Genomic DNA, 72,089 nt, shown 5'->3' with positions numbered 1-72,089 from the left:
TTGCAGCCTAAAACCCACTTTATATCTCCTCTCAAATCCACAAAATGACTGTTACCTGCAAATAATTGCCAGTAATGTTAATAAGTGTTATTTTGGCGGATCCAGATTTCATTCTAAGACTTCATCTTTTAATTGTTTTCCAATATAAGAAAATCCTTGGTTTATTTCTAATAATCAGAATTCCTAAATGCTCCAGCAAGATCCTCAGTCAATGTAAATTTACATAATTCATCTTCCACTCAACTTGTTTTTCTATAATTAGTGCAGCTGTCACCAGGGAGCCACATTCTTGTGGGCAGGTAGCTATGGGTACAGAAGGCAGGCTTCAGTCAAACATTTCCTTTTAAACCAACCATTAGTTTTTTCCCTCATTTTAAATGAGTTGGGTTCTGTAAAGAAGAATTTGTTTCCTACCTAGAAGATAGCCCTTTTCAAATTCTATCATTCCCTAACTTACAATTCCTTCTCCAGGTCCAGTTAGCCAGAAGATGTTAAGTCTCTAAAGAATGTCTTGGTGAGGCCAGTTTTTAGGCTGCATACATGCTATCTCTCTTTATAGCTTACATATTTTTATCAAGACAGATCCTCATTTCAAAATGTAGTTATAATGCTGTTAAAAGCGTGGCAAGGCCACATTAGAAGGACATTGACACAGCAAGCTTCAAAATAGTGCAGTAAATACCCAGCTTTCTCTTTTCCTCTTCTATGTAGTCTCTAAACAGCCTTTCTCTTTAGTATCTGATAAAGTCTTTGAAAGAGATGAGAAAACCAAAGTGTTTTTCCTTCTCTCACACATAGTTAACAAGATATTCAACACAGAATACTTCAGTTCCGGCCACCAAAATGCACGAGGATTTTTCCCTATCAGCAACCAATCAACTCTCCAGCAGACAACAACTGGGTGTCCTACAATTTAACTCAATTCTGACACTGTCTTCCTGGTGATAGGGTCAGATACCGCAGGTTAACAGCTTAGTATCACAAGACTGGCCCCCCACATCAGAAGCTAATCTCAAGCCCGAGGTTGTGACCTGTTCTTCTTACCAATTGGCTATAAATTGGGGGTTTCCATTACCCTTTCTTTAACGAATTTGCTGGGGCAGCTTACAGAACTCAGGGAAATACTTAACGTTTACCCATTTATTATAAAGGATATCACAAAGGATGCAGATGAACAGCCAGATGTAAAGGATGCAGAGGGCGAAGCATGTGGGAAGGGGCACAGAGCTTCCGTGCCCTCTCTAGGCATGCCACCCTCCAGGCACCTCCATGGTTCAGCAATCCAGAAGCTCTCTAAACCCTGTTCTTTGGAGTTTTTATGGACGTTTCATTATGTAGGCATGACCAATTATATCACTGGCCATTGGTGATCAGCTCAACCTTTAGTCCCTCTCTCCACCCTGGAAGTCAGGGGTAGGAATCAAAGTTCCAGGCTTTAATCATGCCTTGGTCTTTCTGTTGACCAGCCCCCTTCCTGAAGCCATCATCTTATTACAGTGGTCTCCAACCTTTTTGGCACCAGGGACCAGTTTCGTGGAAGCCAATTTTTCCAAGGGACTTGGGGGAGGGGTGCAGGAGAGCTCAGGTGGTGATGAGAGTGATAGGAGGGGAGTGGCTGCAAATACAGATGAAGCTTCCCTTGCTCACCCACGTTACCTGGGGGACCACAGTATTAACATACAAAAGACACTCATCACTCCAAAGATTTCAACGGTTTTAGGAGCTCTATGCCAGGAACCAGAGACAGGGACTATATGTATATACATATATTTCTTATTATATCACAATTTCACAGTCTTCCTGAATAATGCTATATATTCAGTCTTTTCTATTGTTTATTCTATCATTTATTTATTTATTTATTTATTTAAAGACAGGGTCTTGCTATGTTGCCCAGGCTGAACTCGAACTTCCGGGCTGAGGAGATCCTCCTCCTGCCTCAGCCTCTAAGTAGCTGGGACTACAGACATGTGCCATCATGCTCAGCTCCATAATATTTATTTTAAGAGCTGAGTAGCCAATGTTTTAAACCATTTAAATCTTCACTATAAAAAGAATTTCCCTTAAAATTGTAAATGGATAAGGGAAAAGCTAATATTAGTAGTATTTAGTGAGCACCTAGTATGTGCTGTGGAGTGAACAAAGAAGTATATATGTGTAACATATAGCACATAATAAGATATTCATTAAATATATACCAAGTTTATAACTTAGATGGGAATCGGGTGGAAGATTACCTACATAACAAATCCCACCATTATAAGGCTGTTGACATATGTTAAGTGACAAGGGAAGATTCCTGCTGAGTATATTTTGTGTCCGTATGTCTTCTGAATTGGCTGGCCCACAGAAGGTCTTCAGCTAGGGAGCTCCTCACAGGAAGAAGAAGCTGAAGTCTCAGGCCCCCAACAGAGGTTCAGTCTCCAGTTTGGGGAGGTGGGAGGGTAGGGTGATCAAATGGGGTCAACTTATCAGTGAGGCAGAAAGCTGAGTGTCTTCAAGTGTTAAAGGGACAGCCTCAAGAAGGCCAAACTGGCAGTTGGCAAGGAGAGGGTCAAATGGAGATGAGAGAAGCAAAAGATGAAACCAAAGCGCCAAGACCAAAGGAGGCCTAAAGGGCAGTGGCTGAGCATGGGGCGTCAGGATAAGGGCTCAGAGGCCCGGGTGTTGTTGTCCATATTAGGAGGAACAGAAGAGGACTCACAAGACACATGAGCCAAAGTAATGGAGTGCAGCCCAGTGAAATAATCAGCCAGGAAACTTGGTGGGAGGACCCTGGGTAGCAAGGAGAGCCCGTGAGCCTGGAGGCAGGGCCATGCTGAACAAGGACAGGGCAAGGAGGAGAACAAGGGAGGGAGCTGGAAGTCCAAGCAAGCCAGGGATTGAAGAGGGGAGTCACAATGCGACACAGCAACTTTAGCGACCAAGAGCCAAGAAAGGGTGGTGCTGGGGACCCTCTGAGCACCGATCCAGACTTCTCACCTGATCGTTCTCAGTCTGAAACTTGCTGATGCCCCTCCAAGGGTCTTTCATGGCCCCTCATTTGATTCCACTCAGTCTGAAAGAAATTCTAGTACAGTACAGGCAGCCGGCAGGCCACCAAAATCGATTTGCCTCTTCCTCCTGGGCACACAGCTAGCTGACATTCCTCAGTCTCTCTTGCTTTAGGAAAGGATGTGGGGCTGAGCTCCAGCCAAAGCAAAGTAAGCCTGGTGAGGCAAATCACTTCCAGGCCGAGGCTGTAAGACCTCCCACAAATACACCGCCAAACATTTCCGCTTCTTAGAAACCATAGGTTGAAGATGGCAGAGCCTCCTTCAGCCTGGATCCATCATTGTCAATGGGAAACAGAGCCCTGTCCTCCCAGCTTTGGCCCGAGAGCATCTGTCCCCGACTGTTAGAAAAAGAAGAAATAAACTCCCATCACCTTAGGGTGTATTTGTCAGAGCAGTGTAGCCTACCCTAAGTACTCAGTGCGCTCAGAGATTCTCCAGGTCCCCAGGAGGACTATCATAGAGAAATTGCCCCAAAGTATCCATTATGTATGTTAGGTATATGGCCACCCATGGATACACACAGCCTGTTTCCACGGTGATACTAGGTCCACTAGGTTGCTTGTTTGTCCTTTGTTTGAAACATGGATTTTTTTCCCCTATATAGATGGTGTTAGAAATAGCAGTTAGGTCCTCACTCCTACACCTGCTTAACCTACAGTACCAAAAGCAGGAGTTCAGTACACTCCACCATCATTTATAACATCTCTTTGCCCAGTGCCAGGTGGTGAAGATAACAGGAAATTGGGAAGGGAAAACCAGAGGTGGTTTCTGTCAAGTCAAAATTGATGGAAGGGGATTTCTGTGATGCTACTCCAGGTTTAAAAGAGATCAATGCTCTTTTAACTCCTAACGGCCCAAGAATCTTGCCAGCAGGGAGAATATGAATCTTAAATGTGGACCTGGAGATGGCTAGCAAAGAATATTAATCCTCACAATGCAAGATGTCTGATTTTTTAAAAAAGAAATTTAGGAGTGACCAAATTAAAAAAACAAAAAAAAAACCCCAGAAAACAAAAACAAGGCAATTCCATTACTTTCTTCCCTCTCCCCAATCCCACAATGCCTGTGTTTCCTCTACCCATCCTAGCAGCAGAGATGGGGGTTAGGGTGAGAATAGCAGAGGTGGGCCGTGCACAAGAAAGGGGGTGCAGAGAGAGGAAGGGGAATTCTGTGTGGGAATTCTCTGCTACCTCGGAGAGCACCCATGGCCTGAGCGTGAAGCCCTGCAGTTGTATAAGCTTCTAGGGATGGAGGTTCTAAGTGAGGGTGCGACGCTTCCCTTTTCATCCCTACCACCCCAGGCCTATGGAATTCTATCGCAAGGAGACTGAAGTACAGAACAAATTGAATGTTTTCTGGGGGTTCTGGGTTTTTTTGTTTTTGTTTTTGTTTTTTTTTTTTTTTTTTGAGACAGAGTCTCGCTCTGTTGCCCGGGCTAGAGTGCCATGGCATCAGCCTAGCTCACAGCAACCCCAAACTCCTGGGCTCAAGCAATCCTCCTGCCTCAGCCTTCCAAGTATCTGGGACTATAGGCATGTGCCACCACACCTAGCTAATTTTTTCTATTTTCAGTTGCCTGGCTAATTTTTTTTTTTGATTTTTTAGTACAGATGGGGGTCTCACTCTTGCTCAGGCTGGTCTCGAACTTCTGACTTCAAGTGATCCTCCTGCCTCGGCCTCCCAGAGGAGTGCTAGGATTACAAGTGTGAGCCACCATGCCCCGCCATTTTCTGGGGGTTCTGTAAATATTTGCTTGGAAGAGCCTCGGAACCAGAACCCTCCTTACCCCAGGCCCAGAGCAAGCACCTGAGGTACCTCCAATGGGCTCACTGCAGAACAAAGGACACAGCTTTTGGGAATTACTGTGCTGGAGGAAACTAAAATATGCTTTCTGGGTCACCATTTTCTTCTCCCCCGAGAAGAATGGAAGTCTTCCTCCGTGTGCCAAAGAGAAGGAGCACAATGTCCTGTTTACCTCTGGAAGTCATCTTGAGAAGTCATCCCCTCAGGGCCACTCCAGCAAGGGGTACAAGGAGGGGGATTAAAGCTCAAATTCCCATAACAATATTCCCCAGGTTTGCCACCCACATTAAACTTGATTCCAAGGGGCTTTTGAGTATTTTTGAGAACAAAATCCATCTTTGAAGTATGAAATGTGCTGCCATGGAAGATTTTCAATAATATTCGCCTGGTCAATGCATCAGAGGCAATCTATACACGGAAATTCTCCTCTTTTAACTTCTTACTATAAAACAAAACAGAAAACTCATAATCAGCTAAAATTAGTCTATGCTTTCCAGTCTCTACAATATTTCGGGAGTCCCCTTTCCCTTGAGTTCCATTTATTACCTGAGTAACTGGGGCCTCTCTAAAGCTTCCCTTTACATCAGCACTGGGGAATCCCACAAAACCCCACAATGATTCATCTTCCCACCTGTGGCAAAAGTTTCTCTAGCCTAGGTCAGCATTTGGTTTGTGGGTGAAGGCCTTTCCCTAAATGCAGTTTTCCAAATGTTACCAAAGCATAAAAGTCATCTGGATGGCCTATTAAAAATACTGGTACCTTAGCCCCCACATAGCTGGAGCAATGAAAGTTTCCCTGCCAATCTCTACTCCTAGTATAAAAGTGAGCAAGTGGGAGCTCTCTCTTTTCAGAGTGCAGAGCTAATGTTGTTTGTCTAGTCACTCATTTATTTATCCATTAATAAATATATCTGGGCAGGGCATGGTGGCTCACAACTATAATCCTAGCATTTTGGGAGGTCGAAGCCAGAAGTTCAAGGCTAGCCTGGGCAACATCGCAAGATCCCTGCCTCTATAAAAAATAATTAGCTAGACATGGTGGCGCATGCAGACTGACATGGGACAACTGCTTGAGCTGTGATCACACCACTGTACTCCAGCCTGGGTGACAAAGCGAGAGCCTGTCAATCAATCAATCAAGCAATCAACATTTCTGAAGGGGTCTACATGCCAAGCAACATTCTAGATACTGGGTTTGCCACAGTAAATAAAATTGACATGGCCTCTGTCCTTGTGGAATAGATTGCTGGTGGTTACAGATGGTAATGAAATAAAACAGCAAATATATAATTACATATTTTGAGAAACACTATGAAGAGGAAGTGCCATGACGGTACAGTGGTAGAGAACAGTGGAGAGAGCCACCAGATAAGGTGGCCTTGAGTACACCTCTCTGGGGCAGTGACAAGCATACCTGAAGGTTATAAGGTGCACACCCCAAGAAAGGGGGAAGAGGAGAAGAGAGTTTTACAGGTATGGGGACAGCGTATGTTAAGATCCTTAGGTAGAGGCTGGGCGTGGTGGCTCACGCCTGTAATCCTAGCACTCTGGGAGGCTGAGTGGGGTGGATCATTTGAGTTCAGGAGTTTGAGACCAGCCTGAGCAAGAGTGAGACCCCATCTCTACTAAAAGAAAAAAAAAAAAAGAAAGTAAATTCACTGGACAACTAAAAATATATAGAAAAAATTAGCCCACATGGTGGCACATGCCTGTAGTCCCAGCTACCCGGGAGGCTGAGGCAGGAGGATCACTTGAGCCCAGGAGTTTGGGGTTGCTGTGAGCTAGGCTGATGCCACTGCACTCTAGTCCGGGCAACAGAGACTCTGTCTCAAAAAAAAAAAAAAAAAAAAAAAAAAAAAGCGATCCTTAGGTAGAAACAACTGTGGTAGGAAAAAGACTGATAAAAAAGAAGGGATGGGATTTAGTGTTTGATTGGATGTTGGATCTCTGACTCATCTAGGCATTGAAGTTGTCAAGGATGGCAGGCCCTAGGGTAGAGCAGTCAGTGAACCAGGTGCCAAATTTTCCTCAAATGAAATGAAATAAGCAAGAGTGTGGCATATAACAAAGAGGCAGAGCTACAGAGCATGAACCCCAAAGAAATAGAGTTTTTACACATGGGTGGAGGAGTGATAGTATGCAAACCACATGAAGGAACCAGAATGCTGAACCCCTGGGAAACATCAGAAGAATGAGCCTTCTACACTTGAGAGAAGGTGGCAAGAAAAGCTATGTCCTCAGGGGACAGTCAGAAAGGGAAGGAAAATGCAATGAATAAACTGAGAACATAAATGTTCATTTACCCAGGAGGGTCCCAGTGGGCACAGGAGAGATTTTAGGAGGGCAGGAGAGGGGGAAGGTTGAGTTTGGGAAGGGCGAGAACAGACCAGAATGGGACTGAGAACACAGGGGAGGCTAGGATACTGGAGGCACACCTTACACCAGAGATAACCAGCACATGGGCATGACTATTCCAAGACAGATCTAAGAGATTTAATCCCAGCAGTCACCCAGGGATTAGAGGTATGTGTATATGTGAGTTTTTTGGGGGGAGGGGGCATCCTAGTTTCCCATAAATAAGCAGCCTCCTGGACTTCTTTATCCAAGGAAGTCATAGTCAGGGGAGGAGGCCAGCAACAGAACTATTTTGTTGGGCAGCTTTCACCATATGTTGGAGATAGGAATGGCTTATGATGGGGCTACCACACAATTCAAAGCACTTTGAAGAAAGGGGTCCTGGGCTGTCCAAGAAAGTGTATGTCATAGCTATGTGACATAGAAAGCTCAAACCATTGAAGGATAGAGTGCAGCATCGTGAACAAAGGTTAGCGGGGTTGACCCAATGCAGACAGTTGCAGAGAAGGGACTAAGACCTTAAACAGATCCACAGCGATGGCTGTCACGGAGTAGGCAAGACAGAGTTTGAAAAACAGTGCACTAGTGGTGTGTGTACCTTCTCAGAGGGAGACAAATTTTAGAGCAAATTTTATATTATTTTTAAATTTTTTTTAGAGACAGGGTCTCATTCTGTTACCCAGTGGCGCAATCATAGCTCACTGCAGCCTCCAACTCCTGGACTCAAGCCATCCTCCCTCCTCAGGCTCCTGTGTAGCTGGGACTACAGCCACAAGCCACCTCGCCTGGCTAATTAGAGCAAATTTTACAGATGATGTCCTGAGAGGTAATGGGCACACTGGAGTCATATGGACTTTGAGTGAGTTACCAAACTTCTTTATATCTTTTTTTTGCACCCCCATCTGTTGAATGGGGATAATGTACTTATTAGTGCAGATCAGTGGTTCTTGAAATTTAACTTGAGACTAGCCTGAGATGCTAGTCCCAGATCTTACCTACTAAAAATTTCAGTTAGTAGTTGTGGGGTGGGAAACACTGTCAGAGGACTATTAGGATTAAATGAGACATGTGCAAAATGTTTAGCACACACCTGGCCCACGTCAGCTATTATAACCCACAAATAATATTTCCATTTGGGTGAATCTAACATGAGCAACAACTTCCTTTGGCATCACTGAAAATCAAACCAAAGTTAAAAACATCAGGCCTCATTACAGTTATAAGCTACTAGCTTCCTCTTCATTTTAAAATATTAAAAAATCACTATTTTCAAGAATACTTTGTAAGTGGATGATTTCATACTTCCAAATTACTCTTACTACCAAGTTACAACAAGCAGATTATAAAGTGGTGTCAACAACAAAACAAATCTAAAAAAGCTGTCGATGGAAAACCTGTGAAGGAGAGGTGTGAGGTTGTTTAATGCAACTTATGGCACATTGTACAATCAGTTATTTTGGGCAATGAAGTAAATAACTGCCTGGAGTTGAAGCATGGTGGAAATTAATTTTCAACAGGATTAGAAGGCAAATCTCTTTTCCTTGCTAAACAGATGATTTCAACTATTTACCTACAGTACAAAAGTGTTTAGTGTTTGTGAAATAGCAGGATAGTCAAAACACTTCTGAAATCATGTTTTTAATGGACAATCTGAGTGTCTGCAAACATTCATGGGTCAAATGTGAATGACACTATTTTAATGCCATGCAATATCTGATTTAGAAAGTTCACAACTAAAGAATGTGGACAATTTCTTGGGTTTTAATTGAATTCATTTGTGTTTTAATGACCAAAATCAGCCCTGTTTTTAATTTGTATAAATTTAGAAGGTACAAGTACAATTTTGATACATGGATATATTGCTTAGTGGTGAAGTCTGGGCTTTTAGTATAGCCATCACCCAAACAGTGTACATTGTATCTATTAAGTAATTTCTCATCCCTCACCCCCCTCTCACCCCCTCCCCCTTCTGAGTCTCCAGTGTCTATTTTACCACACTCTATGTCCATGTATACACATTATTTAGCTCCCACTTCCTGGTTTTATTCTCAACTAAAACTATTCTTCACAGATGAAACACGACATGAATAGACTCCTGCTTGATGTATCCCCAGTGCCTGGCACATAGCAGGCCCTTATTTGTGTAGAATTAATATGGAAGTTCTAACATTCCGAATGGTTAAAAGTGGCAAAATAATTCTATTAAAAAGCTTGCTAGGCTCCCAAATATGAGCAATTTCCTTCTGATGGGCAATTCAAGTGGTATATGGACTTTTAATAGTTCTGTAAAATCAAAATACACATGATCACCACTGACGGAATACTGGAATCTCTTGGTAACCCGCCTAGAGTAAATACATTGGCTCCTCCAGAGGACTAAGGTGTTAGTAACTCTGACCTTCATTGCAGCCAGAGACTGGCCCCTGGTGGTGGTGAAGCAGACAGAATCACCATTCTGAGAACCAGGCACACTGGTGTCCTCCGCGCCTTACTACTCACTCCCCAAAGACTTCACTATTGGGGGAAGAACATTAATTTTTATTTCAATTGTCAAAAGTATCTCCTACCTAAAGGGATAACATACACACAGACTTTTTTAACATTAAGCCAACTTTTCTGGAATGCATTTATTCCTTGCATCACAAAGAAATTCCTAAGATATAACTTTTTCAAATCCTGCAGAAATCAGCACAGTGCTAGACACATTGTAAAGACCCCAATAAACACATTAATTAAGATTTAAAGCTTAAAATTGTAAGGATAATCTAGCAAAATATCAAATCTTTGACACACTGATTCAAATTTCCCTATTAGAAAATTAATAGTTTTGAACTGGGTATACGAGTCAAACTGTTCATAAATGCATATCCTTTCATGATACTTACATTTAAAATTCTGGCTGTTTTAAATAAAAACCTAGTGCCTAGAAAAAATTTTTACTTAAAAAAATTTCTCTGAAAGGCCATAACATGTTAGATTTCTGTATTTAACTTCCTTTACATGATTTTATTCCTATATTATGAATAATGTAAAAAGTCACCAAGTACAGCCACCCACATTGCAGATAGTTTATATCATATCATGCAAGTTTTAAATCTGGTTATGTGGCACTACCTCTAGAAACCACCCAGCACTTCCCTTTTATGGAAAAAACAAAGCATCTAATTTTGTGAGGATTTTGCTAAAGTCTTTCAACAGGCTCTTTCTTAATCAGAATTTGCTTCTGACCAGCTAAACTATCCACAAAAACTTGAGTTAACAAATACTCTCCCTTAGTGAATCCATCTGGCATGGGTTTTAACTTTCAAATATCCTGTGCAAGATCACACTAAACAGCAACTTATTTTTAGATACTTGTAATTTCAGTTTCTCCAAAAAAAAAAAAAAAACCCTAGAAATATTAATTGGTGTAAAAATAAAATGTCAATGCCAGGAAGGCACAAGCTGCTACATGAAGGTGAATTGCACTACCACATTTCAGATCCAAACAGCAGTCACCTTTGCGGTTGCCATGTATGATGAGATTTATAATCTGGATACTCTTGGGTGGTAGTTTCAAAAGACACTGCTAATACGCAGAAAGTTTGCCAGCTATCTAATGCTGGCAACTACTGTTGAATGGTCAGTTAAATCTGTGATAATGGTTGGAAGTGGATGGGATTATAAAACTGTAGATGTTTTTAGAAAAACTTGTGAATGAAAATGAATCCAAGTGTTTCACGCGAAGATGTTGAGCCACTTCTGTCATGCATTCTTGTCTCAGCAGAAAATTTTGAAGATTAAAAAATAATCAAAATGTTTCGTCTAAAAAACAACCAAAAAACTAAAACATCACTTTCAAATTCTGAGCTGGATTCATTTCAATTATAAATTTCAGACACTGATTGTACAGGATCTCTAAGCAGAAGCATCTAACAATTTGCTCTCCTATTACAATCTATGCAAAATCCAATTCATATTTCGCAGCACAAAAGCCAAACAATCTCATAGCTTGTATGTGTTGGGGGTGGGGGCAGTTGATCTGAAGATTCTATTCTTACTCTGTGTGTATGTGTGTATGTGTGTGTGTATGCACTCAGAAAACTGTGGAATCTACCATAAATCTGAAAAATGTCTAGCATGGATCAATTACAAAAGAATGTTAAATAAAGTTCATACAAGTTTCATTAGTGAAGCTGATAAACTACCATGACTACATTATGCATATTTTACTGCATTTATTTTGCTTTTATCACCAATTTGTTGTGGAGATGAACATCTTTCTTAGTTAAATGTCTGTTCTCTATGCTGAATGTCAAGGGCAGAGGTTCTTTTTATCAGCCTTATTTAGCACTGTGCACAGTAAATTCCAGTATATTCTGGAATAATAAACCATGGATATAAGCTTCTCAGACTTTCTAGGTCTTAACTGATCCCTTAAATCCTAGAGCAGAGGAGAATAAATCTACGAAAGGAGATCATCAGATATACCAAATGACTCACTGTTAGGTGTTGTCCAGAAACCAGGCTGTTGAATTTCAAGGACTGGGGACTGGCTTTACCTTTCAGAGAGAAAGTTGTTGTCCCAATGACTGAATGCCTTCATGCAAAATTTCACTAAAGCTTCAAGTTCTTCGTTGGGATCTGTTTGGGGATTTTATTAACTCACAGAAAACAACCAAGTTTATAATGTGATACAGGGAACAGCCTGGAAAGCACTTCCTTAATATTGCTATAACTCCATTTTAAGCAAGAATTGAAATTAGGATAATAGAGAAGACAGAGGAGATCAGTCTTTGGTGGTGTTAATATGGAGACAAGTATACTAAAATCTTGTTCTCTAACAAGTCAATTAAGAAAAAAGTAAAGGCACTTAAGCTTTCATTTTTCTTATGAAGGAAAGAAAACAAAGTTACAGCAAGAAGGACTGTAAGTGTGGGACATCAGGTTCACACCTGTTTATATATGGACACTAGCTATAATAAATATGGTTGCTAGCTACAATTGAGAAAGGAGAAGTACTAGACTTTACATCACTGTAGAACATAATATGAGAATAATCTGGTCAGAATCTGTTTAAATTTGCTTCAGTTTTGAAACTAGTTAAGATGTACTATGTTCAGCTGATTTTTTAACTAATTTGTTTTCTAATAGAAGAGATGGAGTTAAAAATACAGTGGAGAATATTTTAATTCATGATTTTAATAATGTCTACACTATAGCATCAGTAATAACAGAATGCCACTTTAAGTACAGCAAAATTCCAAACTCTAAAATTTTCATTTTTTTCTTGAAAAAATTTTGATATATCTTTGTTCTTACACAAATTTCTGATATGTTACATACTAAAAATGATCCACTCTTGACAGGTATTAAACATTTTATTTAAAGAGTTTAAAGTAAAAAAAAAAATACACAAATACAGATTACATTATGATGGCCAAGGACTATTTCACAGACAAAAAACAAAACAAAACAAATTTATAAACTAAACGTACCGGTAGTGAACAAGCATAATATTTGATATCCAATCCAGGCTGCATATGCATAAAATGATCTGACCATATGGTTATGCAAAATAAATTTTTTCTTAGAACACCAAAATTCCAACCATTCTCACTATCCCCTGGTGAGTATTTTGAGAGAACTTCTATATAATATAAAAACAATTGGCATGGGCACTTAAAGACTGCAAAAAACAGAACATAATTAAAAACATTTTATAATGCATTTCTGTATAAAATATACACAGTAAATCTTATTAGTTAAAAAAAGATTAAAAAACAAAAGACTACCCTGAATAATGGTTAAAATCTCATCATAGAAAAATGCTCATCATTTTGTACATAAGTGGTAGAAACCATTGATAGGTTTTCTGGGGGGGTAGGTGAGGAAGGTGACTAATTTAAAGAAGTAATTCATTCAAAATTTATTTAAAATTGTGGATAATAACTCACTGCCTACCCCTTCTCAAAATGTTTTACTATGAATACGCTTTCAATATTTAACTACAGGACAAAAGAAAATAATCTGAAGAAAGTGTTTCTCAAAATGAGGCCCAAAGACGTGACAGAATGCCAAGGTGGGCCCAGTAATGTGCGTTTTAAACAAACTTCCATGTTCTAAAGTTTGAGAACTAATGCCCTAGGGGAAACAGCACCACTTAAAAGATCATAAACATATTTCTGACATAAGATGCCAGAATTCTCGGTAAGTTTATGATTTGAAGTGAATACTGCTTTTTGTTTTAAAACAAGTTTCAGGTATTAAGAGAAACATATATATATCTCTTAAATAAACATGTGAATGTATATAAACATTTTCCTTTGAGGTTTTCATTGCTTTCAGACAAGTTATTTGAAAGAAAAAGAGTACTTGACCAGAAACTTTAGAGAACTGCATTTCTGATGAAATGCAGCATCCAAAAAGGAAAAAAAAAAAAAAAAAAAAAATTAAATGCCTACACACTTTAAATCATTCTAAATTTAAGACTAGATAACATCCCTAAAATTAAATTTTACTAAGATTGAACAATTTTAAGTAATTTATATGATCATGGCTACATTTTATGTCCCTTTTCATAAAAAAAGATATTTAAAATAAACAGAAGGATGCTATATCTAGCATCTCTAAATAATAAATTGCTAAATGCTAATATTAATAAAAAATAATCTGAACAACTCTGCCCCTGAAATGTATTCTATGTATTGCATGTGTTACCTACTTAAAAACTCACTTAAGGAGCTGGAACCGTGATGTGTGAGTATGTATGTGTGTCCTGAACATTTATTCATGTTTACTTTATTAAAGACTCCATAAACAGGTTGTATAAGTACAAATAATGTGGTTATGGGGAAGAAATGAGCATGGTTAATACACTCTACTTAGAAAATAAATTATTTTCCTGTATACTAAATTATAAGGAAAAATATTAATACATTCTTCATCCATAGCATACACGGAATGCTTTTACAAGTTTGGTAACAAGTGAGTGTCTCATTATTTAAATCAAATCACAAAAAGCAACTCTGGGATTCACTCTCCAGTAAGAAATAAAAATATTATTGTACTTTTCTGTAAATTCTATTTCTTTCTTTCTTAATTTTCCATTCAACTGCATCCTGGGTCTTTTGCATCATTAACATTAACATTCCAGTTAAAGTTTCCGATAAAGGGATAAGGTCAGAAGCTACCCCTTAATATACTAAAAAATTACTTGCACCAGGTTTTCAAAAATAGTTAATGATTTGGAATCTGATTCTTAATAAAATGTACCTACTTTTTAACTCAAGAAGAATTTGTATTCCCCAGTTCTAAGCAAACGATATCTTTTATTACCAACTTAATAACTGTTGCCTTATCAATAATTTATTTATCCAAGGCAATAATAAATTTTACAGCTGAATTTTTAAACATAAAAATCTCAAAAACTAATAGATAATATAAAAAATTGTTGTATTTTGAATCTTTTATTCCAAAATTAAACTCTCAAATGTCTTAATGCAGAATGATAAAATTTATGGGAGATTTATGATGTAATCCCACTATGTGCCTTAATGCAACAGATACTTTCTTTTAAAAGCAGTGGTATTTTGTTTAAACAAAAAAGATAACTTTAATACTCATCAGTAGGCCTCTGAAAAAACAGTATAACTAAATTTTGACATGATTGTTTGGAAGCTAGTTTTAATTTCTTTTTCATTGTTAAACTTAGATGTAATAATTGATTCTTGTAGTCTATAATAGAAGATATTGAGTGTTTTTTTTTTAGGTTGCAAATATAAAATGGTTAATTGTATCCAGCCTGGTAACAAGTTGATCCATGCATTAAACGGCAACATAAGTAGAATACATTGATGGAAAATGAGGATCAGACACATTCTTCTGCAGACATCAAAAGAGGATTGATATACTCAAAACCTTCAAATTCAGACTGATCAATCTTCCTCACAATGTCACTGTTGAAAGAAAAATAAGTTTATGTTCATCATAATCAAGATTTCTTCAACCTTTAATTTAAATGGTAAAATAAGATTAAATAGCAAAAAATAAGGATAATTATACACATTGTGAAAAAAAATCTAGAAGTTCTTAGATTAATCCCACAAATTTTCTAGAAGAATCAAGAATAAAGAGTACTGAAAATCAAAAAAGACTAATAATCCCACAAGCAAGTTTAGAGCCAAAAAGCGTAGTTTAAAACTGAAGACTGGGAATAAAAAAGGCACAAATTGTCCCAAATCCAGTTAATCTTAACTTTTGACCTGAATAACATTCTTAATTATAAGTGAACATCCAGGTCTGAATTAGCATTCGATTTAGTAGTCACCTCAACAGCCAGATGGAAGATGGTGAAGAGAAGGCCCAGAAGTTAGCCAAAAGGAAAAGGCAATAGGAACAAGTACACTGAGAGACCTGGAGTAAGGAGAGAACACCACAGGGAGATAATGGGTCACAGAGAGTGGAGAGGCCAGCATTCCGTTACACTGGGCTTCTCGTTCAATACACAGTAAGAGTGAGCAGTACTATCAAATATTGTAATACATAAAGGTATACGCCATACTGTGGAGCACAAAGTTACAGAGGATACAGTCCCTTCCTTCAAGGAGGGCAGGTAACTCATTATACTAGAAAGCTACAAGAGAAAACAATACCTGCTAAATTTTATATACAATAAGCTAAGTCCTTTTCTAACCACAGTTCTAAAGAAAGGGGTGATTTCTAGTTGGAGAAATCAAGGAAGGAGTCAGCACTCATGCTACCAACACTTAATGAATGGAATTATGAAAGACTGTGGTAGGTCTGGGGAAATGCACGTAACTGGTTAGGGGTGGAGCACAGGAATAGAAGGTGACAGATGATGCTGGAAGGAAGGTAATGGCTAGATCAAAGAAGCCAGTGATCCAAGGAGTTTCACCTAGATTCATCAAAGATCTGGTTGCATCTGAGGTGGCACTGAAAGATGGGAAGATTTCAATAGGTAAAAATGCAGGAATGAGCAGGCAGAGGCAGAAAGATGACACTCGCCATCAGGGAATGGTGAATAACTGAGCCTGATCAGAACACTGCTTGTGTTAATAGTGAGAGATATGGCTACAAACTCAGGCTGGAGCAGACAGGGGAGGCCTCAAATGCTAGCCAAGAGGATAGATGTTATCTGACAGGCAACGTAGGAGTAACTGAAGGTTTCTAATTAAAGGGGATAAAGAGCTGGAGTGGTACTGCATGGCGTGTACAGAATAGGCTGCAAAGTAAAGGAGGGAAGGAGATGAATTAGGAGGCTGATACAATACTCTAGGTATGATTTGAATGAGAATTGAACTAGGGTTATGGCAATGGGAAGAGAAAAGAAGGATTTGATGGAAACGATGAAGAAAAATTTAGACGAATACTTGGCAACTGCAGGTATTTACAATCACTGACATTTTGAATCTGAATGACAGGAATACGTAGTGGTATAATGAGCAGACACAGGTAAACAAAAACAAGGAAATGATTGAGAACAATAGAAAAAGATACCATAAATGGTCACTACTTTTAGACTTCATACACTTGAGGTGCTTGTCTGACAAACCGGGGGAGATGTTAAACAGATGGCAGTGAAGCTCAGGAGAGATATCAGGGCAGGGGCTAAGTGCTTCAGAAACCCTCACTCATTTATTCTTCACAGCAACCTTATGAGGTAGGCAGTATGAGAAGGAATAGGCTCAGAGAAGTTATGCAATTCATTACAAGGTTACCCAGTTGGTAAGAGGTAGCATCGGGATTCAAACTCTAACCTTTTGATTAAATCCAGTGTTCTTTCTAATACATGAGGCTGTCAGAAATAACGATTTGGTACACATCTTTCTTCTCTAATAGCAGTGCACTTTTTGGGAGATTGGACTGTCTTGATTGTCTCGGAATGTCTAGTACTCAGCATAGTGCCTTCTGCTCAGTAACTATTTGCCAATTTAGTTAAGGGTCATTTAAATGGCTAGTATCCATGCTACAGGGTTGAACGAACTCCTCAAGGTACAAACTGTATATAGCAAAGAGAAGGCTGTCATGAACAGAACCATGGACTATCCTGGTCTCAAGGGGACAGGGAAAACAAATGTCAGATTAGTGGTCACAGACATGAAGCAGAACCAGGATAGGCTACCTAAGGCAAGGCCATCAGTGCCAAAGCTTTACAGACATTAGGGAAGATGAGGACTGACCAAAAAATGCTCTATAATTTAGAAATTAAGAAATCAATTCAACCTTCAAAAGCTGAAAAAGTAGGTTAAAATTGTGAGGGGTTAAAGAATTGGCAGTAAAAAAACATGAGACAATCAATGCTGACTATTCTGAAGGAGTCTGATAGATATTGCTTATTTGTCTGTTTGTTTGTTTTACCATGAGCATCTATTAACTTTTTTTAAGTTTGAAGATGAAATGAAAATAAGAAAAAAAAATGTGATGGTTTAAAAAGGGGCTAAGAGAAGGGAAAAGTCAGGCTATCTGAGCATGTTTGTAGACAGAAGGATAAAAGCTGGAAAAATATTAATAAATCAAAGAAAGTAAAGCAATAAGAGAAAGGACAAAATGAAATCCAGGAGGAAACTAAGGAAACAGGTCTAGGAAAATAGGAGGGGCCCCCCTTGTAAAAGAGGGAGAGGCTTCCAAGAATAGGAATAAGAAAAAGGTTGAGAAGAGTTAGAAAGCAATCCTGAGATGCAAGGTGTTCTGGTGACAGCTGTAAAGCAACCTCATATAAAAGAGGTTTCGATCCTTGCGGTCAAATTAAGGTAAGGTTAATCCATTAAGAGTGATAGAGAAAGGTAGGATTGAAGGCTTCTAAAATTTAGATACTATTTGAAACAGATGCTGTTGAGGAACGTGATAAAGAATTAAGATATAAGCAAAATGACTGCCAAACAATAAGGGCCTCCTTGACATTAGAGAGAATGATTCTGTAATGATAGGTTAATGATCAAAATATCTCCAAATTATTTTAGTTATCTTTAAAAGATGCAGTATAAGCACAAAAAATATTTGAGATCACTGCTGGCCGGATTTGCTAATTTGATGTAGTCTTTTTAAAAAAGTAATTTGGCAATACATATCAAGATCCTTAAAATTTTCACACCCTCTGACCTAGTTCCCTTTCTAGGAATCTATCTTAAGGTAATACTCAGGAAGTCAGACAAAGATGGTCATCATCAAAGTGGGAAACAGTGTAGCACAGGGGAAAGAGCACAGGCCTTAGTCAGTCAGATTTGGGTTTGAATCCTGACTCTGCCACCTGATAGCTGTGTAACTTTGCTTAACCTCTCTGAGCCTCGGTTTCCTCATCTGTAAAATGAAGATGACAATAACTAGTTTACAAGGTTGTTGTGAGAATTAGAAAATGCACATAAAGCAAAGTAGAAAATAATGGCAGTTATTGTTAAAACTTATAATAATATAATGGATTCAAACAGCCAGTAACTGAATGGTTACAAAAATTATAGTATAATCTGGAAATAAAACATTTTATAGCCATTAAAAATAGAGTTTTCAAAGAACTTTAAAAATATTTCAGTGTGTAAAACTACTTACTCGTCATCTGGAGTGAGCTGGACAGGTTCATTCGTAAACTGAGAATCAAAGTTGTCTAAACCAAATTCCCCAGAAATATTTGGTTTAAAGGGAGGTACCACCTGCTTCTGCTCCATCTAAAAAGACATATCAGATAACAGCTCAAGCCTGTATTCTTAGAAAAATTCTACCTCTACATTTCTCCTCTGCCTTCAGATGTTTCTCTATCTTATTAAAGTGAGTTCCTAGGCATGGTTTGACAATATTAACAATGATGAACATAATTCATAAATCCTAATATTGATATGGGCCTCAATAATACTGCAACCTGCTCTATAGCATTGGTATTCTATTATTTTGTTTTTTATAAAGCACTCTAGAGAATGGTTTTAAGTTATTTAAGCTGTGATATGCTAGTTTTTTAAGATAATAAAACTTGGCCCAAGATATTAAATGGAAGCCTAATCTAGAAAGCAATCAAAATTTACATACCATGTCCCAATCAACATTTCGGAAGAATGGGTGTCCCTGAATATCAGCAAATCCTGTTTGAGGATGACAACCCAATCGTTCCTTTGGGTCCTATAGTGAAAGAAATGTTTCAAGAATTGGGTGAATGTCATTCTTTAAAATAAACCAGCTTTGTAACCAGGGTTTTGTGCCTATTACATGATAACTTTATTTCTGAAGTTGTAATTTTCTACCTTTTATTTCTAGAAAGTACAGCTCTAGACCAAACTGAGTTATTAGAAGCTTGTGACAGGTAAGATTTCCTCATGGCTCTTTCTTCACTTATCATGTAATTAAAATGGACAATCATCACCACTCCTTGCTAAAGAAAAATGAGAGGAAAAAGAGAACAGCAGAATCACTGGAGCAGCACCAAGCTATTTCTTTGCCATGGGCTACCGTGATAGTGAAAACATGTAAAGCCCCAAACTTCACCACAAGTTTGTTCTTAGCTCAATTTATGAATAAAAGCCCTATTCCCTAATTATAGCAACAAAACAATCTGTGTAAGACAATGATACAACCATTATCTGAATCACTGGACTGAGAAGGAGCCTGCAATTTATAAAAAAAGTCTTGGCTTAGTCATTACTATGAATGAGAACATGTTCCCATTTTTCTTTCTTATAAAAGGCATTTTATTTTGCATATTAACACCTCTTCCCTTCATTTTTCACTATGTGAAAGATTAGGTTTCAAGTTTAAATCTTTCCTCGCATAAAGTATTGACTTAAAACAAGCTTCAATTTCTTATTTTATTGTAATTCATCATTACCTTACCTATTTACCTTAGAAAGTAGATGCACACCAACCTTTCCATCCTGTCATTTATTTAAAGTAGAATTAATGATTACCACAATCACAGCTTAGAACTTAAAACCCTTCTAAGCCTACCAACTGCAATGAACAACTGAATAATGTTCCGATTTTTAAGAGCTGAAGACAGTATTTCATCTCTTCTGAATTTTATCTAATTCCAGCTTTTTGTTGACATGAGAAACTTGTAGGAAACACTACTGCCCAAGTGCTCAAAAACTACATGGTACAAATAGATTCCAAGGATAATGATACAGAGAAAATTGAAAAATAGAGTTGAAAGTACAATTGCAGCTAACCCCAAAGATTCAATTTTCCCCTAATTGAGAATATGATATATATCATTTACATTAAAAACATTGTATGTAATATAAAGCTGGGAAGTAAATTGTATTGGCAAAAGGGAAAGGACAACTCACCTCTGGATTTAATGCTGTAATTTTTTTTTTAATTTTTAAAAATTGCTTTTTCTTTTATTATTTCATCTACATAATTACATTTCTCTAGCACTTTGGTACTTTTTCATTGTAACTTACAATGGCATTCTTTCTTTTTTTTATTTCAGAATATTACAGGGGTACAAACATTTTGGTTACATGAATTGCTTTTTGCACAGTTTGAGTCAAAATTGTATGTGTGGCCATCACCCACACAGTGTGCACTGTACGTGTTAGGTGTGAATTTACCCCTGCTCCTCCTCGCCCCTCCCACCTGCTTATTTCCACTGAATTTTACTATCATACGTGCATAAGTGTTGATCTATAAGTTTCAATTTAGTAGTGAGTACATACGGTTTTTGCTCTTCCATTCTTGTGATACTTCACTTAAAAGGATGGTTTCTTGTTCCATCCAGGTTGTTACAAAAGGTATTAATTCACCATTTTTGTTTTATGACTGAGTAGTACTCCATGGTATACATATACCACATTTTATTGATCCACTCATGGATTAGCAGAATCAACATTGTTAAAATGTCTATACTATACTACCCAAGGTGATTTACAGATTCAATGCAATCCCCATTAAAGAACCAAATGTCATTTTTTTGCAGGTCTAGAAAAAATAATTCTACACTTTGTATGGAACCAGAAAAGACCCCGACCTAAGCAACCTTAAGCAAAAAGAACAAATCGGGAGGCATCACTTTACCAGACTTTAACCTATACTACAAGGCTATAGTAACCAAAACAGCATGGTACTGGCACAAAATATAAAACCATCATCATATTACCATCTGATCTTTGACAAAAAGCAGACAAAAATATACCCCGAGGAAAGAATCCCTATTCAATAAATGGTGCTGGGAAAATTGGATAGCCACATGTAGAAGACTGAAACAGGATCTGCACCTCTCACCACTCACAAAACTTAATTCATGATGGATGACAGACTAAGGCATGAAGCTATAAGAATTCTAGAAGAAGAGATCAGAAAAATTCTTATAGATATTGGCCTAGGCAAAGAATTTATGAATAAGACCCCAAAGGCAATCACAACAATAACAAAAATAAATAAATGGGACTTGATCAAATTAAAAAGCTTCTGCACAGCCAAGGAAACAATCAATAGAGCAAACAGACAACCTACAGAATGGGAGAAGAGTTTTGCATGCTATACATCCAATTAACCAGAATCTACAAAGAACTCAAGCAAATCAGCAAGAAAACATCAAACAACCCCATTAAAAAGTGGGCAGAAGACATAAACAGAAGCTTTTCAAAAGAAAATAGACTAATGCCCAATAAGCATATGAAAAAAATGCTCAACATCTCTAATCATCAGGGAAATGCAAATCAAAACCACAATGAGATATCACCTAACTCCAGTGAGAACAGCTTTTATCAAAAAGTCCCAAAATAACAGATGCTGGTGCAGATACAGAGAGAAAGGAACATTTATACAGTGTTGGTGGGACTGCAAACTAGTACAATCTCTATGGAAAGTAATGTAAAGATACCTCAAAGAACTAAAAGTAGACCTACCTTTTGATCTAGCAATGCCACTACTGGGTATTTACCCACAGGAAAAAAAGATATCCTATAAAAAAGACACTCACACTCGAATGTTTATAGCAGCACAATTCAAAATCGCAAAGATGTGGAAACAACCCAAGTACTCATCAATACATGAGTTCTAGAACTCATGTTTAGAACATTAGTTTAGAACTTTAGAAAAATTCCAGATCAAACTGATAAAGTTACATACTCTGCTGTTTTACTTTGCCTGAATCTCTACTTGCCAGTTTGGTTTATATAGATAGAGACAAATCACAAAAGATTTTTAGATGATTTATACGATTTATACCTTGTTGAGAAAACTCTTCAGGACACTTGCCGCTTTTACAGACAGAGAACGTGGTATGCGAATTTGTTTTTCCAAAATAACTAGAAAGATAAAAATTATGGCATTATATTTAACTTTTATATGGCTTTAATATTTAAATTTTTATAATGATATATTTAAGGCATTATAGCAGGAAAAAAATTAAGATTTATATATACAATGGAAGCATCTCATGTTCTTGCCCAATTCCCTTCCTCTCCCTTCTTTTCAGAGATAGCCTCTAATCTGAACACTGCATTTATCATTCACACACATCTTTTACTCTTTGACTACCTTATTTTGTCTGTTTCCTCATCTGTAAAATAGGAATAAAAATAATACCTGCTTCATGATTGTTATAACGTTTAAAGGATCATTATTTGTAAAATGCTTGGCATACATAACATTCAATGTTATTGAAAACTGCCAAATTATTCTCCAAAGCTGTTGTTGTCAATTTTCATTCCTACCAGCAGTCTATGAGAGTTTATTGCTCCACATCCTTACCGGCCCTGGTATTATCACTTTTTTTTTGTTATTTGTATTGGTATGAAATTTTTGTCAAATGTATTGATATGAAACAATACCTCATTAATGTTTTAATGTGCATTCCCCTAATTCCTAGTCAGACTGAATATCTTTTCACATATTCCATGGCCAGTTGGGTCTCTTATTATATGAAATGCCTATTCATATTCTATGATGGCTTTAATTATTAAATGTAGAATTTTACAGCAGTTTTCATACTTGTTTGGATTGTGTGGTAGAGGTCGCAGTGCTTATCTGCTTGTTTCTGTCAATTCTTTGTATTTCCCAACATGGGTCCTTTTTTTCCCATCTTTTGATCCCTCTTATATTCTTGGTGTTTTACTTTCCCCCCATACTGTTCTTGAACTTATGCACTCAGCGTCAGGTACATGTGTAAAGATTGTCCTCTCTAGCCATAGGATTCGTTCCTCCACTCTGTGATATTAATATGTAATCTAAAGGAACCTCTTTGTTATGACTTTGACTATGAGAAGGTAACCGTGAAGAGGACTGAAGACGACAGAGGAGAAAGGATGCATTAAAAAAAAAAAAAAAAAAAAAGGTAAGGCCGCGTACGGTGGCTCATGCCTGTAATCCCAGAACTTTGGCAGGCCAAGGCAGGAAAATCCCTTGAGCCCAGAAATTCAAGACCAGCCTGGGCAACATAGTGAGACCCTCATCTTGACAAAAAATAAGAAAATTAGCAAGGTGTGGTAGTGTATGCCTGTAGTCCTAGCTACTTGGGATGCTGAGGAAGGAGGATCACTCGAGCCCAGGAGCTTAAGTCTGTGGTGAGCTATGATCCTGCCACTGCACTCCAGCCTGGGTGAAGAGCAAGCCTATATCACACACACACAAAAAAAATCAAAACCGCATACATTATGTCAGGAGTACATTATCCAGATTATTCTCATTTTTCTTACTCAAAGTAAAACCTTGAGTCGCCCTCATTTGTACTCTGAAATAGGTTATTCACAGAGAATCTCTGTAAAATATTGTGAATTACCTTGGAAGAGATAATCTTCTGTGTTCTGATCAGGGTTATCAGAGCTCCCAACAATATCAAACGGAGATCTCCCTGCCATCATCTCAAACATCAGTACTCCAAGAGCCCACCAGTCAACACTGAAACCTTCAGAAAGAAATTTTAAAGCAATAAATCACACACGTGACGTTCTTGAAAGTCAGTAATTGGAGATTCATTCTATGACATAATGAAAAAGTAAACTCTAAATGCATTATAAGTATCATGGCAGGCACTGAGGATTACAGTAATACTTTACTTACCAACAAGGGTAAGTACTAAAAGATAACTTAAAAATAAAGTTATGGGAAAAGAAAAATGTTTCTTTTTCCAAATATGTTTAACTTAAAACTCAAGCTTAGTATCTAATATTTTAAGGATATAATTAAATTTTATTTAAGAATAATTTCTCTGGTTTGAAACTTGATCTTGTGCTAGTTGATTAAAGACCTTTGAAGGATTTTGGATTCAAATTGTGAGCAGCTTTCAGAAGTACCACATCCTCCTTTACATCTGCTGAAAGCAGAGAACCAGCTGAAAGAAGAGGGCCAGAACCCTAAAAGTTAAATGCTTTCTTAATATAAATGTATCCTCTGGTGCCTGAGAAGCAATCTTTCCACCATCTTTCAGATTCCTGAGAGAAATATCCCAGGAAATCTGAGCCATCTTCCAGAGATTCATGACTCTAGAGTCACGTGGCTACTGGTCTGAATCCCTACTCTGCCACTTTCTAGATGCATGACCTTGGACAAGTTATTTAAACTTTCTGTATGTCAGTTTCCTCATCTGTAAAATGGGAATTAACAGTGCTTACCTCATAGGGTTAAGAGAATTAACTTAGTTATTATATGTAAACTGCCTGCTATTCTTTAGTGTTTATCACTAAGAAAACATTATTCAAATTTGTACCCCGCCAAATACTATCTCTGATTTCAAAGTTTGGGAATCTTTGTGTAAGTTTCAACAGGATCAAGAAAGTTTATATTAATAAGATCAGTATTAAAATGCTTTAGCATACTATAATGCAATTGATACCCCATTTAGCCACCCATCTAGCAATAGCTAAAATACCACCTATTTATTCATTACCATAATCTTCTCCTCTTAAAATTTCAGGAGCAATGTAATTAGGAGTACCACAGAAAGTGCTGGTTGTATCTCCTGGCCGTAATCCTTCCTTTAATGAAAAAAACAAAGGAAAAAGAGAGAGAGGAAAAAAAAAATAAGAAATATGATCAAAAAGTCTGTTTTAAATCCATCTTTTCTATTTCATCTGTCCTATTAGTTCAGCATCTGTAGGTAATATATTAAGCTTAAATAACATCACTAGAACAGTTGCCTTTATTATTAAAAGTCATGGATCACCATGACTAAATAGCTTAAAGAAAATCTATCCTCATTAGATGTTGCTAGAATCAGTTCAATTAAGATAAAAATTGCATTTAAAATATTTTATATTCAAGTTAAAATTTAGTACAAAAATTTTAACTATATGAGTAAAATAAATCACATTTCATGAAGAAAAGAAGCAGTTAAATCCCACCTCCTAACTCACCCACTTGAGATTATAACGTTTTCCTTCTGCTCATTTTTCCTAAGGTACAAGGTTTTTGGTTTTGTATTTTAACAGCTACAGGATAAAGAAAATTAAGGCAAAACACACTAATAGGTACAAGTAGAGAAATTATGTAATAATAAATGGAACAATCACCAAGTTATAACAAATACCAACAAACTTAGGTACACCTAACAAGACAGCCTCAAAATATAAACAGTAAAAATGGGCAAAATTAGGCTGGGCGCGGTGGCTCATGCCTGTAATCCTAGCACTCTGGGAGGCCCAGGCAGGCGGATTGTTTGAGCTCGGGAGTTTGAGACCAGCCTGAGCAAGAGCAAGACCGTCTCTACTAAAAAACAGAAAGAAATCATATGGACAGCTAAAAATATATATAGAAAAATTAGCCGGGCAAGGTGGCACATGCCTGTAGTCCCAGCTACTCGGGAGGCTGAGGCAGAAGGATTGCTTGAGCCCAGGAGTTTGAGGTTGCTGTGAGCTAGGCTGATGCCATGGCACTCTAGCCTGGGCAACAGAGTGAGACTCTGTCTCAAAAAAAAAAAAAAAAAAAGAACAAAATTATTAAGAGAATTTTACAATCTCCATTTACAATAGGAGATTTTAACACATCTATATCAGGAAATGATAGATCATATATACCAAAAATTAGTAAGCAGAGAAAGATTTGGACAAAAGCTGAGCTAAAAAAATATAAGAAATACATATATATGTAGAATATGTTTATCCATATGTCTGTGTGTAGAGGGGGAGAAGGAGGGAGAGAGATTCCCTGCATGTAAAAGAGAGTATGTATTCTTTTTAAGTATACATGGGATACTGACCATATACAAAGTCATAAATGAAATTTCAATGTATTTCAAAGAACTGATATCATTCAAACCATTCTCTGACCACAAAGCAATTAAATAAGAAATCAATAATTAAGAAGTCTAAAAACAACTGAATAACATTATATATGTAATTAGCATCTTTTTATTTTAAACTTTATAAACACTTCCTATGAAATTACAGACTTCCTATTAATGACTACACAAAATTCTATGGAACATATATGCCTAGAATTTAACCATTTCCCTATTGTTACATTACATGGCCAGGTGCAGTGGCTCACTCCTGTAATCCTAGCACTCTGGGAGGCCGAGGTGGGAGGACTGCTTCAGCTCAGGAGTGCAAGACCAGCCTGAGCAAGAGTGAGACCCCATCTCTACTAAAAATAGAAAAATTAGCTGGGCATGGTGGTGCATGCCTATAGTCCCAGCTACTAGGGAGGCTGAGGCAAGAGGATAGCGTGAACCCAGGAGTTTGAGGTTGCAGTGAGCTATGATGACACCACTGCATTCTAGGTCAGGTGACAGAGTCAGACTCTGTCTCAAAAAAAAGACTACATGTTACAAAATTCCAAACCAAAAAGCAGGGGCAATACATTAAAAATCAAGCCTTCCTCCCATTCCTGTCCCTGACTTATCCAGTTCCAGCCTCCAAGAGGCCAACATTGTTAGGAGGTTCTTACATGTTTCTCCAGAGATATTCTGGGTATAGTGAATGTATTTTTCTTCAAATTTTACCCTATTATATATAATACTGCTAATAAACATCTAGAAGAAATATTTAGTAATATACTGGGACTCCAAAGCTTTTCTAATGATTCCTAATAGGGATATTATATGCTATTTTTATATACTAAGAAATATGAATGTGATTTATTTTATATTACTGGCAATGGCTTGTTATACATTCTCATGATAAATGACACACTTTCAGGGCAATAGTCAGAGGCAAGAGATGTAGTCTGTTAACTAGTAACACAGCTGTGCTAAATCAATTATTGTTGACTGACCATCTTGAATGTAGATCATCAGCTAAATTATCTACAGCATAACACAAATGTTATTATTAAAATTCCTCTGCTTATAAAAAAGTAGAGTCAAAGACCCATCAATTCATAAAACCACTAAAGTTTTCACTCAATAAAATCAATGTTCATAAAATATTTAAAACAAAAGTCTGAATATATGAATTCAAGTTTTCATCACTATCCTCTGCACTCTTTATAAAAATGCATCTAGTGAGACCCTAAAGAGATTAATTAAACCTAAAGGAAGTATTACTGAAGAAACTGAAAGAATTTTTTAATTTCCCAAGGAATTGTTACAAGCAAAAGAAATTCACCCAATGTTTGCATGAGGTCCAACTTCAGGAAAGTTGAAATATTGACTCTAAGTTATAAGATAGGCACATTCAAACTTTTGGAGGGTTAATTTCCCATAAACTAATACCACAGCGGTACAAATGTGTTAGTGAGAGAAAAGACAAAGTACTATCAGTAAGGTCTTTAAACATAAGTTCCTAGCTCAGTGTCTTTTCCCACTAATAAAACTAGGCAGTTCCTGAGTAAGGGGGAAAGAAAGAAAAGGAGGTAGGCAGGCAACTAATTTAAAGACCTACTAAATAAAGATCTCTGAGATTTATCAAAGATCCTGGTGAACTTGATTGAGGATCCCTGTAAAGAATGAGAATGTATAACATAACAAGCCAATATTATTTTTCAATAAGAGCAACAAAAGACTAAGAAAGAAAGACAGCCTTAATTCATTTTTGTGATATTTTCATTAAGTAATGCAAGGCCACTATAATTTTTTTTTTTTTTTTTTTTTTTATGAGACAGAGTCTCGCTTTGTTGCCCAGGCTAGAGTGAGTGCCGTGGCATCAGCCTAGCTCACAGCAACCTCAAACTCCCGGGCTTGAGCAATCCTACTGCCTCAGCCTCCCAAGTAGCTGGGACTACAGGCATGAGCCACCATGCCCCGCTAATTTTTTCTATATATATTTTTAGTTGTCCAGATAATTTCTTTCTATTTTTAGTAGAGACGGGGTCTCGCTCTTGCTCAGGCTGATCTCAAACTCCTGACCTCGAGCGATCCACCCGCCTCAGCCTCCCAGAGTGCTAGGATTACAGGCGTGAGCCACCACGCCCAGCCTATAGTAATTTTTAAAATACAAAAAGTAAACAGTCGATGTGTGATGCTAATAGAATAATACATAAAAGATGATTCTATACTTTAAGACTTTACTTAATGTTACAACCATTTTATATTGTTATGCATTTTTATAAATATCTTAAATGACTTTATGATATTTATCATAAACTACAATAAAAATTTTGGTTAGAAACCTCTCCTCACAAACCAAAGTATTTACTAAGAGTATATATCCAAGAGGCAGAATTACTAGATCAAAGAATATGGCCATCTTTAAGATGCCTGATACATTCCCACCAAACTGCTTTTCAAAAGGTTGTAACAATTTATACTCCCACCAATGAAATAAGAGAATGTCCATTTCATTAAACTCCTGTAAAATACAGACTATTCTAATTTTAAAACCAATATCTGACAGGCAAAAAAAGGTCTCATTGTTCAATTTGTATACTTTGTTAAAAGGCGAATACTCTTCATAGTTTTTGTTTAGTTTTATTTTCTCTTGAGAATTATAAGATTCCTTTATTATTGTCACTTTTTTTTTGAAATGAGAAAAAATATCCCTTTGGGGTAAAAAAAGACACAGAGATCAAAAAGGTATCACAAATATAAGTAATGGGTACACAGGGGTTCCACTCACTAAACTTTCTAATTGTTTATGATTGAAAAATTGCATAATAAAAATTTTAAGGAGTATGATAAGAAAAATGCCTTTGAGATCTGTACATGAAAGCAAAAATAGTTTAGGTGAAGATTTTATTTTCTAACGTATGCTGAACAGATAATAAGGTTAGATCTTCAATACACTTAGACTGCCTCATGTAATATTAGCATTTAGATAATCTCCAGACTCTGGAGACACCTCCCTCAGGTGAGTGGGGAATGCAATTCCCACGTTTATTAAACATGCTTGTTGCCATATTACTAAGTAAGGATAATTTTTTATCAGTCACTTTTAACAAGGAGAGAAGTTCCCTGCACATTTTGTGGAAAAAGATCAGACCTTTAAAATGAAATACTGTTACAAAAAGAATAAAACAATAAGAAATAAAGAAAACATGTTCTGAGAGTAACTAAAATTCTCCTGAATGCATTAATTCAGAGTCACTACTAAATGGCAAAAATTGAAAGGTGGTATGCAAATGGTTGTGGATTACAGACAACTTTTATCTCCAGATCTTCTTTGATAGTGTCACAACTTAAGACAAAAAGTTACAGGCAATAAAAAGAAACTAACTCTTACTGTAGTGCATATAACACAGAAGATATGGAATTTTGCAAATGGTTAGGAGAAAAGCACATTTGTCTTTGTGTTAGAATTCCAAAACGTTTCCTAAACAAAGTAGCAATCATTTCTTCATCTTAAAACGCGAAGTTATAAAGACTATTTTATGAGCTTCTGAAGATCTTTTTAATGACTAGAAATTTTTCCTCACCTTACACATGCCATAGTCAGTGAGCTTAATGTGCCCTTCAGAGTCCAGTAATACATTGTCCAGTTTCAAATCTCTATAAATTATCCCTCGCTCATGAAGATAATTTAGTGCTAGACTGATTTCTGCAGAATAAAACCTAAATTAAAATAAAAAGTAGGTTATTTTCTAGAGGAAGATAATATTTAAGTCCTGCACTTGCAATTGGAAACATAAAAATCACATCAAAAGATTTTTTTTCTTCCAGTGATTTTAGGAACTAATATTAAAAATAAAACAAATTGAAGTACCACTTTAAAACATTTGAGTCCAAAACAAAATTAGAAAAGTTCCAGTCTAACTTAAACTCACATTTTTCATAAAGTTATTAATTTGAAAGTCTCAAACAGGGATTCTTAATCTGGGTCCTTCAGACAGTCCAGTCCATACTCCCACAATCGGAGGCAAAGTTGTATGTACATATGTACATGTACATTTTCTAAAGAGTTCCCATAGCTTTATCACTTCTCTAAGGGACTGAAGATCCCCCAAAAGGCTAAGAATCACTGATGGGTCTAGAATGGAAAAAATACTAAAAACTGACTACTGAAAAACCATTAAATCCACATGAAGATTTTAGAAAAGGAATTAAAAGAAACTATTCTACAATCATAAAATTTAATAATAAGGAAGGTACTTTTAAAAACTGCTACCAACTCACTGGTGATAACCAGCACTTTTGGACTGAAAACTAAAAATGTTAACACCTAAGCAGGTTTATGGCTGCTTTGCTGGCACATCATCATGATCATGTTTCTAGCTACTTAATTCTATAATTAGGGAACTTGAGCCCTTATTCTGTGCTCCAGTTCTTAGAAAAGCAAAGATGGTATGAACCAGAACTGTCACTTTAATATAGTAAAAACCAGACTAGTTTCCCCAAGTCCAACTGAACAAATACTAGCTATGTTCACAATTCAAAATATCATCTATGGCTTTGCTATGAAGGGTGACTATTGATAAAGCCTAAATACACAATGAAGATAAATACATGGTAAAAGAACAGTTTGGCCCCAAGATGAGTATAATTTTATAACTTCTTATGAAATTAAAGGATATTATCACTTTTTGACAAGAAATAATGAACTAGAAAAATTTCTACTACATAAGTTATTTTTAAAAATGAAATCTCTAACCTTTGTTCACCACTTAATAATTACATACATATGCAAAATCATGCTTCATTTTGGCATTACTCTTGTGAAGTAGGAAAGGGTGACAATTACTGCTAATTATGAATAAAAGAACAAAATAAAACTGTTTAAGGCCATGATCTCTTCTCACCTATCTCCTCCAACATATAAACAATTAACAATCTCATATATTAATATCAAATTAAGGGTACAAAATTAGTATTCAACAGTCCTTTCTCTTACTCATCAACACTTATAGGATTAGAGGGGGAAAAAGGTAAAGGCAGAACAATTCAGAAATTAAAATCACAAGAACAGTAGTCAGAATTACATACTAGTTTATGAGGAATTGTTTTATTACTTTCAAATGTATATGAATAAAACTATTCTAATGAAAAACTGTCAAAGGAGTCACTGTAAACTTGATAAGATTAATAAATGTTTGCAAATTTATCAATTATTTGAACAGTTGATGCTGAACAGACAAAATATTTGAGAATAATTGGTTTTAGTAGATTAAAGTTTTCCCCTTTTAATACTGTTTACACTTTTCAATTTCTTAGGAAGCATAAGAACTATATATAATAATATATATCCTACAATACATATGTGATAATAACTTTTAGGTTAGCCTCTACATGACTTATAAGGAATTAACTAGTATCAAAATAAATTATTTATCTGTTTTCAATCACTGTACATAAAAACTCACATAGTTCTGAAAAAAACTCAACATAAGCAAACAATAAACAAAAAACTTACCTAGCATGTTCTTCAGGAAGTTTTCTTTGTCGTTGCATATGAAACATTAGATCTCCTCCATTTACATACTCTATAACAAAGAACAATCTAAAACACACGAGAGAACCCATGAAATCAAGATCCAAAACAAGGTAGTGTAACTTTGCAATTTAAACAATTCAGAAACCAGTTACAACACAGCATTCTCTATGATTTAGCCTTTAAATAGATGCCAAGAATTTGGTGGAAACAAAGGGTATCTAGAGTATAGTAGATATAACAAAGTAAATCAGCATAATAATTCTGTAACCTGCTACGTCTGTTGTAAAGCAGTACCACTTGCAAACCAGAGCCACTCACTCCCATTCCAACTTTAGTATTTGATAGATAAGTCATTTTCAACAATATTTCCTCTCCAGTTAAGGTCTAGGAAACTTTAAAGTCATAAAAGTAGAATCCTGGGTAAATTTAAGAGGTTAGATTTCTACTGCCATAATTATGACCTGGGTTTTTCTTTTTTTGCCTAAAGCAGGTCATTTCCAAATGCTGATCCAATGTCAAACTGGTATCACTGACTGGAGCATGAGTAGCAGGAAGTTGTAAACACAGTACCGTTGTGTCTTTCTCCATGACTTTTACTTCATGAATTACAGCAGAATGGTTCTTATTGTGTAATCATTCCACTATCTTTCAATCTTACCTGCTTTCTGTTTGGAAGCAAGAATGCAGCCCAACAAGAAAAGGATGATTGGATGCTTGCTCAAACACATGCTTCTCTGTCTGTACCCAATCAATATCCTATTTTAAAATATGAAAGAAATCTATGTCAAATAAAATGATATCATCAAAACCAATGATAAATTTGCTCTTAACAATTCAATTATCACAAATGCAATTTTTAACTAACTAGGCTAAATATCAAAACCATTGATAATCATAAAACAATTTACATACAAAGAGAAAAATGTCACTAGTAAACCTGTCAGTATTATGAAATGGTCTACAAAGCTTTTAAAAATCTCAAGTAGGCCAGGTGTGGTGGCTCACCCCTGTAATCCTACCACTCTGGGAGGCCGAGGTGGGTGGATCGTTTGAGCTCAGGAGTCTGAGACCAGCCTGAGCAAGAGCGAGACCCCCATCTCTACTAAAAATAGAAAGAAGTTATATGGACAACTAAAAATATATGTAGAAAAACTTGGCCGGGCATGGTGGTGCATGCCTGTAGTCCCAGCTACTTGAGAGGCTGAGGCAGGAGGATTGCTTGAGCCCAGGAGTTTGAGGTTGCTGTGAGCTAGGCTGACGCCACGGCACTCTAGCCTGGGCAAGACAGTGAGACTCTGTCTCAAAAACAAACAAACAAACAAACAAACAAACAGCTCAAGTATTTCCCCTGATAGTAATATGGTTTTTATTTATTTATTTATTTATGTATTTATTTGAGATTGGGTCTTCCTCTGTCACCCAAGCTGCAGTACAGTGGTGTGATTATAGCTCACTGCAACCTGGAACTCCTGGGCTCAAGGGATCCTCCTGCCTCAGCCTCCCAAGTAGCTGAGACTAAAGGTGAACATCATCACACCCAGCTAATGATTTTTATTTAAAAAAAAAAATCTAATAATAATTAGATTATTTTAAATATCTCATATAGTCTATTTGAAGCATATATTTAGAAAAGTAGGCTGAAATAATACAGTACAAACATTGAGTTTTTCCCTGAAACAATATTCTTTTTTTTCTGAGACAGAGTCTCGTTTTGTTGCCAGGCTAGAATGAGTGCCGTTGCGGCAGCCTAGCTCACAGCAACCTCAGACTCCTCGGCTTAAGGGATCCTACTGCCTCAGCCTCCCGAGTAGCTGGGACTACAGGCATGCGCCACTATGCCCGGCTAATTTTTTCTATATAGATTTTTAGTTGGCCATATAATTTCTTTCTATTTTTAGTAGAGACGGGGTCTCGCTCTTGCTCAGGCTGGTCTCGAACTCCTGACCTTGAGCAATCCACCCGCCTCGGCCTCCCAGAGTGCTAGGATTACAGGCGTAAGCCACTGCACCTGGCCTGAAACAGTATTCTTAAGCAGTGTAACAGTTTAGAAGTAGTAAAACATCACTATACTTACCTCATCATCATTGACAAGCTCTTTTTTCACAACTTTCATTGCATAAATACGATCTGTTTTTTTTAATCGAACCAAAAGTACTTTGGCATAACTTCCTCTTCCTATTACCCGGAGCAAATCAAAATCCTGAAGACCTAAACTGGATGAAGCTTTGCCACTTTCCCTGGTGTTCATTGCCTGTTGAGAACATTTACATCAAAGTGTTATACCTGGAAGTATTTTGCATAGTACTTTATATTTCTAACACCTAGTTATACCTATAATGATTTAAAAATATTTTCTGAACATAAAAATATTTTCTGTATCATTCCAAACCACATAATCTAACTACCCAAGAGGCAGGATGAGTTCACAAGTAGAGCTAAGATGGGCAGTAACAGGAATGGGGACGGAGGCGAAATCTGAAAAATTAGCTCCTTGAAAAGGACATCATAATTTTTGGGTATGGGGATAATGGAGATACTTGAATAAGAAAATGACACTAACTTTGGTAACTGGGAGATTGGAGGTACCACTGACAGGGAAAATAATGTGCGTGGATAGGACAAGATCGGCAGAGTTGCTGGAGATAATAGTTTGGTTTTTAATAATGAATTTAGAAGTTACAACGGGACATCAAGATAAAAGAAAGAGTCTGCTGGAAACTTGATATAGGAAATTTAAGCTAGTGAGAGGACACAGTCAGAGGCATTTTTGGATGTTATAGGCAGAAAACAAGTACGAAGCAGTTCAGCTAATGGAAGACATTCTTATCCACAGAATACCAAGGCCTCTTTGAGATGACAAAGTAAGCCTTATAATTCATCCACAACTAGAAATTTAAGCTTCTGGCAATTTATGGAGAAGCCTGAAGATAATCTTTAATTAGATACCTGCAAAATCATCAGCATAAAACCAAGAGATGTACAAAGAGAATAAAGTATGAATTCTCTGAAGAGTATCAAGAAAAGCAAAGAGCAAATTTTTGAGAAACATTAAAAAAACCCAGTAAGTACAAAACAGAAAGAAGAATACTATGAAAACTGAAGGAGAATGACAATCCAAAAGAATGGTCACAAGTGAAAATTTAGAAATAATAAATAAATAAAGTGGAGTGAAAAGAAATCAGATTTGGGCAGGTTAAGAAAGAAGAGAATGGTAAGAAAATAAGTCAATATACAGACTTTCAATGTGGTTAATCAGAAACTATCAGAGAGAATCAAATGGAACAAAAAAAGCACAGTACCTTCGTAGACAAAATAATAAGACTGAAACCAGATAACAGGGAGATGTCACTTTCAAAGGACTTGGAAAAAAAAAAAAAAAAAACTACTGACCTAGAATTCTAAATCCAACAAAAATTGCTCCCAAAATGAAACTGAAATAAAAACAGTTTCAGACAAAAACTCAGAGATTCCATCACTAGCAGGTTCCCACTAAAGGAAATACTAGAGCTCAGATGAAAAGGACAGAGATACAGGAAGGAACAAAGAACAAAAAGGGTAAAATGTGGGTAAATCTAAATAAGGACAATTTAAAAACACTAATATACACACAGACAGAATTTTAAAATACGAAGATAACAGCACCAAAGATAGGAAGGGAGGGGGAATGAATGTAAAGTGTGTTAAGGTCACTGCATTTTCTGGGAAATGGTACATGTATTATTAATAATTTGTATTCAATTTTAATAAGCTAAAGATGCAAAGTGGGCCGGGCGTGGTAGCTCACTCCTATAATCCCGGCACTCTGGGAGGCTGAGGCGGGAGGATTACTCGAGGTCAGGAGTTCAAGACCAGCCTGAGCAAGAGGGAGACCTCGTCTCTACTAAAAATAGAAAGAAATTATCTGACCAACTAAAAAATATATATAGAAAAAATTAGCCAGGCATGGTGGCCCATGCCTGTAGTCCTAGCTACTCGGGAGGCTGAGGCAGAAGGATTGCTTGAGCCCAGGAGTTTGAGGTTGCTGTGAGCTAGGCTGATGCCACAGCACTCTATCCAGGGCAACAGAGTGAGACTCTGTCTCAAAAAATAAATAAATAAATAAAATAAATAAAACTAGGCTTCACATTTGAAAACTAATGACATTTACAAATGATCAACTCAACAAATGCCAAAGAATGCTTTTGATAATATTCAACATCTTTTTATGATGAAAAAAAAAAAATCTCAGCAAACTAGGAATAGAGATAAACTCCCTCACTCTGATAAGGAGTATCTACCAAAAACCCTACAACAAATATCAAACTAATAATGAAATATTGGAAGATTTCTCTCTGAGATGTAGAATAAGACAATGATGTATGATTACTACTTCTATTCAACATCATTGGTCATCTGTAACATCACTGGTCCTTGCTAATTCAATAAAGCAATTAAATAACTCAGGGGTCAAGAAGTGGGCAGACAAAACAAGACTGGCTATGAATTGGTAAGTGCTTTAACTGGGTAACAGATACAGGAGCTTGGTTATACTATTATATTTTGTCTACTTACAATTATGTTTGAAAATTTCCATAATAAAAAGTTGGATTTTTTAAAAAGGTAACCAAGAGAAGAGCAAAATATAATGCACCTATCAAACACTGGAAAGACAAGGTAAATATAAATCTTTTATGGCCAGAAATAAACTTGAAAAACTGATAATAGAGATATAAACATTATGGACACAACTAGAAATAGTTAAAAAGCTTGTCTCTAAGAAGTCAAACTGGGAGTGGAAGGTATGAGGTATGGTAGTCTTTTTCACTATAAGCTTTTAAAAACATTATTTTAATATTTTATATTAAAAACTTGTTTTGTTTTAAAAACTGAAAAAATGCTTAATAGTCAGAAAAAAAATAGTGGCAGTTAACATGCTTCATCATTTTTACTCTAAATAAGCAATTAGCCCACAAAATAAAAGGGTCTGCTATATATTTTAAACAATACTACGAAGTATATTATTAAATACATCATAATTTTTAGATTAACCTATTTTAAAATGAAAATAAGTCATCCTACCAAATTATTTCCTAATTTAAATTGAATTAATAATTACTAAATTAAATCAGAATAATACTCTGGAATCATTAAAAATCATTCCTGTATTTTACCATTATGTTCTAAAATCTAAGGTCAATGTGTCATATTTTAAACTGTTGAGTCTTACTAAAAAAATTAATGATGCAATGCACAATGAAACAAATTATCTTACCTCCTTCTCTTCACCAACTTGGTCCAAACTCTCATGACTTGAAGGATTATATGGAATTACTAAAAACCAAATCCCAAACATGAAAAAAAAAAAAAAAGAGGTGGGAGAAGAAAAACATAGCATCTATTAACGAGTTTGACATAAAAATCTTCTCTTGATTTTTTTTCAGTTTTTATTTCTGAATAAGTTTTTATTATTTAAAAGTGAATACCTGTCCTACTAATAACAAACTGTATATACATATAATAGCAAAATCCTAATCTTTAGTGAGGGTAAAGAGAACAGTCTGGTAGCCAAGTACTACTTTTAACAAATATTTTTGCTATGTTTTAAAAAACATCTCTCTCCTTTACAAATTAATTAAACACTTCCTTCTATTAGGATGACTCTGTAAACTATATTTAAATCTTTTACTATGACTGAGGCATAGAGATAGAGGGCCTGTGGTTTTCACTTCTCACTCCCTTCATAGTCAAAATTTTTCTGACTGCTACATAGGTTAAGTAAAGAACCGACAAGGATGTGACTTCCATTTCTTAAAGCTACTTGGGAGGTGGGGAGTGGAAAGCCTATATTTCATATAGCCAGCTTCTTCCATGGCCGAGAGATTCCATTCTGTCTTTCCAGAAAAAACTCCCTTGTCTTCCCTTTCTCAGTTCAGTTCAGAGCAGATCAGGCTGCTCTACTCCTTTCATTGTTCTCCAAATTTTCCCAGATATGTGTTTAAGATTTTGTACCTATGTAACATTGAACTCACATCACCTTTCTGGAATTTCCTATGCTGCATCTCAACATCTTTTACATAATTTCTATTTCTGATATTAAAGCTTTTAATAAAAACAGGTCACTTGAACACAACACGGCTCACAAAATCAGCTTCATATTTTTTCATTATGGAAAAAAAACTGAGTTTGCTGAATTTAAAGGATCTCAAAGAAATTTATCTGAACTAGAAAAAATAGTCATTTGTTGTAACTACATAGTTGTCTTTTTAAAATGCCAAATGTGTATGTTAAATATTGTGACTGACTTTACTACCACAAAATATGCTTACCTACTTTTATTTGGGAAGAACAAAAATGTTTTTACATTCAGGTAAGAGTCACCTAAAGAAATATTTAAATGCTATTTTGTTAATGAACAATGATTCATGCCAGTGTCATTCTTACCTGTCTGTGCATGGTCTGAATGCATGGATGACTGATCCATGGGCATCATTGGCTCCTACAAACATTTCAGAAGATACAGTAACTTAGTAGATTCTTTTTAAATCCCAATATCTCTGTTAGTCCAGAAACAACATTATTTCAATGAGACACAGCATACCAATATGTAATTTTGAAAGAATATAACTTAATAAGTGAGAATTATGTTACTAAATTTTACTTTTAATTTCATTTTATGAAACCATACAATATTCCTGTGAATGAAATAATGTTAGCCACATTTTACAGAAAACAGACACAAAACTAATTTCAGACCACTAATTAGAAATCAAATTAAACTCCTATATACTCTGATTTGTTTCTCTTCTACACTACTTATTCCTTCAAGCTCCACTTTAAATCTTTGGCAAAAGGAGTCTAGAATATGAGCTCTGTAGCTGGGACATAGACTTCAGGATATCTATAAAACCCTTAAAATTATATGTAAAATTTAGTAAGTTTCCCATTTTTCTGAAGATTCTCAAAGGTGTTAGTGGCCTCCAAAAAGGAAAAGAAATACCTCCTAGAAACTGACTTGACCAACTAACTGCCAATAATCTTAGGAATAATGCTAATTCAAACCAAAATTGCTACTAATTCATTAATCTTGGACCCAAGTTTACTGAATACTATTAAATAGCAGGAAAAAGCAAAGTTGAAAAAAAATCATTAATTATACAGTTACAATGTTAAAACTGTCTTAAAGATAGGCTTATAAGTAAGCTTATGATTTTTAAATGCATTTAACCCTTATCGTAAAACAGCAATATAATCACTAACTCTGTTCCTCTTTCCTTGTACATGTATGAACACAAAAATCATTCCCTCACCTAAGATTACACAAAAATATCAACAGTAACCTGGATAAATTATAATTTTTAGCATCCTGTTGATAACTGTTCCCTAAGATTGAATCTTCCCCTTAACTACAAACCCATTATATGAACTAGCTAAATAATTCTAATACCCAAGATCCACTAGTAATAACTGACTTTCACTATGTCTGAGGAAGGTCTTATGAATAAACATGGTATAACCATTATAGAGGATAATTTAGAAAGATGCATCCATATCTTTTTAAAAAAGCATATCTTTTAACCCAGTAATTCTACTTCTGAATCCTTAAGGGAAATAATATATATACCAGGAAGTTCATTATGAATTTCTTCATAGAAAAATTTAGAAAACAACTCAAATGTTCAATCACAGGGAACAGAAATAAATTACAGTATAGACATATAACAAACTATTATGCTAAAAGTGATGAGGATATAGATATAGAAAGATGACCAAAATAAATTGTTCAGTGAGGAAAAAAAGGGTTAGAAAACAGCATGCATATAATCTCACTTTTGTTAAAAAATATGTAAAAGAAAGACACACCCAAACATATGTGCCTTCTGGTAGATAAACACTCAAACTCTACAAAGTAGTCTCAAAAACAACCCACAAACAAAAACAAAACCAGAATCTGGTCTGCTCATTGGCTAACAACTGTAATCCTAGCACTCTGGGAGGCTGAGGTAGGAGCATCACTTGAGGTCAAGAGTTCGAGACCAGCCTGAGCAAGTGAGACCTGTCTCTACCAGAAATAGTAAAAATTAGCCAGGCGTGGTGATGCACACCTGTACTTCCAGCTACTCAGGAGGGTGAGGTAGGAAGATCCCTTGAGCCCAGGAGTTTGAGGTTGCAGTGAGCTATGATGACGCCACTGCACTCTAGCCCCGGCGACAGCGTGAGACTCTGCCTTAAAAAACAAAACAACCCAAACCCCCAGCATCCAATCAAATCTCTACATCCAGCTACTGTATAATATAAAGGAAACAAGGAACACAGAGTAACATGAGGAACATAACCACGGAGAAGTAATGAGCAAAATTCTGCAACACTGTAAATGACAAACAACTGTTTCTTCTATAATCAAATTTTAAGGAAAAAAAGGAGAGAGATGGAGGAGGAACCAGTAAACTAAAAACTAAGAGACATCCATCAATTGCAGATGCAGACTTCATTTGAATCCTGATTCATAATGAAAACTATAAAAACAAAATTACAATATTTATGGGACAACTGAAATTTTTAACCCCATGGAGGGGGCACACTGTAGGAGGTGAGCAGTGGAGAGCAAAGCTTCATCTGCATTTACAGTCCCTCTGCCAGAGCTCCCACTCCGGCCATCCGCTCTCCAATCCCATCGGAAAAACTGTCTTCCATGAAACCAGTAGCTGGTGCCAACAGGCTGGGGGCTGCTGTTTTAGAGGTACGTACTAAAGTCTGAGATTTGTTTCAAAATAATGCAGGGTGAGGGAAGGTTAAGTGGGTGGGAGTATAGATGAAAACAAGATGGGTCCTGAGTTGAAAATTGTTGGAACTGGGTGACTGGTACATGGAAGTTCATTATACTGCTTCACCTACTCTTATATGTTGAAATTTTTTCCATACAGAAAAATTTAAAATGTTTATGCATATAAATTTGCATAGAAAAAGTTGCAGAGGGATATACAACAAATGACAATTACTTCTAGATGATAGAATTTATGAGAATTTCCATTTAATTTTTTTCTTTATTGATCTGTATTCCCTATTTTTTCTACAATGAATATGTTTAATTATATACTTAAAATAGAAAGTGAAAAATAAAAATTTTAAATGCTTTTCTCTCCAGTAATCTCATACTTTAAATAGCAAACACTTAACTCTTTTTACCTGGTATCTGCTTAAGATAGATGTTAGAATAATGGGAGCTACAAACTAATAAGTTTAGATTAAATATGGGGAAAAAAAATCTCTTAAATGATTCTCCCTACATCTTCCTAATTTAGACCAGAAGATTTTATAGCAGGTCAAACAAAGTATATCCTACAAACAAATATTACCATAGTTATTTCAAAAGTTCCAAAGTTCACAATATGTTAACTGGAATGTAAAGTATTGCTACCAATACTCTGTAACAACTTTCTTGTCCTATAATTCCTTCACACCTTCCTATTTAAGCCCTCTGTTCCAGTGATGTTATCAAGCATGCTCTTTTTTTTTTTTTCCTTTAAAACAAGGTCTCCCAATGTCACCCAAGCTACAGTGCAATGGCGTCACCATAGTTCACTGCAACCTCAAACTCCTGGACTCAAGTGAGCCTCCTGCCCCAGTCTCTTGAGTAGCTGGGACCACAGGTACACACCGCCACACCTCGCTAATTTTTCTATTTTTTTGTAGAATGGGGTCTCACTGTTGCTCAGGCTGGTCTTGAATACTGGCCTCAAACAATCCTCCCTCCCACCTCGGCCTCCCAAAGTGCTAGGATTACAGCTGTGTGGGCCCCCCCCATCCCCGCCCATCTCAAACATGCTCTGTTGAAAAAGAAAATAGACAAGTGTGTCTTACCGGTGGCAAAGAATGCCGCCCACATTCAATTGTGACAAGTTTGTGGCACTTCTTATGAACCAGGAGCTTGCAATTGATGCACTTATATCCCTGGCGCCCAAGTCCCCATATTCTGTCTGTGCAGATGGCACAGTGAGCACGCTGAAAAGAGGAATTAAATAATAGTTTATTAACAAAAAATGGTCACAATCATTTCCCAACAGTTTGCTTATAAAATAATGAAAATAGGTGGCTTTCTTCAATTCAATTCCCTTCATCATGGTGCCAACTGCCAGCCCATGGCCAACAAAACAAAACTTCCTCATACATCATTTTTCAAAAGCTATGAGGGTCAATGAAAAATAAATAGAAAAGAGAAAAAAAAAAAAGAAAAGAGAATGTGTTTTAGAGAGACAGTGAAGTTTGTGACCATATTGCTCTCTAAGTCCAAAAATTTTCACGCTTCACATAATTAAGTTCAGAGTAATGAAAACAGAAAAAGTGAATTAAACTAGAAATACATATGGCAGAAAAAGCCATTTAAAAACTCCTAAGCAAACATAAACCTTCCAGATCAGTCAGAGGTCAAAGCAAAGCCCTGTTTCCTTAAGAGCGATACCTAAGCTACGTTTTCATTTCAAAGCCTTCTTTAATTATGAGTGCCACTGAAAATAAAAGAGTTTGGGAATCTCAGGTGGTTTCCATTTACATGAATGAATTTAGGACATTAGTTTTAGAATGGAATTGGCATCCATAAATCTGTAGTTATCAACAGTAGTTAAAAACATGAACTTCTAGATACAGACTGCTTACTTTCAAATCTTGGCTCTGACACTAGCTGTGTCGTCTTGAGCAAGTTACTTAACTGCCTTGCACTTGAGTTTCCTCAACTATAAAATAAAAATATACAGTAGCTATTGCACAGGGTTGTTGTAAGGCTTAAATGAGTCCATATAAGTGAAGCATTTGGAAAAGTGCCTGGTACACAATAAAAGCCAGATAAGTGTTTGCTATTATTTTCTAAACAGTGAAAATCAAATTGCAACATTAAATAAATAAAAACATTAAATAAACAAAATAAACTTTGCTTATTTTCTGGCTGTCTTGAATTATATTTAAAAATCCAATTTTCTTATAGGTAGGGTATATTAGTTGGATAATTAATCATCCAACCTAGAGCATTTTTTAGGAGTAAAAGGACATGCTACTAAAAATTACAGGCATTCAGCTTTGTGCTGGGCTGGAACAAAATAAAAAAATTGTAGACAAATTAGGACTGCATAGTCAAGGGGCCTCACAGCCACCACCATGGGCCAAGGGCAGGCCCAGCTATTCCTAGATCCTCGGTGGGCCTCCCTCCTTGACAAATCCCTGGAAGCAGAGCCCACTTGACTTAAACTCTGGGGCCCAGGAGGCCACTCACTCAGGTTGTCCTCCTTCCCTGTCCCACCAAAGAAGTAAAAACTCTGTGCGGAGGAGGACTGACATGTTTGGAGGGAAATGGGAACACATACAATAATTAAAGAGTAAAATCATATTTAATGAAGACAATGTTAATTCAAGACTTTCTAAGAGAAGCTTCGGTGAAGATGGATTTGAGATGCCACAAAACCCAGTAAAAGATTCAACAGTGATGTTTCAAACCTAAAAACAGATGTGCCTAAAGAAGAGAAGCAGAAGCCTTCATAGCAGTCCTATAAAGTAATTACAAGACGTGGTTCTATAACTGCCACTGAGAAATTTCTGTCCCTTTCTGTTCAGAATATTTTGCTGGAAATACCCATAATTGCCACAATAAAGATTTGTTGGTCAGTTTGGTTCCCACTTAGGTTATGTATTTCATTGAAATTGCTCAATTAAAATGGCTTGAGAACGTTGTGAGTAAGCACACAGACGACATAGATGGTATTTGTCAGGAAAACCGTAAGGTATTTGAACTGCTACACGATTGAACCAAGTTTACTATTATTTTAAAAGGAATGCTTATACAGATCTAATTCTGAAATGCTAATTATCCATCCTGAGAGAGGATTGTTCCTCAATTAAGGACTCGGTTATTTAACTGGGACTGTAAATATATTTTTGTTTCTAAGCTATATTTGCAAAATTTATTTTTCAAAAATGCCCACTGTGAATGTGAAAATATATTCTTAAGTATTTTATACCTAATTGTAAACTTTTCTCAGAAGTTCTGTTTTATTCTTGTTAAACTGAACACAATATTTGGATACTGTGTTGGCATTATTTTTCATACTTGAAATAAACATTTATTAAAAAAAAAAAAAATTACAGGCATACTGCCCCAGCCAAACTGGGAATATAAGGTCACAGTATTTCTTTAAAAGGGAATAATAATAACAAAACTACCTTTCTTTCATAATAGAAAGAAAACAAATAGCTGTCTCAAATTATCAGCATTCAACAAACTGAGTTTACCCGGTTGAAACGCTTGGCTTGAAAAGTGTGGCCATTTGCACAATAAAGCTTTCTCCAGCGGCGTGCACCTCGGCGATAGATGGATTCTGAAGAGAAATTAATAGTCAAAAAAAAAAGGAAGAAAGAGCAAGTGTGAGTAAAAGTTACTTTATAATTAAGTCTGTAATTTTTTTCATGATATTCACTGCAAGAAAAAAAATACTGATAAAAACCTGAATGTGAAAAAGTAAAATAGATTCATCAAGGGACTAGATGAAAGTAAAGACCATGGAGTAGAAATGTTTCCATAACTACTATTGCTTTTCTTTTTAAAAATTATCCAACTTCTTATTTTGAAAAAAATTTTAAGCCCACAGAAAAAATGAAAGAATACCTACATTCTTCACCTAGATTTACCAATTATTACTGTTTTGTCATATTTGCTTTCCCCTCTATAAAAACATATTTTTTTCTGAATTGTTTGGAAGATGCAGACATCATGACACTTAAAAACCCCTAAATACCTAAGTAATGATTGCCTAAGATTAAGGACATTCCTAATTCTAAATAACCATACTACCATTACCATATCTTAGAAAATTAACATTAATTCAGTATCACCCAAGATACAGTTTATATGCAAATTTCTCTAATTGCTTCAAAGGTGTCTTTCAAAGTTTCCTTTTTCTATCTAGGATCCAATCAAGACTCAGGCATTGCATTTAGTTATTTTGCATTTTTTTGTCTCTTTAAGATATTCTAAAACATTCACTCCGCCTCATTTGTTGTTTGTTTTTCATGATTTTTTTAAGAGTCTAGACAGTTGTCTGATATTATGTCCCATATTCTGGATTTGTCTGTTTCCTCATGATTAGAGTAATAAATACTTTTGGCAAAAATAATACATAGGTGATGCTGTGTATTTATTATTGCATTACATCACAAGGTACACAAATGTTAGAATGTCGACTCCTACTACTGATGTTAAATCACTTATTAATAAAAGGTAGTGATTACCAGATCTTCTCATTGTAAAGGTACACTTTACATTTTATAAGTAATCTGTAAGTGATATTTTGTACAAGACCATCTTGTCCCCCAATAACCTTTCATCTAATGGTCTTTACACTAATACTTTTCTTAAACATTTTTAGATAAAGAAGTTCCAAAAGCTCAAATCCAGTCAACCTTCATAATTTTGGTAAAGTCCACCATTATTATATATTAAAAATATATTGTGTATTAGTAATAACAATATCCCATAGTAATAGCTGATACCATGGAAAAATTACATTAGATTCCTGAACTCATACATTAAAACAAACATAGCACTGGGTTTACTATTTAACGTTGTGATAGTACAGACCAGTTGCAATGCTCTGAATTACAAATCTTGAGATAGCATAAGACAAAACCTTAAATATAGATGTTTTTACTTTTCTTTTTTCTTTGAAATTGAGAGACAGGGTCTCGCTATGTTGCCCAGGCTGGATTCTAACTCTTGGATTCAAGCGATCCTCCTCCCTCAGCTTCCTGAGCATCTGGGACTACAGGCATGCACAACCACACCTGGCTATGTGCATTTACTTTTAATTATATATTGTTAGCAGTAGCCAAAGCAGAAAGTTTCTGTTACCAGCATTTTAACCTAAAAGAACATTCTATTTCAGAAACTTTCATGAACTAGAACTTGACTTACCTTAAATTTAAACATTTTAATGTTGCCTAGGAATTAAAAGGGCCAAGAGAGCACATTAGTGGTTATCAATTTTCCTGCATGTCCTAGTTTAGTAATATATATTTTACTGAGGGAAAGGTGGTAACAAAATATCCACCAGTAAAGTTTAAAGGGCGAAAGTGAGTATGAAGCATAATGAAAAGTTAGAAAATTGTATTTTATTTGGGAAGAATGCTATAGATCTATAATATATTTGGAGATGGGACTCTGGAACCAAGAAGCTCTGCTACAATGACAAGCCTTTCAAAATTCTGGCTCTGAACAAAGAGAAGACACCTGCTTCAACAGATCTGTGAAGGCAGCCTACCTGGCTTCAATTCATTGCCACCAGAACCCCAGAGAAATTTTTGTAGCTAAATCCAAACTTGCATTTTTCACTATTGCTTTAGGGTTCTGCCTATTCCTTGTATTTCCCCATCTTCCTATGTAGCACATGGCTACCATTATATACAAATACCCACAGTTCTTTAATTTTCCCTTTTCATTAAGGAAGATGAAGAGTCACACAATTAAAAGTTTGGAACAATTTTCACTTAATTCAAAGCAAAACACCACCATTCCTTCTAAATTCATAGACATGTGCAGAAACCATAAATAAGAATGAGTTGCCTAATATCCACAATAAATTATACCATATATCAAAAGCAATAACTTATAATCAAATATAAGTTTGCATATTACATCAGAACAAATACTTTTGACTCTTTCAGTTCATCTCATTAATAATAACCACTGGCTTAGACATTCAAAAGCAACCCCTTAACAATTCCTAAAGACACACGCTGAATTATTCAGAGGTGAAGTGTCATGTTGGTTACTCTCAAATGGCACAATAAAAAAATAGTAAGTACATTTGTTATGTTTATATGTGCGTGTATACATGTGTGCACAGATGGAGAGATAAAGCAAACAGGGAAAATGTTAACAAGGTAAATCTGGACAAAGGATATATGGGTATTCTTGTTTTCAATGTTATTTCAACTTCTCCATAGGTTTGAAAATTTCCAAAATTAAAAACCAGGAAGACTTAAAATTAACTTAATTTTCCTTTTGTATGGGCAACAGATAATTACCTAACTTGTAACTAAGAACTATCTGAATTTGATCTGGCAAAAGTGGAATTTAGGTAGTTGTTAATATATTCTAAATTAAATTGAAAAATGGAAAAGAAATCAAATGAATTGTAAGTTCTATTTCTGATTTCTTTTCACTTGTGCCACTGCATAATAACTCTTAAAAGGTATGAAGTATATAAACACTCACTATCTTCTCCTGGACAGGGCATTCCAGGACGTTCTGGCACACAAGGGAACACTGAAAGAAAATAAAATAAAATTGGTTAACAGCATATTTAAAACACACAAATTACAGAGAAATTCAAAATTACATTTAAAATTCAAATATAAAAAAATTGGCCCAGATTTCAACCTGACCCTCTCTTTACTTGAGACAAGATACGGACAATATTATTTGTTGAAGGGATCCATTTTACCAAGGCCATATAGAAGAAGGTTTTATGAAAACAAACATATCTATAAACAATGCATTAGAAACTCAAATTACTAATTCTAGTCCCTGTTACATCATTAATTTTTTTGGTCCTTAAAGCATTAACTATTATTTCCTTAAATCCTTGTTATAGTAGGACAAGTTTGCTACAATGAAGAATTAAAATTAAAATTATAAAAATGTATACAAACATGGAAATGTAAAACGTTAGAGTTTTAAAAAGATGTATACTAAACTTAGGAATAAATTAATACCAGAAACAGTACCAAAAATCTAAAAATGTAAGTTTAAATTAGGAATTATAACTTGATAAACATACTAATTAAAATCATTTTTATATTGAGGTAGGATATAAAGCAACGGTGTATTTATGAACATCTAGTGAGCTATTTATAATCTACGATGTACTAAAGGACACAGTTTAGCCAGGCACAGTGGCCATGTCTGTAGTCCTGGGAGGACTGCTTGAACCCAGCAGTTCAAGACCAGCCTGGGCAACACAGTGAGACTCCATCTCTACAAAAAAAAAAATAAAATAAAGTAAAATACATAGTTTAATAAAGAGCACAGAAGACAGAAAGCTCAGTTCCTAATATGTATTTTTAAAAGCTGAAATATAAGGAAACTTCTGAAAACAGATCTGTGATATAGCATAAAAAGCTATAAAATGGGGGTGGGGAGTTAAAAACCTAACCCATCTATACAATGAACACTATTCAGGTAATAGGCACACTAAAGTATCCATAGAAGAAAAACATTTGTATCCCCTTAATATTTTGAATTTTTTTTAAAAAGCAGTAAAACGTAAAACTGACTGTTAAAATGATAATCAATCATTTCGTTAAGCATTCACTGTAATTTTATTCTAGAAAGAGATGACAAAAAAATAGATTACTAGGATCTCAACTCTACTAACATCTCTACTAGGATCTCAACTCTAGTTGAAAGCTCTACTAGGATGTCAACAAACTAGATTATGGATCCCTAGGGAGTCACTATGTCAAATTGTAAAGGTAGGAAAAAAAAAAAAAAATCAAGAAACAACTGTTTTTTTTTTTTTTTAAATACACTGTAAAGGAAAGTACAAAGGAATAATAACAAGGTATTGAAATAATTCATTATACTTGAGGAAAGAATTATATTTGTTTCGTGTTTTAAAGAATTTCCTAAGTCTGGTCTCCTATAGCTCCCAAAAATGTTACATGAAATATTGTCAATATATTAAATTAAATGTAGCATATTAAGGGGGTTCTGTATGACATAGAAAAAAAATTGAGAGGTACCACAGTAGAATGAAAAGAACACAAATTTGGAATCAGAATTCCAAAGATTCACAATCCAGGTCTAATATACCTGTTATACGGTCACTGAGTTTACGTTTCTTCTTCTATACCACTACCCACATCTCAAAGGTTAAATATTAATGTCTGTAAAGCACAATGTAAATAGGTTCATTATTAACCCTTAAACAAAAGAAAGGATATTTAAGATCCCTTACCTTTGGAGATCATTATTTGCATACATTACAGAATTGTAAAGAGATAACTTAGGTTCATTAGGCTCTCAATTCTTAAATTTTATCCTAAACTTGCTGTGAAACACTGAGAATCACATTTTAACACCCAAGAAGGCATACAGAGATAACAAATTTCCCAAGAATACAAGAAGCAGATTGATTTTACCTTCTCTAACATTTGAAAAACTATGAAAAAGAATAATTACGTAGCGATGAGGCATAGAGATTAAGAAAATAACATCAGAATTATGTTTTAAAATGGTCAAGAATAAAGAGTTATTTCAAAAGAAATTATAGCTCTAGAAGCTATAATTATATAATAATGACTACTCCCTTACCATGAATCAAGAGTTCAGAATCCTTGTTTAGCTCATAAAGCCTAAAGGCTTCTTCTAACTCCAACTGAGATGATACCGTACACGGGTCTCCTAAAAAATAAAAAAAGTAAAGCTCACTTTTTAAAATCTCTAAATGTGACAATTACTATTATATTCCAGAATATAATATCTCGATGAAAACCAATTACATATATAAACAGAGAAATATTTGACAAGGACAAATCTTTAGTTATTTAGATAATTTTATTCTCTGAAGTAGGTAGTGTAACTTTCTTTCTTTCTTTTTTTTTTTTTTTTTTCAAAGACAGGTTCTCACAATGTTGCCCAGGCTAGAGTGCAATGGCACAATCATAGCTCATGGCAGCCTCAAACTTCCAGGCTCAAATGATCTTACTGCCTCAGCCTCCAGAGTAGCTAGGACTATAGGCGTGCACCACCATGTCTGATTAATTCTTAAATTTTTTTGTAGAGAAAGGGTCTCCCTATGTTACCCAGGCTGGTTTGGCACTCCTAGCCTCAAGTGATCCTCCTGCTGTGACCTCCGGAAAATACTGAGCCAGAGTACTAAGCCACCACACCCGACCCCCATTTTTATTTGTACAATTAAAATAAGTATAGCCTAAAGCTGTCTCCTTACATATTTTAAGTTCTGCCTGTAGGTTTCCCCCTACATAGTAAACCGTAACCTACTCTTATAACAAGTAGCCAAGTCTCAGCTAATCACAACAGCCATACTTTGACCACTCACAGGCGGGCAACTTTTCAAATAGTGCTCAAATAAGGCAAATGCCAAACTGGAACCAATCCAGCTGTTTCTGTACCACACTTGCATTTTCTGTCCATAATTCCTTTCTGACCACGCTGTAGCTGCAGCTCAAGGGTCACTATGAACCTATCTTGGTTGGGGGACAGGGCAGCTGCTTGATTTGCTAATCACTCTTTGCTCAATTAAACTCTGTTAAATTTGTCTAAAGTTTTTCTTTTAACAGTACAAAATATTATGTGAGGTTGACAGACACCAAATTTAAAAAATATATACATATATGTATAACCATTTTGTTCTCAACATTGTATATATTCAAAATCTAGCAAACAGAATCTATCATGACCACATTTGAAACTATCACTGCTACATAACCAATGGGTAAGTTAAGAGCAAGCTTTCTGTTACCTGTTTCTTTAAAAGAGGAAGTAAAAGTATTAATAGTTCCATTGCCACAATATGTCTGGTTAGAGTTCTCCATGTAATCATTTTGTCAATTTTTCTTTTTCTTCACATGAGAGAGCCTGAACAAAGGAGTCATAGAAAGTAAAAGCTACCAAGGTACACAGGACTGAAGAGCAGTCCCACTTGAGTTGCTTTTAAATATAAATGCATAGTTTTAGTAAAGGTATGCAGAGAGGGGAAGGAAGAAACATCTTCCTTATCCAACTAGCTAAAGAACTGAGTCATCTTTGGCAATTAATAAGATGGCACATCTCCCTGGACAATGGCATTCCTCAGTGAAAAGATCATTTCGAGCACAGTTGGAGCCTGAGCTGGGTCCTTCATGCTGCCATTCTTTTCCTCATTCCTGTGGTTACTACACAGTGGATGCCACCAACCTTATCCAAACCTCAGTCATCAGCAGAGAACTCAGTCTGCTACTTGAGAGTGAAAAAGGAAGTCATTTTTCCTGTTGTCTCGAAGAAAGAAGTCCCTCTGTTCTTTTCTCCAACTTGACCACTGAATCCCTATTTCCTTTTACCTTCTCTGGGCTCCTCAGTTCCATTTCCATTTTTTCTTTCCTTCCATTATCTCTTCTCAGGCAAAGGCATGTATGAGCCTCCCTCTCAAAGATCTCTCTCTCACTCAACTTGCCACTCTATTCATTCAGCAGCCATACTTGGAGTGAACAAACTATAGAATAAAACTGGAGGGGATGGGTGAGAAGAAAGGGAAGGAAAAGGAGTAGGGTCCTTGGTTTTTCATTTTATACTTTTCTTTAGTATTTTTTAATCATAAGTTTATAATCTTTTATAATGAAACAACTTCACTAAATATTAAGAGTGATTACATCCTGCTTTCTCCATGCTCTTATCTTTCATGCATTTTTCAAAATTCTGCTACCAGGTTTTAGTCCAAACATTCCAGTAAAACTGCTGTAGCAAAAGTCATGAAAATAGCATCTTTACAGTTTTTGTTTTAGTTAAACTCTCTATAGCACCTGACAAAATAGCCCTCTCACTATTCATAGACACTCTGTGTCTAGGTTTGTAAAAATACCATTTTCCAGGTTTACCAACTGTAACTTTTAATTCTGGAAATATTCAAACATATTACAAAATCCTGTTTTTCCTGTATACCCACCCACTTACTCTTTACCACTGTAGCATTTTGAGCAAATCCTGGTGACTCTAAAAATTCCTTAATATAATCAAAATACCATTATCTATTAAAACTACATGTTATTCTGTAATTCTCTGTAAAATATCCAGACATATCCATATGTAAAAAAATGAAGTTGGACCTTTATCTTACACCATAAATGAAAATTAATTCAAAATGGATCAAAGATCTAGATGTAAGAACTAATACTACTAAACTCTTAGAAGAAAACATAGAGGAAATGCTTCATGACATTGGATATGGCAATGGCTTTTTGGATATGACATCAAAAGCATAGTAAAAAAAAATAGATATATTGGACTACATCAAATAGATTAAACTACTATCAACAGTTAAAAGAAAACGTGCAGAATGTCAGAAAATATTTGCAAAATATATCTGATAAAGGAGTAATGCTCAGAACATGTAAAAAAAACTCTTATAACTCAATGACAAAAAAAAAAAAAAAAAGCCCTAATTTTTAAAATGGGTAAAGGACATTTCCCTAAAGAAGATGTACAACAGGCCAATAAGCACATGGCTCAACATCATTAATCATTAGGTAAAAGCAAATCAGAACCACAAGATACCACTTCACATCTATTAGGATGGCTATTATGCGAAAAAAACAGAAAATAACAAGTATTAATGGGCCCGGCGCGGTGGCTCCCACCTGTAATCGTAGCACTCTGGGAGGCCGAGGTGGGAGGACCGCTTGAGGTCAGCGCTCAAGGTCAGGAGTTCAAGACCAGCCTGAGCAAGAGCGAGACCCTGTCTCTACTAAAAAAAATAGAAAGAAATTAGCTGGACAACTAAAAATATATATAGAAAAATTAGCCGGGCATGGTGGCGCATGCCTATAGTCCCAGCTACTTGGGAGGCTGAGGCAGAAGGATTGCTTGAGCCCGGGAGTTTGAGGTTGCTGTAAGCTAGGCTGATGCCATGGCACTCTAGCCCGGGCAATAGAGCAAGACTCTGTCTCAAAAAAAAAAAAAAAAAAAAAAGTGTTGATGAAAAAATGAAACCTGTGTACACTGATGGAGGCAATATAAAATGGTACAGCCACTGTAGTAAAAGATATAGCAGTTCCTCAAAAAATCAAATAGAATTACCATATGATCCAGTGATTCCATCTCTAGGTATATATCTAAAGAACTGAAGCAGGAATTGGAACAGGTATTTGTACACTCTTGGTCATAGCAGCTTTATTCACAGTAGTCAAAATTCAAGTGTTTATTGACAAATGAATAAACAAAATAGTGGTATGTACATACAAAGAAATACTATTCAGTCTTAAAAAGGAAGGAAATTCTGACACATGCTACAATATGAATGAACCTGGAGGACATTATGCTAAGTGAAATAAACCAGTCACAAAAGGACAAATATTGAGTAGTCAGATTCATAGAGACAAAAAGTAGAATGGTAGTTGCCAGGGGCTAGGGAAGGGGGGTGGAAAATTACTGTTTAACAGGTACAGAGCTTCAGTCTGAGAAGATGAAAATGTGGAGGTGGACGGTGGTGACGGCTGCACAATAACGTGAGCATATTTAATGCCACTGAACTGTATACTTACCAATGGTTAAAATGGAATATATATATTCACAATTTGAAAAATAAAAATAAGTTTTAAAAATACATTACCTTTTGAGCCAGAAATTTTACTTTATAAGTATTTACTTACCCTCAGATATACTTGCATATGTAGAAAATGACTCTTGTATAAGGAAATCCATGATAGCACTATTTATAATTGTAAAATGTTGTAAATAAACTAAATGTCTACTAATAGTTTATGCAGGATTTATTTTTTATTTTATTTTTCTTATTATTTTTTTGAGACGGGGTCTCACTCTGTCACCTGGGCTGAAGTACAGTGGCAGGATCACAGCTCACTGTAACTTTGAACTCTTGGGCTCAACTGATACTCCCATCTCAGCCTCCAGAGTAGCTGGTACTACAGGCACACATCACCACATCTGCCTAATTCGTTTATGTAGGCTTTAAAGAACACTGCGGTTCTATATGTATTCAGATGAAATACCTTCAAGTTATACTGCTCAGTTAAAAAAATCAAAGTACAGAACAGCATTTATTGTCTACTGTCTAGAGGGGAAACAATATACATGGCACAGTGCTTATATATGCACAGAACGTATCTGGAATATTACAAAGTAAATTGGTAAGAGTGGCTGCCTCTGGGACAAGGAAGAAAGGGAGGGACATTTAGAGTTTTCACTACCCTCTTTTGTAATATCTCAATTTTATTTTATACATATAACATACTCAAAATTAAACATTTTTTTAAATGGCCCCAATTTACTTTCCGGGCTTTTTTCCAAGTACCCTCAAAACTTACTGTACACTTTGACCACACTGAATTTCTCAGCCATAATCTAAACTTTTGTGCTTCCCTAACTTTGTTCATGATATCGTCCCAGAAAGCTTTTCTGTGGTGGATTAAAAATTGCCACAGGCTGGGCGCGGTGGCTCACGCCTGTAATCCTAGCACTCTGAGAGGCCGAGGCAGGAGGATGACTTGAACTCAGGAGTTCGAGACCAGCCTGAGCAAGAGCAAGACCCCATCTCTACTAAAAATAGAAAAAATTAGCCGGGCATTGTGACAAAAACCTGTAGTTCCAGCTACTTGGGAGGCTGAGGCAGGAGGATTGCTTGAGCCCAGGAGTTTGAGGTTGCTGTGAGTGAGGCTGACACCATGGCACTCTAGCCCAGACAACAGAGTGAGACTCTACCCCCCAAAATAAATAAATAATAAATAGAATAAAGTGAAACAAACAAAAAAAGAACTAAAACATCACATTTGTTTAAAAAAAAAGTCTCATTTGTCATTCTCTACTCTCTCACTACATAAGAGTATATGGGAAGGAGGAGGGGAGATAATGGTTACAAAACTACTATTCATTCTAAAATGTTTAGTTAGATTAAGTAAACCAGTTTTTCCACATCAAAACAAATCAGTAAGACTGGTTCTGAGTATAAGGAAAAAGGGCAGTTGTCTTAAGTCTGTTTAAAGAGAAATAAGCTTATGATCTTTATTTGCTTGAGCATAAAATCCCACAATTAAATGTCTGTTTTCTAGAACAGCGTTTCTCATATGCCAAGGAAATCAAATTATAGTCCTGTCTTTGGCTGATCCTAGAGAAATTTTTTCCCCAGATCAGCACACCCCAATGCCTACATGACTGAAAACAAAGATGACAAAGTTACAACGGAAAAATAATTGAAAGTAACTTAAAAATAATCACTATTGCCTCCATGTAACTAAAATTAAGAAAAGACGGGTATCAGAATTAAGCAAGGTAAGAGGGATCACATGGGAATCAACAGACCTTAATGAAAAATTTAACCTTTTACTTGAATGAGGCAAAGGCTACAGTTATATAGTTTTCCCCAGAAAATTAGAACACTTGATAGCTATTTAGGGAGAAAGAACTATGAATTGCATTGTAAGAAGATATTTACTACATGAATCTGTTAATTAAAATATGCTATTACTTTAAGGAAAAAAAACCAGACAACAGCAACTCCCAGTGCTAAAATCTCCAATAACTGAAGTAAAACTAAACCATGGAAAAGCTTGCTACTAGCCCTTTGTACAATTCACAAATATTTTTGAACATACTATTATTAAGTACTGCTCTAGGCACTTGAACTCCAACATCAACGAAACAGACAAAATCTCTGCTCTCACAGAGCATACATTCTAGCACACAATAAAAAAAAAAAAATCACCACCAGAAAACAAGACAAAAAATAAGGTAAGAAGTTACAAAGTAAATCGGGGTAAGAAGGCTCCTTGGAGGATATGACATTTGAGTTAAGAGTTGAATGAATGACAAGAGACAGTTACCTGATAATCTGGGAACAAAATTTTCCAGGCAAAGACAATATAAAGTACAAAGGTACTATAAAATTTTTAATGGATTATCTCTAAACCAAATTCTTTTAATAAAAAGCATTATCCAATGATTCCCATGTGTGCTATAGTTTGAAAATTTTTGACTGAAAAAAACTATAAATGGCAAATATGAAATGATCAGGACAGGATTAAAATAGGAATAACACTGGATTATGATAAGAAGTATTTGTACTGAATGCTAAGCATATGCTCTACACTGTGCTACATTATATAGTCTCATTTTCAGGCTGAAGACATACTGTGAGCTATCCATGACATTTATAATTAACCATATTTAAAATAACCTTGTGATCTAGTAGGTCAAAAGTGGTTGAATAGATGAAGATACTCAATCTTCCTCCCATTATATATGCGAAATTTAAAATACCAAGCTAGCGTTCATTTATTAGATTTGCAAAACTGTTAACAACTCATAATACCTGAGATTGGTGAGGGCAAGAGTGAAAGGATAAACTGGGTTTTTAAAAATTATTATTATTTTTTCCAAGAGACAGGTCTTGCTGTGTCACCCAGGATGAAGTGCAGTGGCCCAATAATAGCTCACTGTGACCCTGAACTCTTAGGCTCAAGTGATCGATCCTTCCACCTCAGCCTCCTAAGTAGCTGGGACTCCAGGTGCATGCCACCACACCCGGCTAGTTTTTTTATTTTTTTTTGTAGAGATGAGGACTCACTATGCTGCTCAGGCTGGTCTTGAATTCCTGCCCTCAAGCAAACCTCCTGCCTTGGCCTCCCAAAGTGCTGGGATTACAGGCATGAGCCACTGTGCCCAGCCTAAATTATCATTATTATTTTTAATTTTTGACACAGAGTCTCGCTCTGTTGCCTGGGCTAGAGTGCCGTGGCATCAGCCTAGCTCACAGCAACCTCAAACTCCTGGGCTCAAGCAATCCTCCTGCCTCAGCCTCCCGAGTAGCTGGGACTACAGGCATGTGCCACCATGCCCGGCTAATTTTTTCTATATATATTTTTAGTTATCCACATAATTTCTTTCTATTTTTTAGTAGAGACGGGGTCTCACTCTTGCACAGGCTGGTCTCGAACTCCTTACCTCGAGCGATCCTCCCGCCTCAGCCTCCCAGAGTGCTAGGATTACAGGCGTGAGCCACCATGCCTGGCCTAAATTATTTTTTTAATTCACCAATAAAAATTGTATATATTTATGGTATACAACATGATGTTTTGATATATACATACATTATGGAAGAGCTAAGTCAAGCTAATTAACATATGCATTACCTCACATACTTACCATTTGGTTTAACTTTTTAAATTTTATTTTTTATTTTTTTAGCAACAGAGTTTCACTCTGTCGCTCAGGCTGGCATGCAGTGACGCGATCATAACTCACTGCAGCATCCAACTACTGGGCTCAATCGATCCTCCTGCCGCAGCCTCCCAGAGTGCTAAGATTACAGGCGTGAGCCACTGCACCTGGCCAGCAATGAGCTATTATTATGATGTTAACACTATATTCTACCCAGGGTGACAGAGCAAGACCCTGTCTCGAAAAAGAAAAAAAAAAATTTATTATATACTGTTTGAGGTAGTGAAAAACTGGAAACAGTATAAATTTCCATCAATAAGGGATTAAAGGCCGGGCATGGTGGCTCATGCCTGTAATCCTAGCTCTCTGGGAGGCCGAGGCAAGTGGATCGTTTGAGCTCAGGAGTTGGAGACCAGCCTGAGCAAGAACGAGACCTCGGCTCTACTAAAAAAAATAGAAAGAAATTATCTGGACAGCTCAAAATATATATAGAAAAAAATTAGCTGGGCATGGTGGTGCATGCCTGCAGTCCCAGCTACTCGGGAGGCTGAGGCAGGAGGATTGCTTGAGCCCAGGAGTTTGAGGTTGCTGTGAGCAGTAATCTTGCCGCTGTACTCCACCCTGGGCAATAAGATCAAGACCCTGTCTTAAAAAAAAAAAAAAAAAAGGCCCAGAAATTCTATTTGTATTACGATTAACAGAAAACCATTATACAGAAGTAGTATATTTAGGGTACCTTTTAATTACACTTCAATAACAGTCCCTCATGTAAAATAAAGTCTAATGTGATTTGCAAAGCTTTTGGGGATATAGTCCCATGCTTCTCAAACTTTAATATTCATACAACTTACCTGTGGATCCTATAAAAAAGTAGACTCTGATTCAGTAGTCTGTGATGGGGCCTGAGAGTCCCCATTTCTAATCAGTTCAACAGACCACACTTTGAGTATCAAAGATCTAGCCCAAGTTCACCACTCCCCACACTTGAGATATAGTGAATTACTGTTCTTCCCCATCCATCATGTTCTTCATATCCCTGTGCCTTCTTTATACCTTATTCTTTAGCCTACATGGTTTTTTACTCACCTCTTCCATGTCAAAACCTTTTACTCTTTGTTATAGGTTTAGTTCAAATATTACAGATGTTTCAGGCAGATGTAGATGCCGCTTCTTTTGTATTCGCTAAGGTCCCTGTTCATTTATGTTCCAGAATTTGTCACATTTGTTATACACATGTCCATCTCCCTATCAGACTATGAGTGTGAGGACAGGAAATATCTATCCTTAGCACACAGATATTTAATGAATGTTTCTGAGTACAAGTCACTGAGGTATCAAGTTTCTGCTATCACTTTGAAATATTGGTTGTCATAATCACTTTCATTCCATAACATTTTCTTTATGGCAATATTCAGTTAAAAAATAGGTAGTTTCTTAAAATATAAGGCAATGCATATTCCAAATTAAAGTAAAATGTCACTATTTGATGAGATGCTTACCTTATTGCTGAAAATAAGTCAAGTTAACTTCACGTCATTTTGGGGTAAAAACGGGAAAACAAAGATTGTATTCTTCAGTATTCTTTTTAATTTAAATACTTAATGAAAAAAATAATAATGGCATCAAATTTCTCATATATCTTTCTCCCTGAAATTTATTAGGACTCTTATTATCCTTTTAAAACAAGTGACAATAAGATTTTAAATCAAATGCTTACACAGGCAGACTTCTCTTTACCACTCACCTTCCTCATCTATCCATTTCATGGTAAAAAGCTGTTCATTGTCAAAAGAACACATGTCTCGAACCTCATTGCAAAGGCCCTCAAAGGAGATGGAAGGTTCAAAATGTGTTATCATGATATCCCTGAAAAAGAAAAGGAGTTTTAAGTTTGAAAATAATTAAAAATAATAATGCTGTACATATTATTGAATGCCTGAAAATTTGATGGACTTCAGCTATTCTGTGTGTACATTTACATATATTGCTTCCAGTAAACCGTTTCTCTAAAGTAAAAATTAAAATATCAATATTAAATAATCACTTAAAAGTAAAAATATCAGATTTGTGAGAAACCTCAATTCTATCTCCCCTCACTCAGGAAGCCCATCCTAACTGCTCTAACAGATGATAATCCCACTTTTACATTAATGTTAATTACCAGAAGCTTACTCCTTTGGCAGGCATTCCACTCTATTATTGAAAAGCTTCTACCTTATATTTAACTGAAACCCGTCCCCTGTGCTATTTCCAGATCTCCCCTCCCCTCAAAATCTACCTTCATCCAAAAGATGGTCCTTGGGTCAAGTCACCTCCTTTGGCCCTGACTTCCACAGATTAACCACCCATGAGTCATACTTTGTATGGCATGATTTCTAGGTCTCTCACACTCATTTTTACCTTTCTCCAAAGGAATAATAGTTTTGAAAATTGGTTTTAAAGTGACTACTTAAAGTGGTTTGAAAGTGACTGTCTGATTCTACTGATTTGAGATATCTAGAGTAGTCAAATTCATAGAAACAGGAAGTAGAATGGCAGTTGCCAAGGACCTGGGGTGGGGAGAAAGAAATGGGGAGTAGCTGTTCAATAAATATATAGTTTCAGTTTAATAAGATGAGAAAGTTCTGGAGATTGGTTGCACAACAATGTGAATATATTAGTTAACACTACTGAACTGTCCATTTAAAGATGGTTAAGATAAATTTTATGTTATATAGTTTTTTACAATAGAAAATAAAAAAATAAAAGTAGGGAAAAGTATATTATTTAAGTTATAAACGTAACCACAAGAAAAACTGAAATAGGAGACAATACAACGTAGAAGTGCTAAATTCCCTATCTTTCATATTGATCAACAGATACAATAAACAAAACAGAATTTTAAAAGTGGTTAACCCTGGGTGGTAGAACTGGGGATTGGGAAGAAACTACAGGTGGAAGGAAAATGTACTATGCAGAGCCTTTGGAATGGTAAGGATTATTAATTTCTCTACCATGTAAAAGTATTTTATTATAATGTTTATTTTATAATTAAATAAATAAAATATAAAACAAATTTTTTAAACATAAATTTTACAAATAAAAGTATTGTTATACTTTAAAATTTTATTTTTAAAAAAGAAAATAAAAATAGAAAATAGTTCCTTCTTCTAACAACATTGAAAGAGAACCTGCTTGCCTTAAAGCAATCTCTCTTTCAAAATACCCTCAAGCTTACTAGCATGAAGGCATAAGGGTTGGGAGAATGTATTTTGGAATGAAATTAGAAGAGAAGGAAAGGCTCCTGTAGAATTTCCCTGGCAAAAAACAAGTATGAAGTTATATCTTTTGAATGCAAGGGAAAAAAATTAATTATCATCAGATACCATCAAAATATGACCTCCTTATCAAAGTCCACACGACCTAAAATTAACGTATACGTAAGTATATCTGTAAACAACAAGGATTTTTCAGAAATCTTGTTTCCAGAGCTAAAAAATATTTATCAGGACAAATACTTCTAAAACATTTGTGTAATCCTTAAAAAGTGTAAGTACACACATCCTTAAGAGACTCAGCGAAGCAGATATGCTTTATTAACTATCATTACTTAAGTTCTAGACACCAGGCATTCAAGGGAGTTCTATATAAACATTTCTCTAAGTAACTGGGAAAGCACCATGTTCATAACACTCTATAATCACCAGATCCTTATTATAGCACCAAAGCTAAAAATGAACTGCAAAATAAAGATATTGCATTCCAAATGCATAAATTATGCATAAATGATTTTTTCTGATTTACTTTTAGCATTAGCACAAATTATGTTACCACTGATCTTCAATAGAATATAGTCTGCTTTACCACAAAGATTTCCAAAACGAAAAATTTATAGTTTTAACTGAATTAAAAAAAAAAAAGTATTTTTAATTTTGCTATTGGGCTTCAGAAGACAAACTGCTTTAAGCATGCAATGTTCATATGTTCTGAAATATAGAATTTAAAGCTTTTCCTTAGGAAGAATTACTTTTAAAAATAACCTCAAAAAAGAACCACATTCAGTCCTCCTATCTCAATATAAGCTTTTCTCTTAAATTAAATATAGTCTATTCAGAAAAAAATTTTATCTGCAATAATCAATATAATAATTGGTTTACCATGGATGGTAAAACCATTGGGCAAAATGTTCTGGGGTAACAGAATAATCACACCCAAAATAGTCACAATCTCAAAGTATTAATATCACCCCTCAAATTATTAATTATAAAACAGTTACAAAGCAATTTTCATTTCTTAATAGTCAAGATGGAAAAGACTCAAAAATAACAACTGTGAAATAGGAATGTGACAATAAAGCAAAAAAGCAATGTTATATATCCCCATCAATATAGTAAAAGAGAAAAGATGGCTAGATGTGGTGGGTCACACCCGTAATCCTAGCACTTTTGGAGGCCAAGGCGGAAGGATTGCTTGAGGCCAGGAGTTTGAGACCAGCATGAGCAATATCGAGACTCCATCTCTGCAAAAAGTAGAAATATTAGCTGGGCATGGTGGCATGCACCTGTAGTCTCAGCTACTCAGACAGATGAGGTGGAAGGATCACTTGAGCCCAGGAGTTTGAGGTTGCAGCGATTTATGATGATGCCACTCTGCACTCTGGCCCCGGTGACAAAGGGAGACCCTGTCTCAAACAAAAAAAAAAAAAAAAAAAGAAAGAAAAAAAAAGAGAGAGAGAGAGAGAGAAAAGAGAAATCTCTCTGAAGGTTTGCTTGCTCTATTGCCCAGGTTGGAGTGCAGTGGACCAGTCATAGCTCACGGCAGCCTGGAACTCCTGGGCTCAAGCAATCCACTCACCTCAGCCTCCAGAGTACCTAGGACTGTAGGCATCCACCACCGTGCCCAACTAATTTTTAAATTTTTTATAGAGACAGGGTATCACTATGTTGGCCAAGCCGGTCTGGAACTCCTGGCCTCAAGTGATCCTCCCACCTCAGTCTCCCAAAGTGCTGGGATTACAGATGGGATCCACCACATCCTGCAAGACCCAGCTTTACACAGTGGTTTACAACATCTCAATGGTATCATCCTAAAATGGAGATAATGATATCTACCTCTGAGTATTGTGAGGATTAAATAAAAATAAGTGCAAAACACCACAGTTCTTGAAACATCTAAGTAACTATCTTATAAAAGTCAGTTTCTATTCTCTTTTAATATGTCTATTCTCTTTTAATATACGCCAAAGGGAGAAAAGGAGGCTGGGTATCTTTAAAGATACTTTATGAAATGTGAGACAAAATAGCAAATGTAAGAAGCCATGTTTGCTCATTTCTGCTTACCAGCATAATTTAACAAAGCCCCTGACTCTGTGACAACCCTGTAGCTCTCTGGAAAGATGCTTTGAAGACAAAACAGGATAGAATGCACAGCCCCCCAGTCTCCTGCCTGAGTCACTATATTCCTTAAAAGATATCTGACTCTAGTCCTCGCCTTTTCCTGCACGTAAGATAATGTCCAAGGGGGTTAATGATTCTGCCTCTGTAATCTATAACCAGATGTACTCTAACACGCAAATCCTGATGTGATTCTGCTTTAATGTAACTTCTGAACAAATCTGATGTGATTTTGCACTTTTTACCAGAGAGCTGAAATATCACGCCCTGGCAGTCTCACAGAACTGCTCCCAAGTTATAGACCCCAGTCTGTAGTCCTCAGTCAAACTTCTGAATAAAACTAACTTTAATTCTTTAAAAGCTTTATTTTTTCTTCAGTTGACAGAAATTTTTCTCACTATTATATTTCATTACGATAAAAGATAATTGCTGTAATTCAACATTGTCTGGAAAGTCCTAGCCAAATGGTTACGACAAGAAAAAGAAATAAGATATAGAAAAGAAGAGGCAAAACTGTTACTTACAGATGACATTATCTACCTATAAATTCTAAGACAGTTAACTAAGAAATGATTAATAAGGTGGCCAGTTTAAACATACAAAAATAGACAGTATATAGTAAGCCTATGAGAATAAAAGATCCCATTCTCAAAAGCAACAAAATTATAAAATATGTAGGAATAAACATAACAGAAATGTGCATGACCTCTGGAACAGGAACTATAAGACCTTACTGAAAAACATGAAAGAAATGAGTAAATAAGAATATACCATGTAAGACAAGGCTCCATATTATGAAACCATCAGTTCTCAAATTAACCTATAAACTCAATGCAATTCCAAATCAAAATACCAACAGGATTTTTTAAAGTTAACCTATAAAAACCTTTCAGAATTCAGGTGGAAGAGAAAATGCACAAGAACAGCCAAGAAAATCTGGGAATAGAAAATTTATGAAATGAGCAATTTCATAACACATCAAAATTAAACATTACAATAGTTAAACACGTAATAGTATGTACAAAAAGAGATCTGAGCTGTGCGCAGTAGCTCATGCCTGTAATCCTAGCACTCTGGGAAGCTGAGGCAGGTGGATCGTTTGAGCTCAGGAGTTTGAGACCAACCTGAGCAAGAGTGAGACCCCATCTCTACTAAAAATAGAAAGTAAATTCGCTAGACAACTAAAAAATATATAGAAAAAATTAGCCAGGCACGGTGGCGCATGCCTATAGTCCCAGCTACTCGGGAGGCTGAGGCAGGAGGATTGCTTGAGCCCAGGAGTTTGACGTGGATATGAGCTAGGCTGATGCCAAGGCACTCTAGTCCAAGCAACAGAGTGAGACTCTGTTTCAAAAAATAAATAAATAAATATATAGATGTCTCCCCTCAAAATCAATGAAACAATACAAAGTACCTACGTACCTTATAAGAAATGTAGTAGATATGACAAAGTTGTTCTTACAAATCAGTGTTAAAAGGACAACCTCTTCAGTAATAGTATTAGAATAAATTTTGAAAATAAAAATATTGTATCAGTACACTACAAATGGCTAAACCCCAAAATATCAGATTCACTGAAAAGATAATCACTTAAAAAGTTCTATAACAGAGGAAACATAGAATAGTTTTAGATGAGAAACACATCTATCTAAGAAAGCAAACCATAGGCCGGGCGCGGTGGCTCACGCCTGTAATCCTAGCACTCTGGGAGGCTGAGGCATGTGGATCGCTCGAGGTCAGGAGTTCGAGACCAGCCTGAGCAAGAGCGAGACCCTGTCTCTACTAAAAATAGAAAGAAGTTATATGGACATCTAAAAATATATATAGAAAAAAATTAGCCAGGTATGGTGGCACATGCCTGTAGTCCCAGCTACTCAGGAGGCTGGGGCAGAAGGATTGCTTGAGCCCAGGAGTTTGAGGTTGCTGTGAGCTAGGCTGACGCCACGGCACTCACTCTAGCCTGGGCAACAGAGCGAGACTCTGTCTCAAAAAAAAAAAAAAAAAAAAGAAAAGAAAGCAAACCATAAAGGAAAGCCATAAAGGAAAATAAAAGGACAGATTTGGTTACACAAAAATGAAAAACTCCACATAAGCAACAGATTGGGGAAATGCTGGCAACCTTAACAGACAAAATGTCAATGTCTCTACAACAAATGAGTAAGAAAATAACACAATAGAAAGTCGGCAAAACGTATGAATAAACAATCCAGGGGAAATACAAATTATCAATAATGTACAAAAAGATACTTGTAAAGAGTTACCATTTTTTACCAATCCAATTGCCAAAAATTTAAAAGACAGATAACATGCAGTGAGAGCATAAGGAAAAAGCTTCACTAGTATACTATTTTTAAGAATGTAGGCCGGGTGCAGTGGCTCATGCCTGTTATCCCAGCACTTTGGGAAGCTGAGGTGGGAGGATTGCTTGAGGCCAGGATTTTCAGACCAGCGTGGGCAACATAGGAGGACTTTCGCTCTACAAAAAAATAAAGTATTTAGCTGGGCAGGGTGGTACATGCCTCTAGGCTGAGGTGGGAGGATCACTTGAGTTCAGGAGCTCAGTTCAAGGTTACAGTGAGCTATGATTAGACCACTGCACTGCAGCCTGGGTGACACAGCAAGACCCTGTCATGTTTGCAAGAATATATATTAAACATAAGGATGTTCCTTCAACATTATTTGAAATAGTGATTTAATGAAAATAATTTTAAATGTTCATCAGAAAAAAGATTAAATATATTATGATATGACAATATTATAGAACACTACGTACCAACCATAAAGAAGGAGATCCACTTATCTGTCTATCCAGGCATGGAAAGATGACCATAAATGAAAAAAATCAAAATGTAGAACATGCGTAGAAATATAAACCCATTTATTAGAAAAATAAAAGGGTATGTCTATGTGTGCTTATGTATACATATCTATATTTATAGATATATTGATATGATATAGAATATCCCAAACTGTTAACAATGACTGCCCCTAGAAAGTAGGGGAGGCTACCAAGGGAACTTTCCACTTTATGTATTTCTGTATTTTTTAAAATTTAGCTTTAGTGCCTTGCCTTTGTGATCTGAATTTGGCCACCGGTGGCATTTTTGTTTCTATCACCATTCCCAGTCACATTCCTACATAGGTTAGCTGTCATGCACACTGCTTGCAACATACAACGGGCACACAATAATGACTGCTCAGTTAATTTTGGACATTTCCACCTGGATGCCTCACAATCACCTAGAACTCAAAATTGACTTAACTGTTTCAGGTAATGAGTTAACTTCTCCCACAAATCTCTTCCCTCTGTATTGCCCAATCTCTCTCAAACAAGAAACCTATGAGTTATCCCCCACAGACAATCAATCTCTAATTCATGTCATTACTACCTCCTAAAATCTCCACTGAATCCATACCCTCTACCTCCTTAAAATTGCTCACCTAGACTATTTCAAAAACCTCCAAATTAGTGTCACCCATTATCAATCCATCTCTCATACTGGTTTCAAGAGGAATCTTTTTAAAAAGCAAATTTGATCACAAAACTCTCTTATTTAAATCTTCACCAATGAGAAAAAGTCTGAACTCTGCAGTACCACATTCAGCTGTCTTTCCAATCTAGCCCCTGTGAACTTTCTTAGCCTCACTTTTCATTGGTCCCACTTCACACTTTGTAATCTAATAAGGAATGAATATGAGACTAACAACCAAACTGATCTTAATTCCCCAAACTTATAATGTGGTTGTTCGATGCCTAGAATGATTCACCACCAACATCCTCATTCACCAGGAAAACTCCTATTTATCCTTTAAAAGCCTCACACATTTCATCTTCTAGGAAGACTTCTGTTACCCTAAACTCTTCCCCAATATCCATCCCTGCAAGTACCTTACACATACACACTTCAACTTTAACCATTTATATTGTAACTCTCATATGTCTTTTCCTCCACAAGTCTCTTACTTCCTCAAAGGCAGAGACTACCTACTTCTATATCCCCTGTGCCCACAACAGCACCATGTGCCTGGATTATAATAGGTGTTCAACAATATTTATTAAACTGAGTTTAATCTCCAGCAATATTTGAAATCCTAAGCAAGACTGGAACTTGAAAAATTCATGTTTTAATTAGGCCCATTTAAATCATAAAAAAGGCACTCAAGTTACCTTAAAAGAAGGGGTGGTAGTTGTATTAGAAAGCAATCATGGCTCACTTAGGCAGCATATATACTAAAATTGGAATGAGATTAGTGTGGCCCTTGTACAAGGATGACAAGCAAATGCATGAAGCATTCCATATTTCTATGTCTTTTGCAGCAACTTGGATGGAACTGGAGACCATTATCCTAAGTAAAGTAACTCAGGAATGGAAAATCAAACACCCACATATATAAGTGGGAGCTAAATTATGTGCAAAATGGTCATACAGAGTGGAATAATAGAAAATGAACACTCCAAAGGTGGGAGGGTGGGATGGAGGTGAGAAATGAAAATTTACCTATTGGGTATAATGTACACTATTTGGGTAATGGGTATCCTAAAAGCTCAGACCTTACCACTATACAATATACCCATGTAACAAAAGTGCACTTGTACTCCCTAAATACATTGAAATTAAAAAAAAAAAAAAAGAAAGCTATCATGAACTAAGGACCTCTGGGAGAATTTTTCCATACAGAGTAGCTTTTTTCTCCTTTGCTTCCTGTTTCTGCTTCTTCAGCTCTTTAGTTTACACATGGTCAGGTCCGGCCTCACCAGCCTCTCCTTCTAACTTTTCAGTTTCAGTCCCCAGTGCTCTCTATATTATCTAATGCAAATTTCTAAGGGGAGTTTTTCATTTGGTTTTTGGCTTTCTGGGCACCAGGCCACCATGTCCTATTTTTCTCTCTCTGGCCAAGATATGGATCACATATGCCCTAAGGTTGGGTATCATGCCAGAAGCTCCAAGACCAACCAATTAACATTCCCCCAACCTTCAACTCAAGATATTATTATATTTCTTCAGAACCATTACTCAAGTATACTGCTAACATAATTTTGTAATTCTTTTAAAAATAAGTCTTGCTAAGACTTGTTCACAGTGAGAAAAATCCTACATACTTCTTCAATGAACCAGCTATGCATTCCAAATAAGCAAAGAGTTAATCTTATTTCTAGATGTGCACAGGACTCCTCTCTATTATTATTGCTGCTTAATGGCAGTGGTTTAAAAAGAATTTAAAAAATAAATAAAAATAATTTTTACAAGCTTTTTGCAAAATTTCCCTTACATATAAAATATAAAGAAAATGAGCAGTCCAAACATTGCCTTATTAAAAGTCTATCCCATAATATCAAGTAACTTTACATAAGGATAAGCAAATACAATGGCAATCTATCACTAACCAACAAAACCTGTTTCTCTTCCTCCAAACTAATACCACTAGGTAATGACTGAAGAAAGCCTCTCACTGAAAAGCTCCCATGTTAGGGAAACAGGGGTGCACGCCATAAGACGGGTACTCTCAGGTGGTCTCCAACAAAATCAAATTCTCAGTGCTATTAATCTCCTGCTTAAAAACTAGAAAAAAATAAAATTAAACATCTGTTATATGTAGACATCACATTTTTCACTTACATCAAATTTAACAGAATGAGAACATTATACATGTCTTGGAAGGGCAATTTATTCACTAAAAAATTCTGCTTATTACAAGACTCAACATTCACAGGAAACAAATATTGTTAGGGAAGGATGGGGGAAAGCTATGTACGTGTTAACTACCATTCAGAAGAGCTGAGGGAGAAGACAACTTTTTCAAATGCAGAATGTCCTTACATTCCTTTGAATAAAGAAAGGATTTTCTATGTTAAAATCAGGTAGGTGTTCTAGTTAGCCAACCTGTTTATTAACTATCCTTGTTGGTGACTCATTTTAGTTTCACCTGTACTAATGAGCAACTGACTACGTAATAGCACACCCATCAGTTTAGACTATATAAACCCATAACCTTAACAGATCTAATTTCAGAGAATAGAAATTGGTATAATTTAAAGAGTGCTGATGTTGTCTTTAAATGAGGCTTGAAATGAAGGTGCCATTAGAAAGCTTTCATTGAATAAAAAACACTATAATGGGCAAGAGGTTATTCATTCTTTCCTTAGTAAAATTCCGTAGGTTTTAAGAGACAATGTTAACTTGAATGTCTTGGAAAAATTTTAGTCAAACACAAAAACAAGCTGTATGTTATTCTCTTCTTTTTAAAAATTGGAGCAATAAGCCAAGAAAATGTGACATCTATATTCCCAAAGTACAGCAGACTTTGATTTCTTTTCAAAAGAGAAGCTTAAGAATGATTCTAATTTACTATCTAGGCCTATTTATATTTGTCAAACTAATAAAAATGGGGAAAAAAAAGTACCAATTTCTTCACCTTTCATAGAATCACTGAAGACTACCTTAATTTGGTAAGTCATGAATTTACATATTAAAAGCCATTTTCTGGAGATGGGATTCTAAAAGAAGAAAAAAGCCATAAAGGTACCTCAGAGAACTAAAAATAATAGTTTAACTATCAAAAACTGAAAGGCCCCTCTCTAGGAAGGAAAAGGTAGTAAGCACTGAATTTCTCATCTTTCAGTGGAAGGACAGCTAGATACCACCTAAAGTTGATACATCACAAAAGTACAATTTTCAAAGTAATAAATGTGAACTCTAGAAGAACCAGAAATAAACTGTCAACAGTAGACAGGTGTGGAGGTTGAGGGGATGGAATGGGGACACTTTATTTTATACTCTGTACAATCTGCACTTTCCTACCATGTGCATGCATTCACTTTTAAATCTAGTTTGTTAAATTGTCACTAATTAGACATCTTTAAGAAAAAGTCACCTACTATATTTGCTACACCTGACAACTCAAGAACTATCAACTTTATAAAATGGAACATACTCTAAAGTGAAATGGCTTATCCATCAAATCACAGGTTAGGTTAAAACAAAGCAAAGGAAGTTTTTTTCTCATGTTGCAAAGTTCATAGCTGACCATCTTCAAGTCAAAACAGCTTTTGTGACAACTACAAACTTTTTTTAAAAAATCCACACATTTCTTGGTATTGTTCTAAAATCAAAACCTCCTTGTGGGGAATGTGGTGGCTCACTCCTATAATCCTAGCACTCTGGGAGGCTGGGGTGGGAGGATTGCTTGAGCTCAGGAGTTCCAAGAGCAGCCTGAAAGGGAGTGAGACCCCGTCTCTATTAAAAATAGAAAAATTAGGCTGGGCGCAGTGGCTCATGCCTGTAATTCTAGTCCTCTGGGAGGCCGAGGCGGGTGGATCGCTCGAGGTCAGGAGTTCGAGACCAGCCTGAGCAAGACCCCGTTTCTACTAAAAAAATAGAAATAAATTATATGGACAACTAAAAATATATAGAGAGAAAAAATTAGCTGGGCATGGTGGTACATGCCTGTAGTCCCAGCTACTCGGGAGGCTGAGGCAGTAGGATCGCTTAAGCCCAGGAGTTTGAGGTTGCTGTGAGCTAGGCTGACGCCACGGCACTCACTCTGGCCCGGGCAATAAAGTGAGACTCTGTCTCAAAAAAAAAAAAAAAAAGAAAAATTAGCCGGGTGTCCTAGTGCGTGCCTGTAGTTCCAGCTACTCCAGAGGCTGAGGCAAGAGGATCACTTAAGCCCAGGAATTTGAGGTTGCAGTGAGCTATGATGATGCCACTGCACTCTCCCCAGGGCAACAGAGCAAGACTCCATCTCAATAAAAACAAACAAACAAACAAAAAAACCTCCTGGATCAATTTGACATGTGTTTAAATAAAAACACAGATATAATACTGTCCAATATAACGCCTATAAACTACTCCTGAATATAGTTAAGCTAATAAATAGAGGCCAGAGCTTCATGGCAGCAAACAAACTAGTTAAGTCCTTACATCAAATCAATAAGACGTTCGGGGGTTATATTTCTTTAAAATCAAAACAAGAGAGGCAGTTTGAGAATTTGCTATCTTCACTGATCCTCACAGGAATGTAAAAGTATGCACTGCAGTTTCAACCTGGCAGCGCTTGAGTTTTTTTAAAGCAATTTACTTGGAAAACAGTAAGACAGGCCAAAGCAGTTGGGTTTTCTGTTAATACTCTCAAACCTTTATGCTCACTCTAACATTTCATATTTCTAATGCTCCTAAACATGATTATCTCAAAAAAAAATTTTTTTTTCAAACCACAACTGAATTGAAAGGTAGGAGGGCACTTTGCATCACTGATGATAGAGTAATTTAACTCGATGATTTTAGGACTGGATTATTTCCGGTAACCACAGTAATCATAACAGGTAATAATATGACTAAGGATCATAGAATTTAAAACTGTGCCTAGGTCAGTCCTCTTCTCACCTTGCAATACCTCAACCTACTGCATGGTCCTTGAAACAAGGAAGAGTTCACAAAATTTTAATTTACACATAGGCAACTTAATCTTGGCGAGACATAAATACCGAACGCACATCGCTGAAAACGCATCAACTTTACTCTTCAATATAACTCCTATGTCTAATATACTGACTGACTGACCATAGTCCAGATACACTTCGTGAACACAACGGTGATGAAGGTAAACCTGCCTCAAAGAACCGGAGGCTTCAGGCCTGCTGGTAATCAAAAGGGCCAGCGTAACAGCAGCAGTCCGGTTTCCTTAGCTCATTGCAAAATGAGTTAACTGAGGCATCACCTGGAACACTCGACTCTCAACCCCACAAACACCCAGAATTAATGATGTAAAGCCCTTGCAAACCTCTCATAGGCGAGTCTCTCACCCCCGCTAGGTGAACCTACTCTATTCCAAGGCTCCTCCTCGAACCCGACTCTGGCCCCCCGGGCTCCCGGCGCCCCGCACCACACCTGCGGGCGCTGCGACCCGCGTGTGCTCGCTCCTCCCCGATCATTCCGTCACCCACGCCGAACCCCCGAGCCGCTCGCCCAGCCCAACCACATCCAGCCCCCCACCCTCTCCCCCTCCACGCCAACTCGAGCGAGCCTTTCCCCTGCCGGCCCACCCCTGCCTCTGCTCCGGGACACTCACCCGCGGTAGTAGGCTTTCACCCGGACCTGGTGAGAATGGTCCCCGCTGCCGCCGCCTGCGACCGTGTGGGACATGGTGCTGCTGTCCCTCTGAGTCGGCATCTCCTCACTCCCCCGCCTCGCAGCTAGAGGCCGGGAGTGCGGGGGGCGCCGCGGGGGGCTCCGCCGCCCGAGCTGGTCCGAGAGCTGCGGCCCTCCGCTCGCCTACCTGCCCTGCTCTCTCGCAGCGCCGGCCCAAGCAAGGGTCGCCTCGCCCGAGAAGCCGGAACCTCGCGGCTCCTCCCACAGCCGGCAGGCGCCGCCGCCTCTACGGCCGGCCGCCCAGGCCCAGAACGCCGCCCGCTGCGGGGCCTCCCACCTCGCGCGCTCCGAGGGCCGCAGCCCGGGGCAGGGCGGGCGCTACCGTCGGTCCGACTGGAGGAGCCTCGGTGCCGGGCTGAACCATTCTTACGGGGGCAGAGACAGGGGAAAGAGCAATGGGAGACGCTGAACTTCACAGCAAACAGGCTGGGAGGGGTCCTTTCATGGGAGCTGTGACGGAGAATTCACATGCTATACTTTATTAAGAAGCCCCTTCCCTAGGGAAAATAGCAGAGACAGATGCTGCAGCATTTCACCCCCGTTTCCCAACTTGGTTACATCCGCAGTCAGCCGACTTGGCACCGGGGACAGAGTTGCCTGCAGGTTTCTGGGATTTGCAGTCCTCGTGGGATTCTGGGACTTGAGGTTCCCTAACTGAGGAGCGCCCCGCCTTCTCGCTGATGAGAGTCTGCCTCCCCAGTGCTCCCTGCGAGCTGCTGGGGTGGGAAATCTGAATCCAGGCCGGGCTTCTGAGGATCCTAGCACTGAATGGGCTCCGTCCT

General features: G+C 36.6%; 1 protein-coding gene and 1 pseudogene across 1 annotated transcript; one reads left to right on the top strand and one right to left on the bottom strand.

Moving 5' to 3' along the window:
* Positions 1-12,555: 12,555 nt before the first annotated feature.
* Positions 12,556-71,564, bottom strand: PRKCI (protein kinase C iota). The gene is made up of 18 exons (XM_045539647.1): positions 71,228-71,564; positions 58,531-58,652; positions 49,212-49,301; positions 47,112-47,162; positions 44,132-44,217; positions 41,717-41,857; positions 38,300-38,354; positions 37,131-37,189; positions 33,954-34,130; positions 32,538-32,635; positions 31,859-31,945; positions 29,928-30,063; positions 25,027-25,114; positions 23,920-24,045; positions 22,368-22,447; positions 19,230-19,319; positions 18,759-18,874; positions 12,556-15,151 (listed from the first exon to the last, which is right to left on the bottom strand). The coding sequence occupies exons 1-18, from the start codon at positions 71,326-71,328 to the stop codon at positions 15,064-15,066; spliced, it is 1,791 nt and encodes a 596-aa protein (XP_045395603.1). The 5' UTR covers positions 71,329-71,564; the 3' UTR covers positions 12,556-15,063.
* On the top strand, positions 66,365-66,463 carry LOC123631234 (annotated as a pseudogene).
* Positions 71,565-72,089: the final 525 nt, after the last annotated feature.

This window comes from Lemur catta, chromosome 1 (genome assembly GCF_020740605.2).
Source record: "Lemur catta isolate mLemCat1 chromosome 1, mLemCat1.pri, whole genome shotgun sequence".
NCBI lineage: Eukaryota > Metazoa > Chordata > Mammalia > Primates > Lemuridae > Lemur > Lemur catta.
The sequence above is the reverse complement of the archived record's forward strand: the minus strand, read 5'-3'. Positions and strand labels throughout refer to the sequence as shown.

What these genes read in the sequence shown, in the direction of transcription:
- PRKCI (XM_045539647.1), bottom strand. Translation starts at nt 71,328, where the DNA reads ATGCCGACTCAGAGGGACAGCAGCACCATGTCCCACACGGTCGCAGGC. An exon ending in TTTAAGAGGAGAAGATTATG is followed by an intron (nt 24,046 to 25,026) that starts GTAATGAATAAA and finishes TTCTTTCTGAAG; the next exon opens with GTTTCAGTGTTGACTGGTGG. An exon ending in TGAAGAGTTTTCTCAACAAG is followed by an intron (nt 19,320 to 22,367) that starts GTATAAATCGTA and finishes CTTTCACTATAG; the next exon opens with GACCCAAAGGAACGATTGGG.